The sequence below is a fragment of the Elaeis guineensis genome, chromosome 8, assembly GCF_000442705.2.
Source record: "Elaeis guineensis isolate ETL-2024a chromosome 8, EG11, whole genome shotgun sequence".
NCBI lineage: Eukaryota > Viridiplantae > Streptophyta > Magnoliopsida > Arecales > Arecaceae > Elaeis > Elaeis guineensis.
Genome location: NC_026000.2, coordinates 11,905,406 through 11,975,655, shown reverse-complemented (window position 1 = coordinate 11,975,655; position 70,250 = coordinate 11,905,406). Strand labels below are relative to the sequence as shown.

The following is a 70,250-nucleotide window of genomic DNA, read 5'->3' as shown; positions in this document are numbered from 1 at the left end:
CCAATAGCAGAAACTTTGTACTATGGTTTGCTAACTCCAGCATGTGGGTCTTGAATGAGTCAAGGGATTGTAAGGTCATCTCTTTCCGTTGTAATATTCTAATCTAAGACTAGGGTCAATATCTTAGCATGTTGCTGTGACTTATATAGTCAGTCCTGTCATCATTCTTATCATATGTATGATGAGGTACCCTATTTTGAAGAGGAAGTACTAAAGAATATAATCATTCAATAACATATTAGATTATGAAAGTTCTAGTTATAGTAGAATTTAATTAAGAGTCAATTATGGATTTTTTCATAAACATGTAGTGGGATGACCAATATTTATGTTGAGAAATTCCTTATATGTAGAAAAATCGAAATGATAAACATAAAGACACGTTTGAGTACTTACTGCATTGGAAGGAGAGGGCCAACAGTGCAAGGCAGCACCGGCATGAATGGCATCAACCGAACATGATGCAAAGGGGAGCCTGGAAATGTCAGCCCTTACAAGAGCAAGATTCCTGGAAATTTCAAACAATAAAGATAAAACGTCTCAGCTATGTGGAGCTAGAAGTAAGGTTTAAAATACAGTTGAAATTACCACTATCATGGTGTCCATAATTAGTCAACTTTTAAATAAAAGTCACATGGCCACTGTGCTTTCAGGCAGATGGATTCATCCAAAAGAAGAAGATTAGAAGGGCACAACTTATTCACTAAAAACAAGCAATAGAATCAGCCAGTTGAATGCCAGCAAGACAGATATAAAAGGAACCACAAATAGGATTTCTTCTGTTTAATTGGTCCATGATACATGTAATAAACGAATTTTCAGTTTCCAGGTGAACATTAATGTCTCAAAAGGGACCACCTTTGCCTTCGCATGCATCTGCCGATCCTGTTCAAGTAATTTTTTTAAAGACATTCTGCTACAGTAGACATTCTGATGTTTGAATCTGTATACTCAATTATACAAAAAAAAAACAAAGTAAAATAAATAAAAAGACCATATTAGGCGAAGTAAATTGTTAGTAATAATATAATGGCCCTTCTTCAGGAAGGGATTTAGACAGCCCAATAATAGCCCCCTCTCATAGCACATTCATGTGCAACAGAACAAGGCTAGAGAAACTGAGTATCAACAGTATACTGTGCACCACCTTTGCTTCCTGATTGTGGCATTTCTTATCCCACCCTCTCTAATTTCAACTTTCCTGTCTTTTCATTCATTACATTAAAGCATTAGCCCCATCATCTGGACACAGAATTTAAATCTCTCTTTCCAGAAAGGGTCAGGCATGTGATATAGCTTGGTAGGCCATTGCTTCTGCAACCAGTAACTTATGGTCCATGTGCAACTGAAATATTACCGAAGGAACTTAGAAAAGTAAGAAGCAAGAATTACAGTAGGGAGGAAATTTAGGTGAAATGATGATCAACCTGCCTGCTCCAAGGATACAACACATTTTAATTGTATATATTCATCATCATGGCAATGGGTTGACAGACTATTCATTTGAAAGGCAAAGAGGGGCATCACCACTGTCTGATACACCCACCACATTAGCTCATAGAAAAAAACTCATATCAATCCTTAAACTGAACTTTAGACTACAAGATGTTTATAAAGACTGAAGTACGACCAAAGTACCATGATAAGGAAGACACTCACATAGTGGAAAGAGTATCATCTTGCTTAATGAATTCAAAGCATTGGTGAAGCATGTTCTCAGAAAAATCCAACGCAATAACAGCAGAGTAAGATCCAGATTTTGCAAATTTTCTTGAAAACAAGCCGCTCCCGCAGCTCACATCGACAAGCAGACCACCTGCTACAGTCTTGAAGTACTCTTGAGCCATATTGAACTGCCAAAGTCAATTACAGACCTGAAATTTGTCAATCATTTGAAATCTCTCCACTACAATGATATTCTGATCTATTTGTGAGACATTGAGGTTTTTTTCTTTATGTTGCACCATGAAAAATAAATTATGCACAGGAAAGATATCTAGTGGAACTTATAATCAGTCTGAGTTTAAAATAGATGCATAAAATTATAGAAAATATTATCTAAACAATGACAATGGAAGGTTTCCTCAGACTTGTTTTTTTTTTTTTTTAATATCGCACCATGAAAAATAAATTATGCACAGGAAAGATATACAGTGGAATTTATAATCAATGGCAATGGAAGGATTTCTTAAATGATAACAAAAATATAATAGAGGCATGGAGAAGCAGAAAAGGCAAGGAAACAACCTCTTCATCAGGACCCGGGAAACCACTCCTGTTGAAGTTCTGACGCCATCCTCTCTCATAGAGGAATGAGACAAATGGACTTCTAAAATAATCAAAAAATGATATGCGAGAGAGAGAGAGAATATAGTCAGAAAATTATAACTCAAAAAAACAGGATATGGATATAAATGCAAATAAGGTGTGCCCACCAACATGGTAAGAATACCATATAGCCAAAGAATAAGAAAGTATCATGTGAAAACTACATGAGAAATGAACCACAAACACAAGTAAATCTAACAAATCTCTTCATTCCATTTTTGAGGAAAGGCATCCTCTCCTAGCCTTCCACACTTCCTCAATCTTCACATTGCCAGACTATACACATGTTTTTAATTTAATTTACTTATAAGAATTAATCCTTTTATGTGTCTCTATCGGCAATCTCTTAATTACAAGTAATGGCAACATCGACCTAAATAGCACACAAGTTGAACAAGATTGCTTCACATGGATTAAGCAAAATTTTACTACCTAATCTAGTTGAACCCTCATGCCTTGTTCCAATAATAAATGCATATGCCAGTTGGCAAATATTACCTACCTCAAAGGGTGGCCTTCTGTAGATTCATGTGCTGAATTAATTAAACAAGAACCATATATCTTTGTAGTAAAATAAACAAGATCATGTAATTCACAAAAGTTGGCTTAGGCATCATTTTCTTTGGTGGAAAGAATATATGGTGCATTCTTTCTCATAAATATGAGGTACCACCAGTGACTTGAAAACATTCTGGAAGTGCATCTAGCATCATTATAGGCAAAGATTACACATTTTTTTTTGTTTACACCCTCTGCTTTCATTCTCTATGATGTTGCTTTTTTACTGGATCATGTACAATAATGGCAATGTGGATGTAATTCTCTATTGAGAATAGCAGATCTCATATCCTTCAAATTGGTTGGACTGAGCTTCTTACAGCATGAAAACAGATATCTCAAACCTATAACAGCTAAGATTTGCAAAATTAGGATTCAGAAAGGAAGAAGACACACTGTGAAAAGCCAGGTAATTTATTCTCATTCTTCATCACTACAGTTTGCAAAATCTGGGTACGTTAGTCTGATACATGATTCATATATTTCTTGCAGCTTACAATTTTCCAGGTGAATATTTCTCAAGGAACTCCATCAAAAAAACAAAGAATATTTCTCAAGGAACAAAGCTCTTGGTCTATTAATGAGTATATCTAGCTGCAAGAACCTGCTAGCTAAACAGTGGAACAAACAAGTCATGAAACAATGCTAAATTTGATATAAGCTGATATACATGACAAAAATCACATATACATTTCTTAGTTTCCAATGTAGAGTCAAGCAATTCATTGAAAAAAGACATCAGCAATTAAGACTCAACACAATATGAATCACTTACAGTCACATAATACATAAAAACTCAAAACTGAGAAAGATAATTGGACATTAAGAAGAAGCACGGTCATTAATAACATTGAGAGCTTCAATTCTGTATGTACAGCCATAAACCGAAACCGACTATCCTTATCCCAACTATCTTGGGACCATAGAAAAGCAGTAGAGCAAAACAAACAGACAAACAAACAAATAAATAAATAACCAGCCCAAATCCCTAGGATAAAGCATTAAGTTAATAGAGATACATAAGGAAAACATTTAGAATCATACCTAAATAGCTCGGTTCTTGTAGGCTTGAGCTCATTGTACTCTTTTGTTCCTGAAGTAATAGTCAGATCCAAGTAGACATCTTTGCTGGAGAATGACTTGTTGCATTTCAGACACTTGAATCCAGACCTGTAGATTGCTGGCCTGCAGCTCATAGAAGATAAAACAAGCGCCAGAACCAGGTGTTTAAGCGAACTTTTCCAATGTTACAACACAAAGACTTACAAATTTAACCCTGAAGGTCCTTTTCTCATCAGCGGTTCATAGCATATTGGACATGCAAGCAAGTTGACTTCCAAAAAGTCCTGTTTTACTTGAGTATCCTGAAAAATCCAAGAGGTCATACAATTTTACATGACCATGCAAAAGCAGCAAGAACATAACAAAACTCCAAGACATGCAGCCAAAAAAGAGAATGGTGATTCTAATTAAAGTTTATGTGATACAACTACACCACATCCCAGTGATTCAAATGAAATGCAGGTTTATAATCTTCAAATTAAAAGATGTGTGTGAAGCTTATCGCTGCAGTGAGAACTTTTGCATTCAATAAATGTTTTCAAACAGGAAAAAGGAAGCCATAAGGACATGGCTGTACCAGCTTGCGCATAAAACCACAAATAGATGATAGCTAGCAGACGGATTTCCTCATTGTGTTGCATGTATCTATTCATGTTTCTACATTTTAGCAAGGACAAATAGCAACAATTGTTTTTTTTTTTTTTTTTTTAAATAAAAAAAGGGAGCAAAAGGCAGTTACTCATACAAATGATAATGCTCAATATACACTATTACCTGCATGATCCTAAGACCTAAGTCAAGTTCCAGTTGGTGCAAATCAGGTTACAGGATGGTGATAACGGTAGAAGGAAAAGAAGGCCCATGGATAGAGACCGTTGGAGGTTTTGTTAATGATGTGAATCTTGAAGAAAAGCAGGCATTCAAACATCTGCACCCTATGTTGGTGAAAACTATTGTTATTTACAATACATATGATATTAATCTTGCAAATATCCAATACTCGAAAGAAACCATCATCTCACAAAACATGATTTACCACAAAGACTTGCATTCAAATTTTTCGCACAACGATCCTCACCTAATCCTGCTTCCTAAACACACCCAATAAATAATTCAAGTTATCAAACAGTTAGAACAACCACAAACAGATTAGTCCCACTGGTTCAAGCATTACCACCCACCATATAATAGGCGTGAGGACTCAGGCTGCGTACAATTAAAAAAAAAAAAAAAGAAAAAGAAAAAACAAACAAACATCTCTTCGAATTCTGCTCGGCAAGCATGGTAAACCAGTGTCGCTGTCACTCTCCCCATCTCAGACTCATTTAATTCCATAAAATTTCGCAGCAAATGCTCCGAGGCACCAATAAAACAGAAGATAACTACATGATTCCATACTAATCCGCAGCGAGCATCGAGATTTCATTGAGAAATAACATCAAATTACCAATATATCTAAAATTTTGAATGCTATAGACCAACAATTAAACAGCCACGCTATGATCGTACTTGGATATCTAAAAGAGTCGGATGTAAGATAAATGCTCCACTTTTGAGATCTGGATCAAGGCGAAGCATACCGGCTCAACTGTTAGTGCAGCAGCGGTGGCTCGGAGAGGGAATCCACGGAGGGAAGGGAAACTGAGGAGCGGTGGACGCGAGGGAAACCAGAAGGAATCCGGATGAGGTACGCATCTTTGGTGGTGGTGGTGGTGGTGGTGGTGAGGAGCGGCAAGAGTGGAGGAAGCCATTATAGCTCCGGATTCCATCCTTCTCTGCGCTCAGGTTCTTTCTGGCCAGGAAAAGCACCGCACCGTTGCTTTTCGCTACGGTTGTTTGCTAACGTGCGACAATGTGGGCTGCTGGTTTTTTTGCGGGAGGTCTCGTTCCGCGTTGCTGTGGGACGGGGTCTTCTAGCGTTTAGCCAGCCCGTAGCTGGGGGCCCATTTCCTACTAGTTCACCCAGGCCGACCCATAAACTGCCACGGGCTAATCTATATGTGAGCTCATCAAGGGCCTTGCGCCCGTATATGTCTGTGGATGTAGAGAGGCCATGCACGAGAAATTCTTTGTGCACCGGTGGCATAGAAAATCCGATGAAAAGATACGATTGATCTATATGACTATTATTTTCTAATATATATTTAATATTTATATTTTTATATTTTTATTTAAAATTTTGAATTATAAAAATATTCATGTTCTTTGAAAAAAATTATAATATGACATCTTATCTTGGATGTTATAATATGCCACAGGATGTCATAATTTTTTTTTCAAGAGCAGATGCATTTTAATCATTCAAAATTTTCAAACGAAAAAAATAAAACTGCAGACATTAAATGCGCGTTGAAGAGTAGTTAAATAAAAATGTCCCTCCCATATTATGACATCCTGAGCCATATTATGATATCCTACATGTAAAAAATCATAATTTGATGCAGGATATCATAATATGCTATGGAATATCATAAATTTTTGGTTCATATTATGATATGCTACTTGTAGGAAGTCATAATTTGACGCAGCATGTCATAATATGCCATAAGATGTCATAATTTTTTCAAAATAGGAGGGATATTTTCATCATTCAAAATTTCAAATAAAAAAGTAAATCTGTAGATATTAAATGTACGTTGGAAAGCTGTAGCTACATGGATCAATCAGATAAGACGATACACTCCACGTCAAATTTTCTACACCCCCTGCGGTGTACAAAGAATTTTCGGCCGCACAAACCATTGTTGTTAGCATTGACCGGCCCAAAGGGTCATATTATTTGATATAATTTACTGGAATAATATAACATGTATATAATGCCTGATACATTTCTCATCCTGCCAGAAATTACACTAGTCTTTTTGTTGAAGCATGATTGAATTCTATCTCTTGACTTAACCAATCCTGTTGATAGATTTACTTTATTTCGGCATGCCTTGATTAGCTTGGGTGAATGCCTGTGGTGGAGTTGTGGAGAGATGATTCATCAAATTATATAAGGGAGAGTCAAATAGGCGATACTACATTAAGTTAAGGGGGCTGATAGACGATTTTGGCTCCAGACCAAGTACAAGATAGGCAACACCAATTTAAAATATTCTATCCAAAATTATCAAGCAACTGATACATATAGTTTTTGAATATCCAATATATATTTGTTTCTACCGCTATCCATCTTGTACTTAGATCTGAAGATAAAATGATCGAGAACCCTTAAGTATAGACATCAGTCTACAAAAACAAACAAATAAATAAATAATAGATCTTTTATTGTAAAATTACTAATACAATGGATTTTTATTGAAAATATATTTCTAGTTTCCAAATGTGCCTGTCTTGCAAAGAACAATTAAATCTGAAATTATATGGTCTGACAGAATCTCGTCCTGATCCAGTCATGATCAAATAGTGATCTCACTGAGTAGAGATGGCCCATTAGAAGAAAGTTGAGAGATAAGGATCATTAACCGATTGAACATCTAGTTAGGGCCCGTTATATTAATTTCTTTTAACTTTGCATAACAGAGCTTTTGCATATAAATCTCTGCAAAATTTTTCTTATTGCATGGAGGGATAAATATGCGTATAGCAGCCTTACAGGGGTATATAGAGTAAATATTCATTGCAACGGTAATACCACGTCAAACTTCTAACAACCCAACGTGAATACTTACATTTCACCGATCGATTATCGTATATTTCATCGATTCTTGTGATGATACCCCATATTGCTCCACTGATTTTTGACTTTTAATTGGTTTGTTACAGATTTGACGTGATATCCCGGTTGTAACAAATATCCTTGGGGTATATATATGCTAACATTGTGTGAGTGTGCGGTGGAGATAGACTTAGTATGAACTTTCAGCACTACAATTGCCTCCGCTGTTCCAGGAGTCTATTCTAAATTTTGGTGGAGACTGTCCCTCGTTGTAAATTTTCCCTTTCCTTTTCTTCTTGTTAGGCTAGTTAAATGAGTTTCGACAACCTACGTCTGAAGACATGAATCAGATACTTAGAGATCTACTTGTACCAGAAAGCTTGCCAGGTTTTCTTTTCTTTTCTTTTCTTTTTAACGTCTGTGTTAGTTTTTTCTAACCAACCAAGCATATTAACGTAATTATCTAAATCAACTAACAATATAAGAAACATTAAAGATAGCTAAAAGCCCCTTATCTGCAGCTTCAAAGATCTTTGTCAACTTGTTCCTTAGTCCATTCACTGATGCATCTTAATTTCTATATATAAAGCAATGGAAGCAAAGATGATCAGATATCGGCAACATCATCTCAATCAGATGTTGAGCACGAGCTTGGAAGGAGTACAACATAATGTAAACTTTCTGTTGATTGAAATCTCAATTCTACCATACTTGAAAACGATTATGCACCTAATCCATCACAATAGACCTCTCTTTTATTTTAGTTTTACCTCCCTTTTTCCTTAAATGTTGAAGCACCCTTGTCTCGGCCCTATTCAAATAGCTAGGTGATTAAATTAAATGCTCGACATGGTATTAATATTATGACAACAACAGAATATTTGGTGGGACTCGTCCTAGAAACCTGCAGCATTTTCTGTGCGCTGTCCAACCCCTTAACTTTCTTTCAGCACTGCTCTGGGTTTCTTGGTTTAGTTGTACTTCAGAAATATATTATAGAATTTTCAGGAGAATAATTCGTCCCTTCCATGACCATGAGGAAGAGGTGCCAATAGGTGAGCGGCTTCACGAACAAGTCCTCTTAGCTGCCATCAACTTAATTCTCTTTGATGGTGTCCTTTTCACCGTCAACTTTTGCGTCTGTGCCTCTCTCTCTTTCTGAATGTGTGTGTGGATGACCACGAGACTTTTGAGTGGAAAGGAGGGTCTACTTACTGGTAGAGCCTTGCGGTATTCTTTTTTCCAACTAGATCACCAACTTACGTGGTTAGCATACTGCCCGGTATAACTTTTCTACTCCTTCCCATGTCAACATACCAAGGATGGCATATAATGAACGGACAACCAAGAGGTATACAATGCTTTAGGAGAGTGATATACATTGAGAACTCCTTGCATGGGAGTAATTTAAGCATTGAGAGACTTTCATATGTGCAGTTTTTAAAAAAAAAAAAAAAAAAAAATCATAGAAGTGCTCTTGTTGTGCCATATAGTTATATATACTACATCAAAGATGCTCACAAAATTACTAATTTCTCACACTTGGTCTTGAATGGAGCACATTCGGGACAAGCTAGCTGTCAAAGTTGAGGGAGAAAAGGGGAGAAGTAATCATAAAGAAAAGTTTGATGTGAGGGCAGGAAGTAAGGACTGCCTAATGGTGCTTAGACTTGTGATCCCCAGGTCCATCATAATCTTCATGAAAACTTAGTAACCTGGGGCGGACTCCCCTCATAGTCCTTGAAAGCCTTCTGCCCATAATAGTGCCCAGACAGCGTCCATTTTCTCCACATAGAGCTCCCTCATCAGCACCTTCAATCAAATTACTCCCTTTTTTCTGTTATCAAACACGAAAACATAACATCTTTTCAATATATTTTTTCCTTTTTTTTTTAAAAAAAAAAAGTAAGCAATTACCAAGTACAAACTCAATACGGTGCTCTACACTGAGAAGAATTAAAGAAAGCTTTAGTGCTCACATATGTTCTCTTGTTGAAGGCATCATATGGTTGTGCTTCCACATGGATCGCTGGAGGAGAAGAAAGAAACTAAACAATCAATTTCAATAAGCAAGGCCACGCGTGCATTCATAAAAATGAAATATGGCTTTTAGGGTTACCTGGAGCTGTGATGGACAGTAGTAGCAGCAAAAGGGTGGACGCCACCAAGGAGAGCCTCATTCCGAGAACCCTGAGCTTCAAAATGGAGCAAAGGCGAAGGCAAAGAAGGATGGCGAGAGCCGAGGCTAGAAGCCTACAATTTTGAAGGTTTAATGGAGACTGGGTTCTTTTCCCTTTCATGTTTAAGAAGTTTAGAAGTACATATGCTGATGCTAGAGAATATGAGACCAAGTCGTTTGACCGCATTAGCTTTTACTAATCCCAAAGACATGCCATGCTCCCAAAAACAACCTAGATTTTTCTTAGCAGATGTACTAAAAGCTAAAGGAATATAAATAATTATTGTTGCCGCCGGAGAGGTGATTTGGCCTAAGCCGCTGAACAGGAGTCGGACAGGAGAGGAGCGATGGTTTCTGAAGAGCTGGTCGAGATCTTTGAAATGTGCACGAGTCGGTGCCTAATCCTCAATCAATCTTTCAAATCAAATTCTGTAAAATCGTTAAAGACAGAGAAAATCCTCATGTCGGATGGAGGATTTTTGACGGTGGATTCTTTGATGCCTAAATCAATCTCCTACGGAAGCAAATAGAAGAAGTCTAAATTTTTTAGTTGGATTTATAATAATCATAAGGGAGTATGAGGTAGAACAAGATATGGATGGAGAGGCAGAATGTGGAGATTTGGCAAGTGCCAACTAATTTAGTTGATATTCCTGTGCAACAAGAGATGCTCAGAGTTTGGTGGGAAGGTGAATCTAGTTCGTATGGTCTTTATCTCTGGGAAAGGGGCATACGGCGCAAGAGTTCACTTACCTTGAGGATTCGAAGAACTTGAAGTTTATAGATGAAGATAAGTACCTATCATCTGAAGAACATGCCGTTTCTTCCCCCCTAAGGGCCTCAGAGGTGCGTCTAGATAGTTAGAGAATCACCGTTTGCACCTCCTGGTTTGTTGGAGATGAGTAGTGGAGGTGCGGAGCTGACAGTCTGTCATTTAGCGGACAAAAGGCTTCAAAATTCTTCTGATACGATTGTGGGAGTCCACATGATAGTGATTTGTTGGCCATTCAAGCACCTATCCACAGGGACATGTGTAGAGCTGTTATTGGATGCCAGCGCCATGATGGATAGAATATTATAAATGTATCAGTTGTTATCTTTTTCTCTCTTCTATCTAAGAAGTTTAAAAGCATGTATGTTGATGCTAGAATATATGAATCTAAATCTTTTGACTGCATTAGCTTTCACTAATTCCAAAGATAGACATGCCATCCTCCCAAAAATAACCTAGATTTTTTTTCAACGGTTGTAAAAGCTAAAAGAATATAAATAATTGTAAACTATCACTCTTTTAAGCAAAGGTGTTTCCACAAATTTTAGGCTTTGTTGCATGTTGCTGCTCAAAATCTAACTATCCAATGTAGGTAAAAAAATTATTTTGCTCGATGGAGTTGGAGGAGCATACAGGAAAGATACGAGAGAAGAGTTTGGGTGTATGATGTGGAAATTTTTTTAATAATTTTTGAAAAATTTTTTGTCTGATATTTATAGAAGCAAAGATGCTGATCTTCGTAATTAGGATCGTAAGATTTATAAACGCACAATTGAGTTTTTGTTATATCCGCTGATTGGAGGGAGGATGTATGTATCTTTAGGACATTCTCGAATGACAAAGAAAGGGAGAAATGGCCCTTGGCACGTGACGTTAGTCTCCTGGGGAGATATATTTCATCTCTGAAGCTTAAGATCTAAACTCTACAAACATAGCGTCATTAGGTCACTAATCTATAGGTTTAGCGGACGTGTGCGTAATATGGTCGCTACGACGTACAAAACTTGCCGACGCGAGCACTGCCGTACAACGGCATTGGCTGGCCGTCGTCGTTTATCGTAAGCTGCTCGTCGGGTGGGGAACACACCAGGACGCGCGTCACACCGTGTCCGGTGGTGGGCCATAAACGGTGATGGAAGATGCCACGTGGCTGTCAAGCCATCACGCGGTTTGTCTGCGCTTTGTTCGGCAATAGAAACGTTAGGCGGCGACCATGTTGGGCCATTTGACAGTGGCGGCTCGCCGTACCTGAAAATGCTCTGAAAATGGGGAAAACGAATGAGTTTTGCAGCCCAACGAAGCTACACGCACTCGTCCTTGCTGACCTGGCGCTTGTGTGGCATCCCCAAGCCTTTTTTTTTTTTTTTTTTTTGTGAAAAAATACTGTCTGGACCACGCCCGACCACCCAAATACACTTATATTTCACGAATTCGTGATTGCACGTTATCCACCGTGCATATGCTTCAAAATTTGTGCTGAACGTGATCCAGATAATAATTTCTCCTTTTTTTTTAATAGCCTGACTACCTACCATGTATGGTGCACCAGGTCCAAGCATGACTCACGACGCTGCTCGGGTTCACCAGTCCCCTCATGACACGTCAGGTTGGTACCACATACCAATAGCAACAAATTCTAAATCTGGTGCCAGATTTTATACGTACGGTTGCGAGATTTGGATCTGGGAGGCATTGCATTTAAAAGTTTTACCTAAAGTTGACCCAAATTGTCTTTGGGCATAAGACTAACCAAATGACTGAGCAAACCCGTTGTTTGTTCTGTAATAGGTTAGGCTGGTTTTCTTGATGCGCAGTGTTATATATGACTTAATCTTTTGATTAAAAAATATATATATACTCGAACTTTTTAACTAATCATACTGGCTCTGTGTGTTTGCCTTGCAATCCGCGGCTCCCCCTCCACATCACCTTGGTTTGTGGACCTTTAACATTTCTTATTTTGTTTAGGGGTTTTATTTTTTCTTTGGGGTAACAGAAGCTTTTGGGTTTTTAATGCAAAGTACATGTGAGGCACATGTCTCGCGAAACGAGTAAAATATTTGTCAGCTCTATTCATATTACATTTGACAAAAATTAGATCTTCTTAACACAATTATTCCAGCTTTGTGCCATCTAGTCAATTATTTCCAGGATTTTGGGGTCATTTGTCCTTGTACATCATAAACTACTCAAACACAATCAAACATAGTGAATCTTATTAGGAGACATTTCAAACCATGATTGTACTCAAACAGTTAAAACTGCTTCCAAGCACCAATATTGATAAGAAATGCCCATTCTCTGGCAATGTCTCAATCAGGGGCCATATCTTAGCACCGCAGACCATGGTGCCAAGATAAGCAGAACCATCATTGTATGTCGAAACTACTTTCACTATGTGCAGAAATGCCAGAGAGAGGTTGTACATTTGTTGTGCCATGATTTCTCCTCACATCTTTGAGGATTTGGAAATATTAGCTTGTTTCTTCTTGACTTGGGTATGAGAGGAGGCACTCTAATATTGCAGCACTGATATCCTCCTACTTCGTTTGGAAGAAGGTGACCATGTTTACCTCGGCAGTGCAAGAGCTTGTCTCATATACTTTGCGGACGATTGCAACATGATCCGATCATCTTTGTGAACATTGCAGTTTATTTATTAATAATCATTGGTCTGCGGTTTGGTTGTTACAGTTCGAGGTTTGCATTATACGTTGGGCTCAGATTGTTTCTTCTAATAGCCATCAATTTAATTGTGTATAATGTTAATGCCGGCCATTGGCAAAGACTGTTCGATTCAATGTGCTGATGGTTATCCCAGCTGGATCAAAAAGTAGTAGGAAGAAGGCCTTTGCAGCCGTGTGAACCTTGTCTAGATGCCTTAAAAAGTTTTGTATTCTGTGGAAGGCTAATGTTGTTCCAAGCAGCACTGTTAGATTCCTTGAAATTTTTTTTTTTTTTTTTCCAGACTCTGTTCATGTCTATTCTTAAAGAACCATTATAAGATTTGATGAGAATTTTGGTGAGCTGCTGAAAGATAGTTTGTGCTCCTTATTGTTAAATTGGCAACATGGCTTTCTTTTGTTTGTAACTGGTGAATGGGTCCATGTTTTGAGGCTAGGAATGTGCATGTTAGCAACAATTGGCAGGGTTCAGCATGCGCAGAATGTTAAAGTTTGTTCATGTTTGATCACATTAACAGCTTTTTTAAATGTTGAAACTTGAAACCATTACTCATTTGATTGATGCATATATTCTGTAGTGTATCTGTCTATGGTCTGGTTTGAACCATGTGGAACCTTTAGCAGCTCCCAGATTGTCTTACATGGTTGTCTACCATAATAAACAAGCTGAAGAATATGGAATTTTTTGAATATTTTTTCTTCTCCAGCTTGATTGATTCTTTGCATCACCTTTGCTTTTGAAGGGCCATAATAAACAAGCTGAAGAATATGGCACTTCTCCCTCCAAGGAAATGTCACTCCAATTGGATCGAATAAGTTCATGACTTCTCTAATACCCAGATAACTTTATCTTATTTCCTCCAAATTTGTTGAATGCTATCTTATTGTCTCATCCAGCCACACTACTGCAAGAATATAATAGCCATATCCATTTTGCCTTGGTCTGTTCCCAGCAAGTTCTGGTCATGCATTAGTTCCGATCCGAAATGACAAAACAACATATGAGTGGATCCTTGGGCTAAAATCTCATGTCCATTAAATTGGTGCTCTGCAATAGTTGATTAATATCTGAACCAGTATTTTCCATGTATTACATACATCCCAATCATACAAAACCCTTTACCAAGATCATCAAGTTCTGCTGACCACTTCTACTATCAAGCTAATTTAAGGTCTAAAGCTTGCTAGAAGTACAAGATATATGCTCATATGCTAAAGATAACAACAAAGTATCTGCTCTTATTTCTACATGAAAGCTTTTCGGTACAGTTACTAGCCTCAGCAATTTAAATAAGCTCAAGATCAAAAGTTAATGTAAGTAGTTACTGATGTTCATTTCTTTTCTTCTAACAGGCACTTGATGCTTTGAAGGGCCTCAGCAGATATGGTCCTTTGTATTCTACCTCTACGCACCATGATTTGAGCTGGAGGTTCCAAATGAAAGCATACCATTACGACGGTCAGATTGTCCATAGCACCTCGCCTTATGGCCTCCCCCACCAATTCCTTGCAGCACTTCTTGACATCATTGTGCTCTTGGAGCCTCCTCCGTGCAAAGTCCACCACATTTTGGTTTGAGAAAACATCCCATATGCCATCACTACCTATTATCAAGAACTCATCCTCTTTTGTTAATGTGATCATCTTTAGCTCTGGTTCAGCACTTAAAGGCCCACCTGCTTGGCTAGACTCCTTCATCCCTTCAATGTGCCAATCACCAAGAGCTCGGGTCACACCGAGCTGACCATTTAAGTAGCCATCATCAACATACCCACCAAGGGATTCGATGCGCTTTCTTTCTTTGATACAGCAGGGCCTATGATCCTTGGACATTTCTATTGCCACCCCAAGTCGTGAAAGCACTGCCCGACAGTCCCCAGCATTTGCAACTAATAGAGATCTGCCATTAACAAAATTTTTGCAATCATTGCCAACAGAAATTAGAATATCCATGCTAAGAGCATAAAAGAAACATAAGATATACTTATCCGTCAAAGAAAAATTAATAAAAAGTATAATTAAGGAATAAATTCACAACAATATTGAAACAAATGAAAATTAGGATCTGAATTATTTGGGAGTTTTTTTTTTTTTTTTTTTTTGAATATATAACAATTTAACCATAAAGAAAAATGTGATTGTCTTTAAGAAATTATTAAAAGAATTAACATCATATTAGTTCACAATGTCTTAAAACAACAAAGTGACCTTTGTGATGGAACTCATAAAGGAAGAATGGTATTCCCATTTTATTGAACAATCACAGCTAGTATAGACATTTGTTGCTATCATTTGATTACATAGAAAAATTAGAAATATTCATGCACCAAGGAAAGCAGTGAGTTGCAAGGAAATTCACCTTCCAAATATCATTGCTGTAAGCGCTGTTGTGCCAGAAGACAGGGTTGATTGAACAGAGCATGTCTTTGCAAATTGTGTATCAGTTTGCATAAATGACCTTGAAACTACCTTTTCGAGTTTAAGAGGGAAATCAGAATCCTCCACGATGACCCTTGGTAAATTGTCACGAACAAAATGAGCCGCACCTGTTCCTCCATGTCCATCAAATACCTGACAACAAAAAACGGAACAAAGTTAACTTTAGATGGTTAGGTTCTTGCATGAACTAGATCATTGAAAAGCCATCCCAGAGAAGAAAAAAGATAAGACAAATACCAATGGTAGCAAAGTTATATTTTCTGAAAAATGAAAAATCTGATTCAATTCTTCCTCAAAAAAAAAGAAGAGAGAGAATACAATTCCAACTACCATATAATCCGGAAAAAAGGTGATGGTAGAAATCTTTGCTGGAAGCACTTCAATTACTAACTACTGCCAATGTTAACAGTTTGCAGGTAAATTGACCTCAGTTGTTGGACTGAGTATAGGTGTACAATGTTGCATATTTATGTCCTTACGGGATTGCACAGTCTCGAACTACAGCTGGATATAAACCTATCAGTGTCATGATCGATCATAACAAGCACATAACACAAAGACCAGACATGAATATACAACTGAACACAAAGCAACGATGAGCTGACTATTACTTACTCCATAGAAGGAAACAACTTCTCTATCCAGAGAATGGTGTCCAAACTTCTTAGCTAGATCAGCAATGCATACATGAGTATCTTCCATATTCTTGCGGCTGCCAATGTCAGACCATTCCCCTGATCGAACGATGGGTACGAAGTCGATTATCTGACTACTGTTGCTGTCCATGGCCATTGCATTCTCAGATATTTTTTCCATCTGACACAGATAGCATAGTGGTAATTTGAATAAGGAGAATGAGCAGAAGGAACAAAAATTGCACTAAGAAATTATTTCACCCATTCAAGGATTCAAAGGATATACGTGAGTATCTTCTGTGTTTGTAAGTGCATGTTCTTATTGCATGACATTCTCAATTCATACAGCATTCTTACCATTTCTATAAACAAGAACAAGCACATATTGTGATTGCAGCATAGATAGTAAGCAGAGGAAAAGGTTGACGAGAAGTAGTGAAGTAAATGTTGTGTTTAAGTTAATATTGCAATCATGTTAAACCTTACTAGCATCAAATTTAGTTAGATCTAGGTGCAAATTGGTCAAGACAAGCAAATACTGCAAGTACCATTCAGCTGTACATGAACTTTATGACAATCAATAGTGATAAAACTTGATATCAGGCCTTCTTAAGAATGGCAGGGTTCTTAACTTTCATGACTTTATTTCTCAGATCTTACAAACCTTTCTTTTTTCCAGACTTCCTTTTAAGATCATGCATGAACCATTTTTTGTTAAACTTAGCAACTAGATATTACCATACAATCTAAAGCATGCATGGGAAGCATATTTGATAGAAATGGGATAGACAGTGATATCAAGGATAAGTTTAAATGAATTGGTGGTGAAAGATCATTGATTGACGATGCAATTGATCTCCTCACTCTTACCAACTTCAGCATATCCGGAGCTATCAAATGCCTGAATCACTGTCTAGCGACTGAATTTACAAATATGAATGAATACAAGCACAATGAATGTACAAATATGAGTATAAGCACAAATCAGTGCAACTGAATTTGGTCGTCAACCTCTTGCTCCAACCTCCAACTGTTTATCTTTACTACTTGGTGATGTTTGATGTCAACCAACAATATGCCCATGATTATTTGTACAGCGCATTGCTTGATCATCAGCCAGAAGAAGGTTAAATGAGGTCAATGCAACAAACTAAACAAATGATGTGGGTGGTCCATTTATTATTGTTGGATGAGTAGTGCTGATAGAAGTGACAAATCATAGATAAAACATTATTTTCACTCTTTTTTTCAGTTTAAGAGGATAATTTAAGCCTACATTATTATCGATTTTGCGGTGCTTCAGTGAAATACTTGTTTCAAGTTAGAAAAGCCAGAGGTATTTTAAATATATTATTATTCACTTCTATTATATTCAATAGGGCATTTCAATGCACGAGGCTCCCACAACTGCAGGTCAGGAGGGGTCAGATGTTGCATGCGAAAAAGTTGATTGCATGTTCCAAATCCATAACATCCAAGTCATAGTGGAGCAACCTTACTGTTGCACCAAGGCCTGCCGTATAGATTTCTTTTATATTTAATAATGGTTGAAATTAAGAGAATGTATGGTATGGATCATGTAAAATTTTTGGGTTTAGTCAAATATGGTTTCAGCAAGCATGCACCTTGGGATGTCAGCAGAGCTTGGGCAAGCTAAGCCATGATCAAGCTTTGTTTGTGTTGTAATCAAAACAAGCTCGAGATCAATGCAACTAATTTCCAGTTCAACTTGAGATGTTCATAAAAGGGTTTGTCTAAGATATCGGTGAGAGCCCAAAATCACCCAGGGCTTTCTGGACTAGGCTCTGTTTAGATTTTAATTTGACAACTTAAATTTTTCTTACTGAGTAAACATTAATCTGTACAATTTCAAGCTAAATCAAGCTGAATGCGAAGAAGATAGGCCACAAGCTCAACTTACTTACCAATTGAGAGAACCCCTGTTGAGCCAGATTTCACACTAAACACAAACCCACATGCAAATGGTTCACTTGTTGGACAGTCTTAAACACTCACATATGCTTGCTTGTGTAGACAGATATACAAAATCACAGATAAACCATGGAAATCAATAAGTGGAAAGTTACCCAATTACCCACCAAATGATTCTGGATTTGTGGATGTTCCCATATAGTATGTCGATCCAACAAATGCAATTTTATATCAGAGAAAGAACCCAGTTTCAATAAGTCACTGCAGTTCTTCTTATTTCTAATATGAAACCGAAAGGAGCCATGGTACTAATAACTATCAGTAATAGAGCAAGGTTGTGAAAAGGCATGAAACTTATCTTTTTTGATGAAGAGGCATATGAAACTTATCAATGACTCCACTTCTTCATATTTCTATCAACTATTAATAATCATGCTAAACCACAAACTTCATCAGATGAATATAACTTATTTAGGAACAGACTTTAGTTATTAAAAAAAAAGGAGCAGCACTCCCTATATGTGGAAGGGCTAACAAAAATACAACCTATAGTCTAAAATATGGAAAGCAACTAAAATTCTGAAAAAATAAAAAGATGCTGTACGAATCCAAGAAAATGGAGGAAAATTTGATTTTTTTTTTTTTAAATCACAAAAGTGAGAAACCCAATAAGACAGAGGAAGCTGAGACAAGCCAATTGCAAGTTTGCAATTACTATTAGCACAGAAGCTCAAAAAAAGAAAAAAATCGTAAAAATGAAACTTGAATTCGGGAAAAGAACAGAGAGATTGTAGAGAAGGAAGCATGCACCAACTGAACGACATAGAAGAGCACCCAGAAAATAATAGCTCCACGGAGAACACTCACCCGTCCAGAATCCATCTTCTCCCAAAAAGAAGAGTACCAAAAAAATAAAAAAAAACGAAAACTTGGAACAAGATGGAAGAACCGAACACTTACAGGAGAACCGGCAAAAATCTGATTTTTCTCAAGTTCGGCACCGCAAAATCCCAACTTTTCGATCCCTTCCGCTTCCTTGTCGATCTTATCCTCCACACACATGGCGGTTCTTCACGCAGCCCAGAGAATCGAGCAATTTAAGAAATCCAAACCCAAGACGAAAGGAGCAGAGAATATAATCGGAGGCAATGGGAGAGACGAGGAGAATCTGAGAATATATCTGGAATTATTATTGACAAGGGAATTGAAGGATGGAAAGCGTGGGACCTAGGAGCATATTTAGTAGTGGTCTTAATTGGAACAGGAAAAAGAACGAGCGGGGATTTTATGGGTGCGGGCGTCGTGGACTCACGGCCTTCCAGGCTTCCACCAAGCTGTTTATATTCGTTTTAGATATTTTTGTTAGGCTGATATGAAATAAAAAAGTTTCCCTTGGATTCTCCCCTGATCGTGTCGGTCTTGTAAAACTAGAAAGGAAAAAATCTTTTGGTAAATTCCGGGTCCATAAAGGCCTCACCGGTTTTTTTTTTTTTTTGGGTTCAAAATTAATGGTCATGGTAACACTTCAAGAAAGTAAGTTGGGTTGAAGTTTTTTCGCAATTTGATTTTACTCAGATATTTTATGTTGGCCCAAATTAGCGAACGAAGTTGTGCATCACTGTCTATTCTATTATGGATCGATAGTTGGAATTTTTCATGATAAAGAGGCAGCCACCTGTTAACCTTTCTCTTTCATTATAACTTTTCTTGAGATTTTGCCCTTTCTTTTCTAATAAAGCTACAATGACAGAGATGTGGTGCGCATAGAAGGGGTCACCCTTCTGTTTTTTTGACAGCCCAAAGATAGCAATTGATTTCATGAGTGTCGTGCTCTAATTTTCTACTAGTATTATGGGCTCACGAGCATGGTAGTATTCCTTTTCTATAAGGAAATACTCTTTAAGTTATTCTTTGGATTTTTCAAATTATATCGATTATTATTACTGTATTATTTCTGCATGTATGCATGTAGTAATTGTTCAGGACATGAGTAAGATGAGAAGAAAACACGAAGCTACATCATGTTTCGAATCCTCAATTAATTTAACAATGAGAAATTGAGAAATGACATTTTGCACGTGCCTGATCTTGTTTAGTATTTTCAGGCATAATGGGAATATATTATCTTTTTATTCAAAAAATTGAATAATTAATCATCCACCGTCATGATCTCGTACACCTCACCTAGCACCTCTTAAATGCTACAGCTGATGCATGAATGTCAAGCCTAACGATAAGAAAATGGTAATAAGTGAATGTCGAGAATGTTTTTGAATAAACCCGGTTTACCCTAAAATATCTTACAATAAAAATATAAAAAAAATAGCGGACAAAATTTACTCCTCTTGTGTGTTTTTTTTTTTTTCAAGAAACTTCTTAAATATACAAGCGCACAGTTGGACAAGCTTTTATTAGGACCTTGAATAGTATGAAGGCATATATCATCGAACATTCTTCATCCTTCGAGTTAAATGTTAATTATTTTTATTATGGGAGGAAGGACATCTTTCATCTCATATCGATTATAAGTCAAGAGGATGTATGACTTATATGAATTGAAATATTTTTATTTATTTTTAAAAGATAAAATCGTGAAGCTCTAAATGACCATAGAGCTCATTGAAATCCAAAGATAATCAGAGTCAAAGTAGACAATACCTCACGTATACGGATATAAAGGTATAAACTAATTGTCCGAACCATTTGACCTTTGACCATCGTCTGTGGAATTACCTCATGCCCACACATACTCTCTCTTGACTAGAAGGTTATATTGTAGAGGAAAGGGCATCTTTAGTCCCACATCAGTTGTGAGTTAAAAAGAAGTATGAATTGGAACCTTCTCTTCCACATGAAGTATTTTTTTAAAGGACAAAACCATAAGGCTCCAAATGGTCATAGACTTACTGAAGTCTAAAGATGGTCAAAATCAAAGCAAACAATACCTTATGTATGCAGACGCAAAGGCATGAGCCAACTATCCGAACTATTCAAATTCTTGACCTTTGATTGCAACAACTCTCAAAAACACCTTACCTCATAATGATATTCTATTCATATTGTATTATTCAAATAGTATAGGAAGACATAAGTAATGACTGTCTCAAGTTTCAACTAGCTATCCGTTGAATCAGCTCATATGATTTCTTAATATTGGAAGGATTGAACTTAATTGGAAAACTATCCAATTAAAGGTCCAGGGATTTATTCTTTAGCATATTCTTGATTATTCTCTGGCATATTCTTGTTATTCCCTATCTATATTTGGGTCTACATATCTGTATTTATAGGTCCTTGTACGCACTCTTGATAGTAAGAAGAAAAAAAATAAAAACAAATATCTCCTTCTCTTTTTCATCATGGTATCAGAGCACTCAGGTTCTGATCCATTTTTTTCTTCCCCTTCTTAAAATCCTTCTCTTTCATTTTTTTCTTCCCCTTCTTAAAACCCTTCTCTTCCCTCCACTGCTGATACTGCCTCTATCGCTGCCACCGCTCCTTCTTCCTCCTGATTCACAGCGAACCGCTGCCGCCGCAGCTATCGCAGCTCCCTTCCTCTCCGGCCGCCTCCGCCAAGCCCATCATCCCCACCATCGACCCGTCGATCTCATCCGCGCCGCCTCCCACGACTGGGATTTCTTCCAGATCACCAACCACGGCATCTCGCTCCCGGTGCTTGATCGGACCATCGCCGCCATCCGATCCTTCCACGAGCTGCCCTCCGCCGAGTCCATCCGCAACCTCCTTCTTCCCAGTCACCACAGCCCCCTTTCTTCCCGGCCAAAATCCCTCCGAAGCCTCCGCTTCCATCGAGTCCATCCGCAGCTCGCCACCGCAGCCCCGAAATCTCTCCAACGCCTCCACCAAAACCTCTTCACGGTCGAGTCCCAGACACCAGCTACCGCCTTCCTTGCCGACGGCGTCACCGATGACGGCATCACCCTCGACAATCCCGTGCTTCACGGGATACATAATCGGTAACAAATAAAACCACAGTTCCTTCTTTTAACCTTTTATTTATTTTATTTAAAAAAAATAAAAAAATAAAAAAAATAAAAAAATAAAAAAACAAAAAAAATAAAAAAATAAAAAAATAAAAAAAACAAAAAAAAGGAGAAAACTTTTATGGCTAGATACTTAAGAAGCCTGCAGTTACGGTATGTCCGGTGATTTGTGTGTTTGGTGATTCATTGATAGTGTGTCTCTGGTAATTCGTGTGTTTGGTGATTCATTAATAGTGTGTTAGTGAGATTATCGTTCGTATTTTGTTTGTATGGCCAATCCAATTACTATGCAAGATCTTAAAGGTCTACTGGATCGGCTTATTACAGTTACCACTCGATTAGGGGGTTCGTCAAGAGATAGTGGATCGCTGAATGCTCTTCAAGTGACTGTAAAACTTGATGGCCCAGCGACATATTTACAATGGGAGAGGAGCACTCGTCTACTTGTACAAGAGTGAGGTTTGGAGGGATATCTCACCGACACAAAGAGGAAACCTGCTAATAATGAGCAGGATATGGCTCAATGGAGAATGGAGAACTCTGCTGTTCTGACATTTCTTCTAAATACCATGACACCGAATGTGGCCAGAAGTGTGCAACTGCTGGAAACTGCACAGGAAGTCTGGGAGACGGTGGCCCAAATGTTCTCACAAAAACAGAATTCTGCTTAAGCATTTGAGATCCATTCTCAATTATGTCAGCTTCGTCAGGGAGATTTATCTATCACTGAATATGCCACCGAGTTGAAACGTCTCTGGTCTGAAGCTGATCATTATAGAACTTTTGTTCCATAATGCTCCATCGATGTTGATGGATTTCAGAAATATTTAGAAGAAGAACGGGTTCAGGACTTTCTATATGGTCTGAATCTAGAATATGAATCTGTCAGAGTTCAGCTTCTCGTCAGAGATATTTTACCTAGTTTAGGTCAAGTCTTCTCTATTATTTTAAGCGAGGAGATACGGCGATGAGTGACTGCTGACTTCAATAGTTCTGTAAGATCAGCTCTTACTGTACAGCCACAGCAGGTAGGTGAGAAGGTATGTTTTTATTGTAAAAAGCCTGGGCACACTAAGGCATTTTGCTGGGATCTCCATGGCCGCCCAAATCAACTTGGGCGTGGTAGTCGGGACCGTGGTGGTCGTCGTAGTGGTGGAAGGACTGGAAGACAGAATCATGTTCGTGGACCTGCCCAAGCCAATCTTTCTGAAGAGACCGAGAGTGCTGTACACAGCTTATCTGCAGAAGAGTATCAGACATTTCGATGAATGATGGAAAAGTATGAATCATCTTCTAACACCACACCTACTCTGGAACAGTCTAGCCACCAGGACGGATATCTTGACTCCTCTCTTTTTGCACACTCAGGTACTCTATATAAATTATCACATGCACTTACTTGCGGAATATCCAACTCCTGGGTAATAGACTCAGGAGCATCCAGTCACATGACAGGGGCATCTAATAGTTTTATTTCCTATTCACCATGTTCAGGATATGACAAGGTCCGAATAGCTGATGGATCCTTTACCCCTGTCTCAAGAAAATGATCCATTGACTGTACTCCTAATTTAAGATTATCATCAGTATTGCATGTTCCATCCTTTCCTACAAATTTACTCTCTATCAGCTCTGTTACTAGAGATTTGAATTACTCTGTCACTTTTTGGCCTTCTCATTGTCTATTTCAAGAGCTGAAAATGGGGAAGATACTCGGGGGTGGTAGACTGCACAATGGACTCTATTATCTATCAACTGATGAAAAAAATATGAACTCTTCTTTGACGGGATATGCATTGTCTGTTGAAGGTACCATTTCAGAACTTATGTTACATCATCGTAGGCTGGGTCACATTCTTTTTTCTATTCTTAGTCGCTTATTTTCGTCTTTATCAACTAAATGCAATAAAAATTTGTTAGTTTGTGATCATTGTGAGTTGGCTAAACACACCAGAGCAGTATTTCCTATATCTGAAATTAGAAGTTCTAAATCTTTTATTTTAATTCACTCTGATGTATGGGGACCATGTAGTACTAATATTCTCATGGGCCATAGGTGGTTTGTTACCTTCATTGATTGTTTTAGTCGAGTGACTTGGGTCTATTTATTGAAAAAAAAGACGGAAGTTTTAAACTGCTTTAAAGAGTTTTATAAACTTGTAGGTACTCAATTTGGTGTCAAAATTAAAATTCTACGTTCTGACAATGGCACAGAATATATTAATCAGGAGTTCCGTGCGTATCTTCACACTCACGAAATTATTCATCAAACCACTTGTGTTGATACTCCTGCTCAAAATGGAGTTGCCGAAAGAAAAAATCGATACTTATTGGAAGTAGCCCGATCCTTACTTTTTACCATGCAAGTTCCTAAATTTTTGTGGGGTGAGGCTGTCTTGACCGCGGCTTACTTGATCAATCGTATGCCTCTAAGAACACTCGGGTTTAAGTCCCCCATACAATGTTTGAAAGGGTCTACTGATTATGTAGTCACTCCTAGGATCTTTGGATGTGTTTGTTTTGCTCGCGATCATAGACCTTCAGTAGGAAAACTAGATCCACGAGCATTAAAATATGTCTTTGTCGGTTACCCTGCTACTTAAAAGGGATACAAGTGCTATTATCCCCCTGAGCGGCGAATGCTTGTTACTATGGATGTTACTTTTCGAGAAACTGAAGCTTATTATGAAAGTCGTCTATCTGATAATAAGACACCAGAATTACTTCTTCCGGGTGACTTTCTATACACACCAAAAAATTCTGATGCCCAGGAGGAGTATCATAGTAATGATGTTCAGAGGGAGCCTAATATTGAGAAAGAAGAAGAGTTTAGTGAAGAAGAGTCCAGTGTGCATTCACCACCAACTGCTCAGGTATCTCCACCGCTTGAAGCTTCTTCTCCAGAGTCTCCTAATGGTAACAATATTTCTACTACTCCTTCCATTTCTAATTTTAATATTTCTATTCCAAAACGAAAGGGTACTCGCTCAATTGTTCCTCCTGCTCATTACCGTTATGATATCGCTAACTATGTTTCATATAAGAATGTGTCTCCATCTTATCAAAGCTTTGTAGCTGCATTAGACTCTGTCTGTATTCCTAGTACCTGGCAAAAGGCTATGGCAGAACCTAAGTGGAAGGAAGCAATGTTAGAAGAGATGACTGCTTTATCCAAAAATCAGACGTGGGATCTGGTCACTCTACCAGCTGGTAAGCATCCTGTAAGGTGTAAGTGGGTGTACACTATAAAGCAGACTCCAGAAGGCAAGATGGAAAGATACAAAGCTCGGCTAGTAGCAAAGGGCTACACTCAAATATATGGAGTAGACTATGATGAAATCTTTGCTCCAGTGGCCAAGATGAACTCTGTTCGAACATTGATATCATGTGCTGCTAATTTTGGCTGGAAATTATATCAGTTAGATGTGAAGAATGCATTTCTTCATGGAGATCTTCAGAAGGAAGTATACATGCAAATACCACCAGGATTTGAGACTAGAGCAACTATTGGAAAAGTCTGCAAACTAAAGCGCTCACTTTATGGCCTTAAACAGTCTCCTCGAACATGGTTTGATCGATTTAGTCGGACTGTAAAAGGAATGTGATATAAATAGAGTAATGCAGATGATACTCTATTCTATAGGCATCTCAAGGGAAAGAAAACTATACTCTTGATTTATGTTGATGATATTGTAATAACAGGAGATGATTATCATGAGATTAAACAACTCAAAAGAAAACTAAAGCAAGCATTTGAGGTAAAAGATCTGGGTCCACTAAGATATTTTTTGGGCATAAAAATTGGACGATCATCCAAAGGTATTTTTCTGTCACAATGAAAGTATGTACTAGATTTACTTTCTGAGACTGGGATGTTAGGGTGTAAGCCTGCGACTACTCCAATAAATCAGAATCATCGAACAGTGACAGATGGTGGAGCTTCTGTTGATCGAGAAAAGTACCAGCGGTTGGTTGGAAGGTTGATATATCTTTTACATACAAGATCAGATATAGCCTATGCTGTCAGTGTCATCAGTCAATACATGCATGATCCACGAGAATCACACATGAAGAGAGCTTTCAGAGTATTACGCTACCTGAAAGGATGTCCTGATCGTGGTTTGTTGTTCTCACAACACAACACCTTCCAGGTAGAGGGATTCACTGATGCAGATTGGGTTGGGTCATTGGATGATAGGCGATCTACTTCTGGGTATTGTACATATGTAGGGGGTAATTTAGTTACCTGGAGAAGTAACAAACAGTCAGTGGTGGCTAGATCATCAGCAGAAGCTGAATATAGAGCAATGGCTTTAGGCATATGTGAACTTCTTTGACTTCAGAAGTTGCTTCAGAAATTACAACTTCTAAACAAATTTTCTCTTCGGTTGTATTGTGACAACAAAGCAGCAATTGAGATTGTAAGCAATCCGATACAGCATGATCGTACCAAACACATCGAGATTGACCGTCATTTTATCAAGGAAAAGATTAATCAGGGCCAGATCTACATTACCTATATTCGGTCTTCTGATCATGATTGTAACCAAAGGGCTTAGCTCATTGTCTTTTTCTGGATTGATTGACAAGATGGAGCTTCGAGATATCTTCGCCTCATCTTGAGGGAGAGTATTGGAAAGATTGAACTTAATTGAAAAACTATCCAAGTAAAGGTCCAGAGATTTATTCTTTAGCATATTCTTGATTATTCTCTGGCATATTCTTGTTATTTCCTATCTATATTTGGGTCTACATATCTGTATTTATAGATCCTTATACGCACTCTTGATAGTAAGAAGAAAAAAAATAAAAACAAATATCTTCTTCTTTTTTTCATCACTTAATAATTAAAAATATTAAAAAATAAAATTTATTGTTGCAACAGAGACGTGATAAATTTTACGCTTGCAAGAATGCTTCATGGAACTCGGGATCGAGGCTGTTGATACTCGCTTCCACAAAAAAAGCCTTTCATGCTTTCCATGCATGCATATATCGCTTATATAATTTGTATTGCATTCAAAATACACTAGGTTGGATTACTTCACTGGAGCTTGAGTGAGCCAAACTGTAGTAAATTGGATGGCATTTTTCAAATAGCAAGTTCAATTAAAAGCATTAAGAACTAATAATTTGTCCTACTCGATTTAAAGCTAAAATATACTGTTTCTAGATATTGTGGTGTCATGCATTAATAGACTTATAGAATATAGTTGAGAGCAAGGATTCAAATCTCAATAAGATATACTGTAGAACATCAAGATGATATACTATCTCATATGTTGGGACAAGATGATTTTACTATCATCTCAATATCCTAATTGACATATCTTGGAATATTTTCGGTTCCAAATATTAGAATAGGATGGATTGGCGATACATCTTATTCCATTAAAAAATTAAGATAATTTATTCCATGAGATCTAAAATCTTATTAGATAGTGAATATGAATGATGCAAATAAATTATCGTATTAATATAATATTATGATTAAATTAAAATTAAAACTATAATAGCAAATTTACCACGTCCACCCTCCCAACACATACACACGCGGCTTATTGCCCCTCAAACAATCACCTCTTTCTGATCCTTGCTCCTATCCTCTTAGCACTCTTTGATACGAGCCTACAAAATAGGGCACCATATCTTTTTTATGATCTACTATTTATCTTTTCTAAATGTTGATAGGATAAGAAGATAAATTAATATTTTTTTTATTAAAATATTTTATTTTTTAAATTTGTTTTGAATAGATCTTATTTGTAAAAATTTTATACCAAAAAAAAAATGCATACATCAAGCAACACCAATATAAGTGAATTCATTATTTCTTTCGTGAATTTGACATCATCTCTCTTTATAGATGTTGATTGGATGGAAGGTTAGATTTTTCTGAAAATTATATTAATTTATTATTTTTATTTTTTTATAATATGTATTATTATCAAATAATTATAAAAAATATAAAAAAATTATAATATAGAGTAATATAACTTGCCCCATTATCTTTTTTTTTGTCTTTGATATTTTATGTTTTTATATTTACTTTATGATGCTCTTTAAAAATAAATATAATTTTTTTCAAAAAAAATAAAAAAAAATATAATCTCAACCGATATGTATAGTGTTCTCTCTTTTGCTCCTTTATTATTATTATTTTAATATAATTGTTTCCTATTTTACCGTTTTTATTTTTTTTTCTTTTTTCTTTTTGTTTTAAAGGCATACGAAGGACCATTGCAAGTCCTTGATGCGAAAATCGGATAAGATATTTAATACAAACTCCCCAAAAAAATAAAATATTTCCAAGAATTCTTACTTTCACGTGTAATGCACGTGCCCTTTTCTAGATATAAACGCCGGGCAAAGATTTCTGTGCAAGCAAGGTGGCTCCGGCTCCGGACTACAACGTCTGTCTCCTTGCTCTCCTCTACGGCCCAATCCAGCATGTCCGCCACCTCCACTAGCGGCGGCGCCGCCCCCACTGCGGCGGAGCAAGAAGACGCGTTTCGCCCGCCCCCTTCTACCGATGCCAGCGATCTCACCGAGCCTTCCAGCTCGGTCCCCACTCAGGCCGTGGCCTTCTCCTCCGGGAACCCTAGAATCGAGGAAACTCGAGGAATCATGCTCCTCTATACCGAAGACGCCTCTTCTCCTTCCAATCTCCTGGTACGATTCATCTCTATCTCTCTGGGCTTCAGAAATCAAGATTTTCTTGGATCTTACTGGCGCTAAGAATAGGAAAATTTAGGGTTTGTAGAGCCAAGAAATAGGGAGGTCTAGGGTTTATACAGCCGTATTTGGTGTTTCAGGTGGAGAGGAAGCCTCTTGTTTGTGTGCTGGCAGTTCCAAACCACATGACGTATGCCGATTTCTGCCAGTTCTGTGGTTCCTTCATTCAACACATGCTTGAGATGCGAATTGTGAGGTAAAAGTCGTAATTTCTTTTTTTTTTTCCTCTTTTCTCAGATGTTTACTAGTTTGGATGTCTAATGGGGCTAAGATAACATTGTGGTTTGACTACTGGGTGTCTTGTGCTTTCAATTCTGTAGGAATGATGGAATGGAGGACCAGTATAGTGTTCTTATAAGGTTTGATAATCAAAGTTCCACAGATGGATTCTATAAGCATTTCAATGGGCGGCAGTTCTCATCTCTGGAGGTTTACAATCCAAAGCTTTCAATTATCGGATAAATATTAATTGCATGTACACATCATTTGTCTTTTATTATTGGTTTGAGCCTTGTTTTTTTTGGTGCAGATTGATGTTTGTCGTGTCCATTATGCTGTAGATGTACAGTACACAGGATCAATAGAACATGCACAAAACTCGCTTACAAGTTCAGCTGAACAGCCTACTTGTCCAGTATGTCTCGGTAAGTTCTTTGGTAATTCACTAATTCCTGCAATTGTTTGCATTTTCCAGGTACGATACAGAATGCATTACTCTCAGGTTTTGGACTTTCTTGCTGATTGAGAGGAACTTTCACATAGAATCATGACAAATTTCGTTAACTGTTGAGTGAAATTAACACATGGTAGGAAATATTGTTAAAATGCAGTTGAAAAAAGCATGTTGCAGCAAAATCTTAATAGCATGGTTTACAAAATTATATCCTCTATCTAGTTTTTAAAGTAACGGGTAATTGCAGTTCTTTCTGGAGCAGTAATGAAACACATATCAGCATAGAGAACATATGCTAGAACTTGCAGATAATTTGGTAGTCAAATGATGATAATCAGAATGGTTGTGCAGTAAAAAACGAATAGTTGAAATGGGATTGATTAAACATTGAATGGCTATATAATCTGATTAGCCATTCAAGCATCCACATAAACATCAAGGTAGTTGATCCACATAATTATGAAAATAATGATCTAGATGGTGCCTATTTATCATCTGTTCTCACATGCAAGTTTGGAAAAAGGGATTGACAGAGATCACATTCTCTTGTAGCTACACAACTTACACAAGTATTATTTGTAAGTGTTATATTTCAAGAGGTGAGGATCTCATGATCTTTGTCTATATCAAGGAATGGCATCATCTTGATCAGTATCTTTCTCTAGGAACAATTTCATCTCATCTAGAGGCAATGTTATCTTGATATTGTTTTCATTGAGGCAATTCATTAAAAGACCATGCTTAATGTTGGTTGATAAGCTAGTTCAAGGTCATTTGATTAACAAATGATTCAAGCTCAGGCCAACATGCAAGAAACAAGCAAAAGCTTGGACTAGGCTCAAGAATTAGCTCGCTTGAGTGGTTCATTAGCTAAGCTTGTATACTGGTAGCTAGCTAAGCCTGCCACAAGCTCAAGCCAAGCTTGAACATTCCTTTAATATGATTCTGCTATGCCCTGACAACCCAAAGCTTGGTCTGGATCTGCTTGCTTGTAGCCTTATGTAGATATTAGTGCTTGATTTTTAAAAGATTTGTTATGTTCAACTAAAACTGTTTATTCATGAGTTATCCACCAAATATCTTTGAATGGAATCTTGATATGCAACCTATCATATGATTTATGACATATGTCCATATGTGTTCTCATCTTACATAAAATATGGTAAAATTGGTTATTGTCTCACATCTAATCTATTAGATATGCTCACATGTAACAAACTCTATGCAGAATCAAACTTGCATGAGGAATCCGAAATTGACCTTGTAAACTTATGTATTCCACTAATTTTGATCCAAATTTCTATTTGCTAATAAGTAGGGTTTAGGTGTTGCTTTCTCCTCATGTTTTGTTTGAGGAATGTAAAGAAGAAGAAAAAGAGAGATCTAAGGCCATATTCCGCTCTAAAAGGGAACTAACCCACCACATCCTTTCTCTGATCTAATCTTTGAAAATATGTGGGCCAACCAAGCAAACAACAGTCTCAGGAACGATGCCTTCAGCCCATTTATAGAACCAATATTTTATCTTTTAAGCATGGTACACCGTATTGATCATGTATCGAGCATATCGTACCATACCAATATCAAATTGCTATGCTGAACGGAGGGTGTACCAAGTATCGATACACTGAACCGACCCTCATACAAAGTGTATTAAAATTGTACTAGGATAGTACCAATACAAGCTCCAGTGCTGAGATGATGAATCTTGGTTTTAAGTATTGAACCAAGCAGGAATAAATATACGTATAGGCACTACCCCAAACCATACTATCGGCCGATCGGGATGGTTTTGGTGTTCAAATCTAGAAATTGGCAAGAAGGGGGAGAGGGAGAAGGAAAGAGAGGAGAAGAAAGAGAGATGGGGGGGAGGAGAGAGAGCGAGAGGGAAGGTGGGCCTTCAAAGGCCGTTGGATGGCAGTTGAGCTCATTGTGCCACTGTTGAGCTCAATGAAAGCAAGAGGAGTGCAAAGGGACGGAAGGAGAGGGAGAGGAGGCTATCCGAGGCCTTTGGAGGGTTAGCGATGCCGATGAAGGCAAAATGAGGGGTTCCACCTTCCTGTCGATCGAAATAGGGGCTTTAACTATTGTTTCATTTTTTATTTTTTATGATTTATCGAGTGAATACGGCAAGTGGGTTTTCTTTTTTTTATTTTTGGAACCCAATGAAGTTGGCAACGTTTGCTAACTTCACTCAATAAATCACAAAAAAATATGAAACGCGGGCTAAAGCCCCCGTTTTGATCGAGAGGAGAGCGGGGCCCCTCCTCTGACCTTCATCGACCTCCGCAACAGGGATGGCGGCCTCCTTTCCTCTCCCTCTCCTTCTCTTCTTCCGCCCTTCTTCAGTTTCCATCGAGCTCGGCAGCGGTGCAGCAAGCTCGGCCTCCGAAGGCCTCCTCTCCCTCTCCCCCCTCTCTCTTTCTCTCCCATTCTCCCTCTGTCCTCTCTTTATGTTGTTGGAGCTCGGTATGGAATGGCATAAGGGCACACTGAACCGCACCATCGACCGATCGGTTCAGGCTTAGACACAGGCATAGTGAACCTTGCATGTAGATATACATTTCTGTGTTCTTCTATCTAGTTGGGCATTGGAAAGGCCTGTATACAAAGGTTTGAGCCAGGTCGGTCGTGGATGGTGAGGTGCTCAACTATCTCGAGTGCCAGGATGGAATGAATCGGGAAATGGACCAAGATGGGATAAGACATCCACCATCCCTGATGGGACAAGACATCCACCATCCCGAGTGTTGGGACATAGTACGCCTTATTTCATAGAAAAACCAAGACAACCCAATCCCATCGTGCTTAAAACCTTGTATAGGACTATACTACTTGTTATTGTTCTACAATATGGTTGGCCCATGCTTCTACTTAGCAAGATTCTCATGAATTATTGTTTCATGCTGTTGCCTTACAATGCTTACTTCATGATTGACTTAGTAATTCCCACTCAAACCCTCTTGCTTGTAGCTAGCCACACTAGTTGTTGGTTGTTCTAGTTGATTGAATGTAGGATATGCTGTGTGGTTAGAGTTGATCCAACATTATTGGTTGTATTCATGTTTTGCCTTGTTGTCTTATTCTTTTGTTATTATGTGTGGTCTGAAAAGTGATCCCTTGAACATGGATAGCTTTGTGCGTTGTACTAAGCTTGCTTGGCTGGATGTTTTGATGCCTTATGTAACAGTGGGAGGATCAACTAGCATCAGGATTATGGGCATTCCTAAACAGTGGTTGGCTGTGGTCTTAAGCATACCTCATGTTATCATCTTCTCAGTGTCAAATAATGGTAAATGAATGGTAAATGAAACACGCGATACAACTACAAAATAATGGAATGGTGCATCTAACCGTTTGCTCGATCATTAACAAAAGTCTTTAGCCACATTTTGGTGAAACCACTCCTACTAGATTGCACTTTTTAAGGTGATGGAATGTGTATTTGATGTAAGGAAATGTGGTTTCATGATTTGGTTTGTGCATAACTTTAGGGTGGGGTAAGCAAGATGATATTTTTGAGTTGTTACAATGTGGTAGATAAATCAAGCCATCGTATGACAGCTCAGGGGAACAGAAAACAATTTATGTTAACTCTTTATGTGGAACTTGGTCCTGTAGTCTTTATAACTTAAATAGTAAGAGAGGGTCTTTACATTCATACTACCTAGATAACGAATCACCTGCTTTCAACATTGCACTAGCCTTGATCATGATAGAGGAGAAAAACAACAGTATAATGAAAGGCCAAGTTTCCAACCAGAGTTTTGCTAGATAAGTGCCATGTTCATTTATTCAACAAGCAATATGAAAGAAGTGAGTCAAAGATCCACAAGTTGGCTGTTGACCCTTTGAGGAGTAATTAGATGTAGCAAGTCCACTTGGGCACCTATTTCTATGAAAGTCTCCCACCACCACCAGGATAGCTCCTGCAGGTCTAGATATGCATCAAGACGTGGACTATGACATAGCTTCCCATAATAAGGATGCTAACGGCATCAAAACTACCGAAGGAAAATTGTTTCCTTGCTTGAAGCTTGTTGAGTCTATAGCAAATAAGAATTAACAAGCTATAAATGATAAAACCTAATGGGTTCGACAGATTAGATTTTCAGTGTTGCTGATTAGATGCACAACCACATCAGTTTGGTTGCACTAATTCTGCCAATGGTACTGAAATGATTAGCCAGGTAAGCAACTTAATATAAGGTGTTAAGCTGTTGAGATTGGAGGGATGCTCATTAAAATTATAAGTATGAGTTAATGCTATTTACAGTGATTTATTAATCGAATGTTGGCAGGAGTTGTTTAAACTTGACCTAAGTGGATAGCCAAACAGTAGTATAGTTGGCTATCACTAAGGGGGAGAAAGTGAGCACTCTAAGGTTGTTCACGAAGACGTAGACTAGTGTCGTGACACTTAACCGTTATGAGGTCAAACCAATTAGAAACATGGATATAATCTTGGCCTTGGTGCTGACTGAAGGCAATGACAAGTATGGTTCTCTGAATTGGCCACATGCATAGTTTTTAGGTTGTTATGAAACATGATTGGACAGTTCCACTATTAAATTTGATAATATTAGAGAAGGGAACAATGCGGTGGTCAGGTCCTCTTCAAAGTGAAGTTTGTTCTGTTTCTTAAACGAAAGGAGAGTCTGATCTTGCATGAGAAGGATTTCTTCCTCCTATCTAGTTCTATAATAGCCAAGCTGTTGTAGGTTTGGTTTTCCATCGTCGGGCACAAACACATATTTTCTATATGTTTTCTTATCGATCTTTAGGCATAGAGCCTGTTTGCTATCATTGGCCATTTATTGGCCGCTCATTACTAGGGTATTAACAATATCAGTTGAAAACCAGTGGATTCTAGTAAGTTGTGGATTTAAGTGCTTTTGTAATGTGGAGTGGTCTACTAATTTATTCATCTCCTCATGTTATCACTTTAGGAGAGAAAATGCACCATAAAGAAGGCAATATGTAATGCCAGCATAAATGTCTCTTTAATGGCATGCTATACATGTGAATATGTTCCAATTTGTTAATTTTCTCACGTTCTTTTCTTTCAAGTGTAGAGAGAGACTACACCTACATGTGAATATGTTCTGATATGTAAATTTTCTCAAGTTCTTTCCTTTCAAATGCAGAGAGACTAGACCAAGATACCAGTGGGATTCTCACCACAATTTGTAATCATTCTTTCCACTCTTCATGTATATCAAAATGGACAGATTCTTCTTGCCCGGTAAGCAATGTTATCATCATCTCTCTTCATTTTTGTTACAACTTACATTTTCCTGATTTATTTGTTTATTTTTTGTTTGAAATTTATATGTGATTCATTTAATTTGCATGTCGTTGATGCAATTCAAAAAAGCATAAAATTGATTGTATAGTTTTAAATAGTAGGATATACTCTTTTATGGTTACATATGTTGCGAATTGCTCTTGATTTATTGCTCTTCTCTACTTGTATGTGTGAGTCATGCTTGCTTCATTGTTCATGTTGGTTTGTGCTCTTATAGACTATATTGCCTTTTAATACTTTGAGGACTAGGTCTTATGCTAGTTTTTTCCATGTACACTCTTTTGAAGATGCTTTTTCACAAGTTTACCCTCGAAAAAAATGAAATTTTCATATACAAACTTCAAAATGCAATATGCCCATTAGGTTTGCTAACCATCAATAATGTTGGAACTTGAATGCTTAATTGCAAGAGGAATAAAATACCCTTAGCTTATGTTGCATGTAATTCCTATTAAAATCTTTAGGCACATGCACTATTCCTCTACATTAAGATATGATGGTTGCCAATGAGGTTGATGTCCTTGAGACTGGATAAGAGGAGGCTGTGGTTCTCCCTCTATTCCCTCATTGCTGATGCAATACCTATGTCTTGTTTTTCTGAGTCACTATGGGATCAACTTGATTTAGAGTCAGTGGTGGAGAGACTGTGTGGTTAATCTTAGCATATGACATTTGGAACATCGGTTTGGAGGGAATGCTAGTAGATGGGAGTTCAGTAATATGAACTTCATTGGGCTTTGATAGTGCTAGATAGAACTACTTCCTCTTCCCTCCACCCTCCATCCTTTTGCAACTTCAATCAACTCCGTCAACCACCAGTCCCTTGTATTCCTTCCCTAACCACCCACTAATTCCACCATCTTCACCCTTATCTCCATCTACCAACCTCGGTGGTTTCATCCTCATCATGAACCACTCTCTCCCAACTCCTCGAGTTCCATGCCCCATGATCATTAGTTTCTCCATCTGATATTCCTTGAAATCCCATCCACCACCATTCCCCAATTTCCTCCCTCAACCAACCTTATCTCTGCTAACTTCTCATCCATCTGCAACACTTGGCAACTCTACCTCCACGGCCATCACACCCCTTTCTTCCTAAAGTCCTCCACTTTCCTAGCCTTACCTTAACCTTAGTTGCCTAAATCTTCTATGTAGGATAAGACACCTGCTTTGCAATCCTTTTTCCAGGATCTCGAACCTGCACCTGCTAAGTATGCACTTCCTTAGTAAAAGTATTTCTAAGATATTTACTTATACGCACACCCGCATCGACTCCCATACCTTTTCTCAATTCTGGCAGATCCTAACCATTTTTACCTTATCAATTTGCCACTCCAACTGATTCCCTCATATCTACCACCAACCTGCATCACTATCTTCATCTCCTTTATCTACCAACCCAAGCGACCTCCTCGTTCTAGGCTGTGGTCATCCTTGGTGCCCCCCACTTCCCCAACAAAATAAAAAAAAAAAAAAAAGCTTCCTCCTACCAACTTCACTAGACCTTCTGTGGTCAAATAATATGTTCTTATCACCATCATTGTTTTAAAGATGTCAGCTTCTTTAGTGTGCTTTTTTGGGGATAGCGATATTAAGTTGTCAACATCTGTAAGTAGTGAGAATACAGGGAAATATGCAGCTTCTTTTCAACATATGGTTCAAGAAATGGAGTTTTCGTCTTAAAAAGTTTTTTCCCCTGCGCAGGGGGAGGGGGGGGGTTACACTTTCTGCTTATGATATGCAATCCTCCTTTCTTCTAGTTTGAAGCTTTCATTTGGGAAAGGAGGGGGGTGTCAGGTTTAGGACCAAAAAAAAATCCGGTTATGTAAAATATAAGAAGATTGTGGCATCTGTCAGCATTTTCCTTGGCAGCATTAAAGAAAATTCCTGTCATGGGAGCCAAAAAAGAAATCAGTTTGAAGGGAACGGTTAAGGAGGAAACTAGGAAGGATAACCAGAAATTTTTTGTTTTTCTTGTGGCATATATGACCTTTTATTTTTCTACAAGATGCCAAACTAAGTGTGTTTAAAGATTGTCTTGCTTAAGAGTACTTCATTCTTGTGTTTGATATTATGCCAATTGTTTTCTTGTCATGTACTTATATGAGATCATGTTCATACGATATGACTATGGTTTTACACTGATTATCGACCTACCACAACCCTCCTTTATCCGGGCTTGGGACCGGTTATATACAAAATATAGGCGGAATTATACAATAGAGGATAAATTGAGAGGGACAGTTTACACAATTTGGACATGTATGATGTTGGTCAAGGGATGCACCGATACAAAGGAGTGATTTGATACTTGTAGAAGGAAAGAGGGGTAGAGGTAAGACTGAAAATCAAATGGGATGAAGTCGCAAGGAAGGATCCAATATCATAACATCTTTCAGAAAGTGTGGCCCTAAACAGAGCAAAATGGAAGAAATAGATTCATGTAGCCGAACCTCACTAGTTTGAGATTAAGGCTTAGTTGAGTTGAGTTTGCTTATTGTATGATATGAGATTGTAGCTCAAATTCTCAATTTCAATTATGGAGCTGATTCTTCTTGCTATATGGAAAGGATTCTGATGTTATCTCTTCAAACTCACCAATGACTTGTTAATCTTGCCCCAGGTAATCTCAATACCACCCTGTAACTATCAGGCATTATATTGAATGTCCTTTGCATTTCTCCTTTTTTTTTTTTTTTTTTTTTTTTTGCATCTTATGGGAAATTCCCGAAGTGATCCCATTGGGGATTTTAGATAATCTAATCTACAACAAATTTCTATTTGACTATACAAAATTCAAGCCCTTGTTATGATCCCCATAATTGCTTTATTGTTCGTCCATGCTCTGGCCATATGGCTTATTGATTCTCAATGATCCACTTCCGGTTGCATGAACTTACTCTGGGGGCAACATAAACACTTCTTTTAAGAAGATTCACATGCTTGCTTCCTCTAAAGACATCCTTTAATTTCTTGAATGAAGCTTAGTAGTATGTGGTACTTCTAAGCAAAATCTCCTAGCCTGACACAACACATGGTGTCAGCAAGCTTATCTAATGAAAGACCACCAAATTGACTCTTGGATGCATGAAGTCATGGGTGCTATTTACAATTTAAACTCATGCTATGGTGTAGCCCATTAATGAGGTCTGGAATTCATTCCATATTCACATGAATGTGTATATGGCTTAGTAGCTAGAAATGGAAGTGGGTGCTGGAGCGGAAGTGGGTGTGGGTGTGGGGCGGATAGCTTTGGAACATTTCACAAGGAAGTGCTTAGGAAGTGCGGGTTTGAGATTCTAGGAAGTGAAGTGGGTGTGTCGCCTTAGAAGATTCTGCCTGCTAAGGTCTATGAGAGGATCATTCGACCCCTTGCCATGCTAGTGATGCAAAATTGCTCAAGGAGCACGCAGAATATCATATTAGGCACTTAGCCTCCAAATGGAATCTTTTAACCATGCTCATGGATGGTCACTCATATCAATCTCATAGCCACATTTTGTAGAGTCGTGTCAATTCCATAGTTACTTTTATTTTTTTGAATTAATGGAGCTACATGCTGCCATTAGGTTAAGCTCAAGTTTATTAAGTGTGATTGCACTCCATCTGCTCATTGTTTGCAGATTTTATTTTTATAAACTATGTGAGATGATTTTTGGAGCATTCAACTATTCTGTAGATATTATGTGGTTAGGTATATCTTTTTTACAAGGCTTAAGTAGTGTCCTTGAACCACTAAACTGTTCATTCAGCAATTCTACAGGTATGTCGTGGTTGAGGTAAAATCTTTTGTAAGGATAAAAGCTTACTGTCTTTCAACCACTTACTATTCATTCTTTTATTTTTGGGTCATACTTTGATGGTGTATAAGCTTGAGTTATTTGTTTGATATATATGCTTTATACAATTTTTTAAATGCCGTGGCTTATTTTCAATCTCTTATCTAGGTCTGCAGGTACTGCCAGCAACAACCTGAAAAATCAACTTGTTCTGTTTGTGGCACTTCTGAGAACCTATGGATGTGTGTTATCTGTGGGTTTGTTGGCTGTGGAAGGTAATGAAGTCTTAATTATCTTCTATGATTTATAAGGAAAATGTTTCTCTATCAAAATAACTAGCGAACCATTTCCATGTATTGGCAATCTACTTATGTTTTGTTTACTTTTTCCATATACCACAGATACAAGGAAGGGCATGCTGCAAGACATTGGAAAGAAACACAACACTGCTATTCACTTGAACTGGAAACTCAGCGTGTCTGGGATTATGTTGGGGACAACTATGTTCATCGGCTAATTCAATCAAAAACTGATGGAAAGTTGGTTGAGTTGAATTTCCACTGTCCTCATGGAGATGATATGTGTGGAAGTTGTGAATGTAGTGCAGATTCTGCAGTCAGTGAGGCTCTCTTGAACAGTAAAGTCGAAGCTGTAATGTGTTAAATAAATAGAAGTTCTGCTGCAGTATCATTTTCCAAATTGTTACTTAAACACATCTTTTGCTTATGTTTCTGTATATTGTTTGACAGATTGTTGCGGAATATAATGACCTTCTGACATCCCAACTGGAAAATCAAAGAAAAGTATGTGATGCTTTTTTCTTTAGGCAATTATCAATATTTGATATTAACTTACCTGTTGAATCCTGAGAGACAGGCTTCTTTAAATTTTCTTTTACCATGTGCATTTTGCAAGTTAATATTGGCAATCATTTATATGGGCTAGCATGGATATTAATTGAGATTGATTTTTGGGTGCTTATTTTTAACAGATGCTTTTTGGTGGAACTGCAGTATTTTGAATCACTTCTACTAGAAGTCAAGGAGCAAACTGAGAGAGAAATTTCTGAAGCTGTTGAAAAAGCTGCATGTTTAAAACTGCAGAAGTTGCAGTCCAAGCTTGATAAGTGTATTGAAGAGAAGAAGTTTCTTGATGATGTAAGTACCCTTGGTGCCCCGGTACACAAAGATGTGTCTTTAGTTTCATTGATATCACCAGTCCCTAGATGTTCTTTATATGTAGCAATTTGTTATCTAGAGATGTATTTTTATGTAATTACGCTGTCTCTAATGCTTGTAGATTAATGAAAATCTTATCAAGAATCAAGAGATGTGGAAAACAAAGGTTGTGCAAATCGAAGAAAGGTACAACGTTTTATTCTTACAAGCTCTCATTTGTATGATAAGAAACATGCTAGATATTCTCTTTGGCATTTTACTACTACCAGACACTATGAGGCTATAAATCTTAAATAACTTTAGATATCTTTATCCTAATATAATGAAATTGCATTGATTGTGGAACTTTGGAAGGAAGAGCATTGATTACCATGAACTTGTATGGTAAGGAAGGCAAAATGTGCAGCTGTTTTGGACCTTTGTATTTGGAAAACATAAGTTTCTGTTTTTTGAAATCTATGGAAGAGCATGACAGCAAATGATCCATAAGAAAATTATAAATAATATGAGTCAATATAAAGGCTATTTTTTCATTTTGCTTTCTACATTTAATAAATGAATGACGTCGTCTGTATCATTTCTAATGATGGTCAAGAGCCACTTACTGATTTTTGATATGGATATTGAAAATGTTAAAGAAAATGTGAACCTTATCTATTACAAGCTCATTTTGATGTAATGCTTGCTCTGCATGTATTAATGTATATGTTCATTTGTTCATGTTTACTCTTTTAGTAACTGCCCTCTCCCTTTTTTCTTTCCGTCTCCCTGTTAAAGTTTGTATTACAATGAGACATGCCTGCTAGAAAAACTCGTCCATGTGATCTTGTAAAGGCTTGGTAAATCCACCAACAAACCAATTAGGAAAAGCCGTGTGTAATATGAATGCACATGTAACGATTATTTCCTTATTTCAACATGTCAAGGTGAATTCTGTGTTATGTACCACATTATCTTCGAGTTTACTAAAAGTTAAATAATTAGGACTCCACTTTGGAACCATCTCTTTTCTTAGGTCTAGGTTAATGCTGAATATTGGGATTACATGGACCTAGTAGCAGAGGATTGCATCAGTTCCACAAAGTTAACCGTCTTCTTCTTCATGGACTTACGCCCTTATTCAGGGTTTGGACCTTAATTATCAAAATCGGGAGCGGTACCAGTGTGGGGAAGTCGATATTTTAGAAACACTGACAGTAATGAAGTGTCTAGGAAGCAAATGTGGGTTCATTTAGTGATGGGAGATTAACCCCCAAACCAACAAACTAGGAAAAAAAAAATATAGAAAACATCAAATGTCTTCAAAGGAATGTATATGAAAATTTGATGCAACATGAAAAAAAATAGATTACTTTCTTTTAGTGTTGATTGTGCATGCTGTGGCAACATAGTTTGCTCAAAATTATTATTTATCCTTATGATAAAAATAAAAATCATGACTAGATCAACTTGTATATTTTATGGTTATTCTTTATCCTGCATGTTAGCCAAATCCGTCCAACCTGATAAAATGCATATGGCAGCATAGTGTACTCAAATTATTATTTAGCATTATGATAAATATAAAAGAATCATTAATTTATCAGCTTGCATATTTTATGCATATTCTTTATCCAGCATATTATCCTTAGGTCTTGCCTGGATTTGGCCCAACCTAGTAAATGCTTTAGTCTAGATAGCCTTCAAGCTTGTGTAGGTTAGGGTGACAGTTTGGTAGAGCTGTCTAAGCTACAATCGAATCAATTTCTCACATGGGCTATGTTCTATAGTGCTTCATATTCCCTGCATTGTTTCTGGCTTAACTGGAATTGTTTTTTATATGCCTTAAACTAATGTGTGTATAGTGTAATGATTTTTAAATTGTCATTTGGAATTTTGGTATTATCAGAATGCTTAATTGACCCACGAAGATGCTGAATGAAGACAGCTTTATTGCGTCATATTTGAACTATGAAACCTTGATATTGGCTTTGTTCATCATATTTAACTATTGGTTTTCCATCAAAGTAATATATTTTAAACTGCTAATGATGATAACCAACTGCATTTTCAGGGAGCAAGCCGCAGTTAGATTGAGAGATGAAAAAATACAGAATTTGGAGGAACAGGTAAATACTGCATAAATATCTGCATAATTTGTTACTTGTGATTGATTATCTTCATCATCCATTATATGGGCTTCTAGAGTCCGGTTTCACTGTTTAAAAAAGCATGTCCACCTCAACTTACTAAAACCAAATTCTGAATCGTGACCGCCTCTGTCGACCGCATGTGCATGCATATACACACAATCAGAGCTATCCATCTTCTGCTGGCATGGGAAGGTGAAGGTGCTGCGGATAAATCCATATTTTCCATATCATATCAAGGAATTTGGATTTCTAGCAAATACTCATCATCGATTACATGGGTGGGAAGTCTGATATAGAACCTTCCCTTGGTATCCAAGAGGCTGCTGATCCTGTAGTCTGGAAGTTTTTTGGAGAATATATTAATGTCTAGAGAGTTAATTTCAGGTCATATCATTTGTTCATCAGGTGCACCATTTTAGCTCCTCCTCCCATCTGCATACAGAATATTTCATCAAATATCATAGCTGGGAAATGCTCCCTTAAGCTCTGCTGTAGCTCCAAGTTGGTTGCTTTGAAGCTCTCATGTTGCCTTGATTTCCTGCTGTCCAAGAGGTGATTGTGGTGTTGCATTATCACTTGGCTGCTTCGTGTTTTGGTGGTGGTTCATGAGTGTCCAAGCTTTGTTATCTTTCTTTGTAGAAAGAATATAGTCTGCTTGCATCTTATAATGTTCTCTTCTGCCAGCATGTTGGTCTATTCATATATAATTTATTATCCTCCCTAAACTCTGATGTCTTTATCTTCTTCTTTTGTTTTTTTTTTTGGTGGCAGCTGAGAGATCTAATAGTTCATATTGAAACTCAGAATTCAGTAGATGAACTTCCTGGTTCGGTCTCAAGTGATATAAAAGGTGGCACGGTTCTGCCAGTACCAGCAGCATCGTCTTCTAGTAGTAATGGCGCAAGGCGTGCCTCAAGAAACCGTAGAAGAAACTGAGCTTTGCATTATTCTCTAGTCTTTTGGAAGGGATGGGGGAGGGGGTGTGTGAATGAACGGAACCGTATAGCCTGGTAGCCCTTGATGCACCATGAGCTTGTCACGTGCCATAGATATAAAGAAATTCATGTATGTTTCTATTCAAGAGCCATCTTCTATTCCAAGTGTACATCAAGTGGAGTGAAATCCAGGAAACGGAAAAGAGGTAAAATAGGAAGTTTCGGCATCCCATATGTCTCGGTTTAGAATTTTTGGGTGTAGATCAGACCGTCCTGCCACAAATTTCTGATATTCCTGCAAGCCTCTATTTTGGGTCTCCGGATCGCATACGCACTTCAATTTTGGTCGGACGTGATAATAACCGTTGTAATCAAAACTGGTCATTCAGACCATTATCTGATGAAAATTTTAAGGGTGACCTGACCAAGTTTAAGTTTATCTTTTCATTTTTTTTATTTTTTAAAAATAATGGGCCATGCGAAGGATATTTATATTTAAAAATATTAAAAAAAAAAAGCAAATTTCTATTTTTAGTTTCAAAAAAAAAAAAAAAAAGAAAAAGGAAAAAAGGTGATTCAACATCTTAAGTTGTCCGCGTATGATGAGGAAGCCGATTCACACTGGGCTCTATGGAATGTGCTCAAAGTTATCATAGAGCACCCATTATTATAAAACTTCTTAGACCCTGATTGAAAATTTTCCTAACGTTTTGAATGGTTTTGAAAATACAATAAGGATTTTCAAGGCATGTTTAGCATTTAAAATAGGTTGATCAGGCATTAGGTATAGAGAGTATTGAGATAGAAGAGGAGATTTGCTTTTTTTTTTTAAAAAAAAAAAACATAATTGATGGAGAGAGTGTATATCTTCATCATTAGGCACCAGACAAACAGCTGATGTGAAAAATACCAATGAAAGAATGCGAAACAGACACACATACAACCACCAACAATAACACTTGAATCTCCTCTAACCAGAGTAAGCTAACTCATTATTACATACAAACTACTGATAGATCCATCAACACTAGAATCTCCATCAACACTTGAATCTCCTGATAGTAAGCTAACTCATTAATAATGAGTTAGCTAACTCATTATTACACTTGATCCATCAACACTTGAATCCATCAACTACTGATAGTAAGCTAACTCATTATTACATACAAACTACTGATAGATCCATCAACACTTGAATCTCCTCCCACAGAGAGAATGAAACCATCTTATCACTTACCCCTTGGAGACCAGAAAGGATTCTGATCATCGTGAAAGTGATAGTTTGCAAAACAGCCATTACTTTTATCCTTCACCTTGTGATTCAACAGTGCTTGATCCTCGGAGAAGAGGTTGATGTGCATGTTCTCATCATTATCTTCAAAAGCTACCCATTTCTCTGCACTTCCATTCTTCTCTCCTGTAGCATTTCTCAGGGTTTCCATCTCACTGACATGATCCTTAAACTCCTTCCTCACGACATCGAGCACAATGTCGCCATACCGGTCACACCATGACCTACAAATATAAACATTTTAACCCAATATGCTCATTATAATATTGCATTTTAAAACTGATTCATAACGTGGTTATTGTTCAAGTGTTTACTTTGGAAAGAAATTGTTTAGATCTGCCTTGTCGACAGGAAGCCTTGTCGATATTGCCTCGATTTGTTCATTCCTACAAATAAATGAGATGGTCATAATAAGAAGAAGGGAAATACAGACTCCTAGTCCATTACAAGAGATTAGAAAGTGATGTTGTCAAGAGAAATTCTTTACGAGAAATTAAGGTTTGGATTCTTTGCAGATAATTCCGATTGGATTCGAGAGAGCTCCTTTTTTATGTTCTCCCCCAAGACCTACACAAAAGCAAACCAAGATCCTTTGTTCATGAGCTGGACATCATCTAATTGTAATTCATGACAACACAATGTAAACTATCTTCTCCATACCTTGTCGATTGAAAAATTAGAGGCCGAGCCATCGGAGTGCATCATTTTCTTTGTCCTCTTCTTCGTGTCGGGGCCTTCTCCGAACGGGCTGGCAACGAGTGTGCAAGGAATTGGTGAAGCATCATCAGATCTCTCTCCTGGAGGCAGGTAAGGAGTTGTGGACTCATCTTCAGAATCACTTCTCTTCCATTTCTTAAACCCATCGAAACCCCATTGCTTCTTCGAAGATTTCGGCACTTTCTCTTCAGGCTTAGGAATGGAGGGCTCCTTGTTCTCATTCTGATCCCTCTGAAATAGAGCATGGAATGGCTTCCTCTTCGCCGGCTCAGACTTGACTGGTGCCGCCAGGGGCGAGCTCTCGGGCATAAGGATCGAACTTCTATTGCTGTTTTTATGTTTCTCCCCGAAGGGATTTTCCATGGAAACCTTTGATGAATCCATCGCGTTTATATTCGGATTCTTAGAGTTCTCCTTCCCCTTCCCCCTCCATGATTTGTATGGAGAGGCCACATTACTGATAAAAGATTTCACTGGGGTCTTATGCTTGGTCTTTTCAGTTGTCATGGTGGGCTCTTTGTCCCTGAGGTCTATAACTGACCACTCTTCGGTGCTCATTCCTGGGGCCCCAACGATCACATCTCTGCAATTGATCTCCGCCCCCTGCACCGCGAGCCTCTGCAGCAGAGGCCTCTTGGAAGAATGGTACTCCTCAGCTGAGATGCATTTGGCGTAGAACAATTCCTATAAAACCATGAATAAAAACAAAGTTCTAAGCTCCTTTCAAAGTTCTAATCAAATGAAGAATACTGAATTAAGAAGAAAAAAAAAACAATCATTTTTTTCTCTCTTCAAATTCCGAAGATAAAAACAGGGGATTATGGTTAAGAGAAACCATTTTGAGCTGCGGTCCTACCTGCAAGAAAAGCAGCTTGTCTCTGATCACGCTAACTGGTTCTGGATGGGCCGGGGAGGCGATAAGGGTATCGAGGAGATGGGATCGGAAGGCGGTGACGTCGCTCTCGGGAACGATCCCTTCCTTGTGGAGGCCAATGAGGTTGAGGATCCGGTGGAAGGAGTCCTGCTGCCATTTGAGGTTGTCGGAGTGCTGCTTGGCGAGCTTCTGGTCTGGAGGGAGGCGCCGATTTTTGAGGGAGAAGGGGAGGATGGATTTGCACAGAGAGGTGATGGTGTCTTGGATGGAGGAGTAGTAGGTTGGCGTGTAGGCGTACGCCATTTTTCCTTCCTCTCCTCCTTTCGATCTTTCCCCTTTAGATTCTTCTGATGGTTGTTCTTCTCTTTCTGCAGCCAAGCTTGGTGTCAAGAGCTTGAGGTGGAGAGAAAAGGAAGAAATTTGAAAGGTAGCCGTTGGGAAGGGAGGTGGGGATCGTATCTTTTTTTTCTTGTTGCTGGAGTTTTAGTCTTTTATTTTTTAGAAAAAAATTTAAAAAGAGTGCAACGGTCCGCCAAACTAGCCGTTGGAGTCCCTTTGCCGTTGGGATCTGAGTATAAAATATAAAATGCGAGGGTGTTATTTTTGTTAAAATAAGAACCCCTTTTACTGATACGAAAGTAGGTCCCCTAGAAAGGCTCCTCCAACGCTGTGGTTATCTATTTAGAACCTTCCGGGAAATCAGATAGCAGGATAAATTGGGAGCAAAGTTTTTTTTTTTTTTTTCTGTCGCTGCTCCACGAATCAAATCACATCTGCCATCAATTTATCTCAAAGATAAATTAGTAAATTTGATGAAATATCTTATATGTCAAATCCAACATGTCCAACCATATAGAAAAATTATCAAAACGGACGGCCGTACCAATTTAATACAAGTGCAGTCCAATCCAATTAATTTCTTTATAAATATGCCGAATTATATAAACAGTGATACTCAAACTTGGTGTAAGTCTTCAATTATCAGAATGATTGCGTGAGTCTATTGGGTTGCGTGGCTGTGAGCATATGATAGGCCCCATCTCCCTCTAAACCAGTGTTGTTGGGATCCAGAGGGCTGGTGTTGGCCAGGAAACCGGAAAATATTGTTCCATGTGCTGAGGGGAGAGGCTTGAGCTTATCTATTGGATCTATGACCATAAAAAGCTTTACAACATTCGACCTACATGAACGATGAACAAACAAATCAAACTAAATGATTAGTATTACTCCAAATACTAGAAACTTCTTTCTTATTTTCTATTAGGAAAATAAAAAATGCATTATTGCTAATTACTTTGATTTCTTTCATCAACTCAAAATTGGTCATTTTATCGTAAAGCACTGCAGAAGTCTTTTGTTTTGTAGTGTGGTGGTGTAACGGTCGTGGATGTTTTTGACTGGCTTCACGCCTTAAAAGACGCGACGAAATTACATGATCAAGGGCATGTATAGTGTAGAACAAGCACTTGCCTGGAAACTTCTCAGCCCGCCTGCTTTTGGGTAAGTTTCATAAACTTTTTCCCTTCAACATCCCTATTTCAATGTTTAAGGAGGGGGCCCCATCACATCTATATTTGTTTGAAAAATAGATGTAATTTTTCTATTTTCATAGTTGCCCACGTCAAGGGCACCATATTAAGGATAGAAAAATTGTGGCCAAATCTATCAAATTAACCTATGTTCAATCTATAATAAATAGATTTAGATTTGAATTAAATAAATTTAGATTTGAATTAAGTATATTCGAGTCATAAAAAAGTCTATTCATTAATGTTTAATAATCAGATCAAGTTCACATTCCAATCCTTTGATCTATTTAACTTATTTAATTTATTTAATAATTAGATCCAATAAGATTAATCAACCTACCTATTTATAATTTTATTAAATAGATTAATCCATTATATGAGTTATACAAATTAATAGGATATATAAGCTAACAAGTTAAATATATTAAGTAAATTATCTATTTATTAAACATGTTAAGTAGATTGAGTTAGATCCGATTTATCAAATATTATATATTTAAAATTTTATCTTTTTATTTTAGATTTAGATTTAAAATTTTTTAATCAAATTCTATACAAACCTATCCAATTTGATTGCCACCCACACACTATATCATTCGCCCCATACAATGAAAGAAGTCTATTGTTTTGTAGTGTGGTGGGGTAATAATCGTGGATGTTTTTGACTGGCATCATGCCTTAAAAGATGTGATGAAATTATATGTTCGAGGCTATATGCATTATATAACAAGAACTTGCCTGAAAACTTCTCAGTCCACCTCTTTTAGGGTATATTTTATAAATTTTTATTTTTTTATTTTTTTTATACAAACGTATGGTCGCATCAGTCTGATGCGAGAGCAGTCCAAAAAGTCAAGATACACAAAATTTCATAAAATTTGTGAGCAGTCATCATTCGATCTCTACAGTCAGTCGTCAGATTGTTCAGCAACAAAAACCACCACCCAATCTATTGTAGTGTTCGCTTCCCGATAGACATATCAGATTTTCACTGCAGCAGCTTGGTGAAGAGAAGTCCAGATATCTCGAAGAAGCGGATGCCCCTGGAGTTGCCTAGCATCTCTCTGAATCCAAGAAATCATAGTAGCAGAGTCATCCTCCAGAAAAATTCTCTCCGCGTGAAGCTGCTGCCTAGTAAAGGTGACACCAGTCCAAGCGGTGTGAAGCTTCGCCATCGAAACTTAAGGCTCAAACAGGTGAGATCCACCAACCACCAAAAGTCTCCCATTCAAGTCATCGATGACAAAGCTCGCTCCGCCTCTCCTATCTCCGACACTACTATCAAAGTTAACCTGGACAAATTCTGATGGTGGGGGCTCCCAAGAGATGTAAAGAACCCTACGGGTTGCTAACGAGGTAGCCAGAGAGCTTCAGAGATCAGGGCTATCAAGGGACGAAATGACAGTGTCAAACTGATAGTACTTCTGAGCCAAACAAATCCATCTCTCAAAAACTCGACGAGTAGGAATCAACTTATCATCAAAGATAAGGCAAAACAACCAGATTTGGTAAGCAATATAAGCTATCCATCCACCAACCATAGATGTCCTGTCAGTCATGCTCTGATGGATCAAGTCAAGAAAAGATATCAATCATGAATTAGTGCTCGTATCCTATGGATAACCACTCGCCTGTCTCCAAATAATCCTCGCCCTAGGACATCTTAGGACCACATGCTCCATAGACTCGTCTTTCATGCCACAGATCGGGCACACAGTCGAAACCTCCATGCCCCCCTCCCTGAGAAGTGTCTGAGTAGGAAGGCAATTCCAAGCAAATTTTCAAAGAAAAATCCGAACTCTAGGATGAGTAGCAACTCTTCAAATCCCAACGACCTCAATCCGTCTAGAAGGTATCAGTCTATATAAATGGGAGAGATCTCCTAAGGAAACCCTCAAGCAGCAGGATCGCCCCCAGACTCTTATATTCTGAGTGGATGCACAGGAATCGAGATAGCAAGGATTCGCTCTGTAAGTGGTTGCCCAAAAAGTTGAGTAATCTCCTGTTTCAGCTAGATGTGTTAACAATAATGAGATCAGACACTCTCAAGTGATCCTCCACCTCATTGCTAACAAATGTCGGCCAACGAGATAAAGGAATACTCGAAACTCAGGCATCCTGGATCACCTCCATTGAACGCCCATCGCCTACCCAGCAGCTGATTTGGTCCATGACATCAGGCCCCCAAGCACAAATCTTTCACCAAATGAATGGGCGGTCCCAGATAACTTGGATGGGAGTCCCGTGACTCCACCCACCATAGTGAGCTCTCATCATCGTGCTCCATAAGCAGTCCGGTTGGATCAAAAATCTAGCTGCATGTCTGACAATCAGAACCTCCCTCATCGTCGATAAGGAATAGATACCCAGGCCACCATCCCGCATGGGCTGACACACCATCTCCTAGGAAAGCAGATGGACTCGATGATAATCGCAATCAGATCCCCACAAGAAGTCACGAAACTGTTGCTCCATCCTTCGGATACAAGTAACGGGGACAACCATATGAGACAGGAGGTAAACCGGAGTAGAGCTCAGTATTGACCTCACCAGAGTGGTCCTGCCCATAAAGGAGAGGATACTGGCCTACCATCCTTAAAGATGCTCCTAAATCTGCTGCTCCAAGGGTCTACACTGAGCCCGCCGTAAACAACGACTGTAATCGAAACTCCAAGATAAGTCAGCATCTCAGATCGCTCCCGAATCCCTAAGATGTGCTTGATCATCGATCTATCTCGGACCTTCATCTTCAGACTGAAGATGATAGCAGACTTCTGAATATTAATCAACTGTCCTGACATCCGATGGTAGGCCCTGACAATAGAGGCAAAGTGCTCCATATTTGGGACTGAGGTATGCCCGATGAGGAGGCAATCGTCTGCAAAGAGGAGGTGCGAGAGCGGATGGACATCAGGGGCAGTATGGCTCCAGGGTCAGACCTTGAACTACTGCTCTCAACGCCCTGAATAAGACATCGGCACATAAAATAAATAGATAACGAGAAAGAGGACAATCTTGATGGAGGCCCATAGAAGAAACAAAAAACTCCATTGGGGTGCCGTTGATGAGGATGGCGAAGCTCGGACGCTCGATGCAGCTCATAATCTAAGCAATCCACCCTGTCTCGAAATCGAGCTCCTGAATCGTCCTTCGAAGGAAAGCCCAACTCATCCGATCATACGTCCGCTCCATATCTAGCTTGTTGGCCATGAGACTGCAGCGACATGGAGCTCTCTGGAGGTTGTGCATGAACTTCTAGACAAGTAAAATATTATCGATGATAGATCGACCTCCAACAAAAGTACTCTGCTCCAGGCTAATCAGATGAGGTATCAACAGCTTCAACCGTCCAACCAGAACCCTCGCACATACCTTGTAAAGGATAGTGCAGAGGTTAATGGGTCTGAAATGCTCAGTAATTGAAGCGTTCGGCCACTTCGGAATGAGGGTAACAAGTGCTTGCTTCCATGCCATCGGAACGCCTTTAGACTTGAAGGCCAACTGCACCACCTCCATAACATCCTCCCAGATGATCAACCAAAACTGACAAAAAAAGAGAGGGGGAAAACCATCAGGCCTTAGGGCCTTATCCTCTTCAAGTGATCAAAGGGCTCCACATACTTGCTCAGAAGATACTGATCTAGTCAAAATCTCATTCTCCTGCACAGAAATAAATTTTTATCCTTCAACATCCGTATTTCAATGTTTAAGGAGGCCCCATCACATCTATATTTGTTTGAAAAATAGGTGTATTTATTCTATTTTCATAATAACCCACATCATGAACACCATATTAAAGATAGTAAAATATGATCAAATCCATTAAATTAACTTATGTTCGACATACAATAAATAGATTTAAATTTACACTAAATAAGTTTGAGTTATAAACAAATTGATCCATTTAAACTATTTAATAATCAGATCAGATTTAGATTCTTATTATTTGATCTATTTAATCTGTTTAATCTATTTAATAATCAAATTAAATTAAATTAATCAAATTACCTATTTAAAAATTTAATAAATAAGTTAATAAATTATGTGGATTATACAGATTAATAGGGTATATAGGCTAACAAATTAAACAGATTAAGTAGGTTATCTATTTTTGAAGCATGTTAAGTAGGTTGAGTTAAATTACCTATTTATTAAATATTATATGTTTAGATTTTCAAATCTTGATCTATTTATTTCAGATTTAAATTTAAAGTTTTTTAATCTGACCCATATACAGTTTGATTCAACTCGATTGCCACCCATACACGCTATCCAACCTCCCCACACTCTCAACCTCCCCACACAATGAAAGAAGATTTCTGATATTATTATAATGGAAATTTGGATTTTTCTTCTGGTAACACAAATTAGGGTATTTCAATTTCTCTCCCATTTGAATTTTATATTTATTTATTTATTTTGTTTCTCAAATACCGAAGCAGAGTTCCGTCTCTTTGTAACTTTGATCGGATTCCACGCATCCCAAATATCTCCTTTCCTATACACGAACGTGCAGCATGCTAGTTTGAAATTAATAGAAAAGAAACACGGCTATGACCAGTTGATAAAGAAAAAACTTTCGGCATAGTCTCTTACACATTAAGCATAGGTGACTTATCAAACGATAGTATTAAATAAAGGAGAAAATTCTTCATCTTGCACGCAAATGCCCCTCACATGTAAAAGAATTTAGTGTTTTGTTATCTTTTACTTGCACTTTCAAACCATCGGAGTGAAGGATGGATCACATCAAATCTTTAGACGCAATGATACAGTAATATTCAATACAATATAAAAAATCATAAATGACTGTTTTGCAAGTTAAAACTGTTTAATTATATTTTTGTTATGATAATTAGTATGAAACAATTGTAGGCTATGCTAGTTATGTGTATCATAGAAATTACATTGGATGTAATTGGCCGACCATCATCTACATCATCCTCTAAAAACAAATCCATCTAAAAGACATTAGTTGGCATTCCTTTCTATGGATGTAATTATTTGATGCTGTAGTAGAAAAGATGATATAGTTTTCTAATGATAAACAAAGTATTAATCCGATTGATGAATTTTTACTCTATCCTATATCTGACATGATCCATACCTAATCTAATCCAATCGCATTGCACTTTTTCTTTTGTCTCTCCTGTCTTGATCTCGTAAGCAAGATCATGCCAGACAACCGTAGTGGCAAAAGTACCCCACCTTGCAGGCCCAAAGAATCTATATAAACTCTTTTCTTAACAATTATCCACTGCCCTTTTCTCTTTACCCACAACTTTGCACCACGCCAGCCTTTGCCGTCCTCCTTTGAAAAAAAAAAAAGAAAAAAAGTTACCATCTTATCACAAAAAAAAAAAGTTACCACGCCGCACCCCATTATTATATTGATGACCTCATGATGAGTTGGACGTGAGCGACCGCCCGTCAAACGTTTGACCCCGAACTCGCCCGGCTCCCTGATAACCCATGCTCCTTTCTCTTTAGAATATTCTCACACACCCGCTACTACTGTTTCCTTCGCCTAATCGCATGGAGCGTGCATCCAAGAAAATAAACGGAAGGTTATTATCATAAATAAGATATTTTGTCCAGCTGAAGCTAGTCCCGAACTCACATCCTATTGCCATCCGCTACCGGTACGATCTCAGAGTGGAAATTTTAGGCACCGGGGCCCCACTGACAGGCGCCTCAAATTTATCCTAAACTACCCAAACTACCCTCACGGCTCACGGAGACGCGGCGTGCATTGTAATAAAACCATCGCTCCGCGCCCATGGATCTGTCCTTATCCGTCTATATATTCCCAAATCCCTCGATTCCCTTCTCCCAAACCCTAACCCTAAGTCCGATGGATTACGAGACCTCCTCCCCCTCCTCGCCGTCGTCTCTCAAGCAGAAGCTCCGGTCCTCGATCTGCTTCTCCTGCTGCTTCCGCGTCGCGCCCGGCGGAGAGGATCCAGTCGCCGGCGCCGCCGACGAGGAGCGGCCGCTGTCGCTGATCCGGTCGTCGTCGGTGTGGCTCCGGTCCAAGGCGCAGGAGCTACCGGAGATCAAGAACCGGTGCCGGGGCATGATCTCGCGGATGGGGCGGCAGCGCCGGCAGTCCGGGGACTTCGGGTACGACGCCCTTAGCTACGCGCTCAACTTCGACGAGGGGTTCGAGGACGAGGCGCTCGCCGATGAGGAGTTCCGGTACCGGAACTTCTCCTCCCGCCTCCCGGCATCCCCTCCGCCGCCCAGCGCCGTCGGGATCGCGTGCTAGGATTCTCGAATCCGCCGTTCTTTTCTTTATTGAACTCCTCGATCCGACCGTGTGTTGTGTGTAAATATCCGTGCACCGTTCGGTAACGGTAAGAGGATCGAGGATTGTCCCAGATCTGGCTTTAATTCGTAAACTTTTTGGAATTCTTGAGCCTCTTTAGCTCTTTTCGCCGACCAAGTCTCTCCAGTCTCCTCTTTTCTGTCCGGTGGGCTTATAACTCCGGGTTCTGCTAACGTGCGCCGCAGATGATTGGGTTTCCGTCCGCCCGCCCGCCATTGACGGGCAGATCGAGGTCCCTGCAGGTCCTTCTGTACGATTTTTATATGATTAATTAATAAATTCTAAGTTGATGGATATATATTCCTATCATTCAATGAATCAAAAGCGATGGGCTGCGGCTGCCCGTTAGGTTTGCGGCAGCAGCGCAGCTGGAGCCGGGAGACAAATTGATGGAAGGTTTATGTCATGTGAATGGACAACACTGTGAAATAAAGTAGTGGTAGTAGTATTTAATATCGAGTACTCGGTGGGACTCGCCCACCTACCTTTTTTCCGGTGGTGGCGGGCTCTCCCCATGTGCTGTTTGGTCCCTGACCTCATATGTCAGTATGGAAGTACCGTGCAAGCGTGCCAGCCAGCGAGAGCCTTATCCTTTGTACCGGTGCTTACAGAAATCTATTATTGTCTTCTGGAAAAGTCTATAACACGAGGATATGCCACAAATTTTGTTCCTGCTTACCGGTAGATATGAATTGCGGCCAATCTCTCTATCGTGGATATCACATAATATAAAAAAAAATTTCACAGATCAAAAATATTTTAATAAAAATCCTCCGATGACCAAATTAGATAGGAGACTTAATAATAATAAAAAATCAAAAACTCAATGAGAGAGAGCGAAAGAGAGTTCAAGAGCTTAAAAGCGCTTCTCAAAATTTAGAACTTAGAACTTACCAATACTATTGTCTTATCTCATTTTGTAGTAGAATGCGATATGGTCCCATCATTAATGATACAGACAATTGAGAAGTTGTCAAATCATCGGGAGCTGTCAAATCATCGTGGGCTGTCAAGTCACTGGGATCAATTTATATCCTTGACAGGACAATACTCCAAGACGGTCATGCCGCATGTCCTTGACAGGACAACTGCCCATAGCGATCGAACAGTGTTTGGATGGGCTGGCCAACTATATGTCGGTATTCGGCTGCCAAAACGTCGGATGATGATCCAGGGACACCATCGGCTGGTCTGGCGCCTAGCGAAAGTCGGATGTCGACTGCCGCCCCCGATAGTGGGTCGGTGATTTGGGCTCGACCGCTTGACCGGTTGGGAACAGTATGAGTCTGTTCGACCGACATACCTTCGGTCAGATATCGTTGAAAGCCATTGCCGGCAGTCATCGGTCGGTAGAGTCGTCGGTCGGTAGAGTCGGATGACGGTCGAATCGGTCCGAGGGTAAGTCGGCGTACAAGGATCGGTCGGTATATCTCAACAGTTGCCCCCCACTCTTGAGTCGGATGGCGTATTGGCCAGCGCTTTCTCATGGGCGACGGCTTCGGACGAAAGGAGTGATTTTCCATCACGTCATGCTCTGACGCCGGTGACCGTACCAATGAGCGATCCGATGCCGGACGACTCCTTGGGAACGCAAACCGCCGTCTCCTTGGGAACAAGAACCGCCATCTCCTTGGGAATATGAACCGCCATCGATTAATGAATCCCGAGACGCGGCTTTTCTACCACGTGTCAGAGGGCCATTGGGCCAGAACTGTTCACGTGGATGGAGACGATGTGGCTCGATCTGGGGGCAGGTGCGGCGAACCGTCGGACTGAGGAAGGGCCCAGGTGGTGCCACGTGTCGGCATCCGGGAAGCCCTCATTCATCGTGCTTTCATCTCGACCGTTGAAGGGCCTTATATATATGCGGCCACTTACATCCAAAACTTCACTTTTTGCTGCAAATCCATTCCTGGCGCTGAGACCTTGTCGAATTATCCCCCAGTTCCAGGTAGTTATCTCCATGCTCTCCCTTTGAAAACTCTTCTTGAAGTTTTGCCTGTTCTTGTCTTCTTGTGCCCTTTCTCCCCTACCATTTTTTTTTGTTCTCCTTTTCTGGGGCCAGCGTTATGGCTAGGATCTCTCTTCGAGGAAGTCAGTCGGGAAACCTGACTGATAATTTCCGATCGACCCCGAAGGTGGAGGTTTCTTCATTTTCGAGGGCAAACGTCGAACGGCTCAGGGAACAGTACAGTATCCCGGAGCAATTCAAGCTCTTCGCCCCTGGGGCTGAGGGTCGGGTTAACAACCCACCTCCGGATCAGGTGGCCTTTTATGTTGAGGACCTTCGGGCAGGTCTTCGTTTTTCGATTTCGGAGTTCGTTCGGAACGTCTTAGATTACTACGGGCTTTGTCCGGTGCAACTGACGCCGAACTCAGTCCGGTTGATAATTAGTTTTGCATTGTTGTGTCGGCTTTTGCCGACCTTCCCTCGTATTTCTCTCTTCCGGGCGTTCTTCATCCTCCGACCCCACCCGAAAGCCCGAGGGTGGTGGTTCTTCAATCTCCGGAAGGGTCTTTCGTTCATCACCGGTCTTCCATCATCGATCCATGGGTGGAAGAACCAATTTTTCTTTGCTTCTTCGCTACCTTGGGGGTTCCCTTCCCGCTGGGGCGACCCTCGGACTCAGCCGAATGAAAACAGTCGGGTGGAAGATGGAGACTGAGAGGACTTTCACCGATTGAAGGATGTGTCGGTGCCGAAGCAGAGGGAGCTCGTCACCGAGCAAGCTCTGTACGACGCCGGCCTAAGTTCAGTTCTCCGTTTAGGTACATCTCGGTCCGCCGGTCGTCCTTTGTCTTTTCTATCCGTCTTTGGACTTGTGCTGACCCTTTGTTGAAATTGCAGGGATGCCGTCGAGAGTGAGGCTGACCGACGCCGACATTTGACAACATGCGGCGAGGAAGAGACTGACGCCCGGGGCCGGACCTTCGCGGCCTCCCAAGAGGCCCCAGATAGCATCGCCGACAGACATTGCGACGGTGGCAGCGCAGCCCGACACCGAACGTGCGTCGGGCTACGAGCCGGTTATCACCCTGTCGGCGCCGGCGGTGCCACCCGAAGCACCGTCCGAGGAAGGGGCGGCCGAGGGGGCAGCCGAAGGAGCATCGGCTCCCCCACCCACAGAAGAGGTTCGGGCCGAAGCATGTGAGCCCGAACGACCTGCGGCGGCGGCCGTCGCGGCCTCGGGAGGGATCCAGTCGAGCTCGAGCTTCCCATCTCTCTCTGATTTTCGGGCTTGGGCGGCCGAACGAGGGAAGGCTCCGATGGCGTCGGACGACGACGCAAGGTCGGCCGGCCGCACCGCATCATCCGACGTTCAGCTTTTCGAAGGGGCGTCGACCCTGGCCAACCATGATTTGGTCAGGAGGTTGTGCCAGGCAACCATTCTCCCGACCGACCGGGAGATTATGAAGAGTCGGCTGGTGACCGACATACTTTATTCCTTTTAGCCGACTATGATCCAGGTGAGCTCCTCTTCTTCCTCTTTCCTCTTCATTATTGTTTTCTATCAGTTCAGTTTTCTGACAACCGACTTTCTACCTGCAGCTGATCTACAATATATCCGAGCTGGAGGCCAGATATCGGAGGTTCGGCGACTTTCGGGCGGCCTGAAATAAAAGGACCGAGATCATCGAGGCTGAGAAGGCGACGCTGGTCAACCAGCTGAAGTTGTCGGTCGACCGTGAGGTTAGACTCGAGGAGGAGATCTCCCGACTTAGTAACGACCTAGCTGCCTCGAAGGCCGAGCTTCAGTCGGCCCGTGAGCAGGTTCGGCGCAAGACCCGCTCCGTTCACCGACTGAGACACGAGCGGGACGACTGCATCAGGGAACTCGAGGCCGAGCGTGAACAGCTTTGCGTTAGCCTGGAGAATCTGGCTAAGATTGAGGAGAACTTGTCCTCCACCCAAGCCGACGTCGACATATCGAAGGCGGAGGCAGAGTCGGCCAAGGAGGCACTGAGTCGGGCGGTGGAGGACTTCTGTAGCTCGAACGAGTACCGAGAGGAGCTCCTCGAGAGCGACTTCGCCTCCTATCGGGTGGGGTACGAGGATGCTCGGGATGCGATTCAGAGTCTGCACCCGAAGCTTGACTTGAGCAGCATCGTCCCTCCAGGGTCGGAGGATCAAGCCGTAGAGGGAGAGGCCGACCCACTGCCGACGGAGCGAGTTGCCGAGGATGAGGTGGCTCCAACCCCCGATCCCTCCTCGACCCGAGCGAGCACGCCGGTTGCTCCCAAACTCCATCCGGTGCAAGAAGTCGACTCCGACGAATAGTCAGAGTATCTGCCCATTATCTTTATATTTCTATTTTTTATTTAGTCTTTGATATCTGTAATCGGGCTTCGTTCCAATTTTGTAATCGGGCTTCGATCCAATTTTGTAAGTCATTTTAACTTAACAAAATCAAAGACTTTTCACACTTTTTTTCACGTGCAGTTGAATGTGTTTGATCATCCGAGCCATCTCCGAGTGCATAGGTCGTAGCTCCGACATATCTCACTAGGACGTTCGGTAGGGTCTAGCGTAGCCGATCAAAGTAGTCAGTAGCGTGCGCTGTGCCAAGGACAGCGCAAGCTCCGATCACGGGCTGGCATCCCGACCGTCATACAGATAGCGAAGGATTCGATGGTCGAGAGCCGTATCGATTGTAGATCGAATGTCCACCGTCCGGACCTTGGTCGGGCGTGTACGTCAAGCCGAGTGTCGGCCAACCACCAAACGTAGCATGTCGACACGATTACATCGTAGAGTCCGATAGTCGAGTAGGATCCGACGTATTCGGATAGGACACCGATGAAGGGTCGAATATCCGTTGCCCGACCTTCGGTCGGACATGCACGTCGGGCGTATGATAAACGGTGGCAAGCCGAATATCCTCCGACCGATCGTGACCAAGTCGGTTCATCGTAAGTCGAATACCTGTTGCCCATATCTTGATCGGGTGGGTATGTCGTGGTGAATGATAAATGGTGGCAAGCCGGATACCCTTCAACCGATCGTAACCAAGTCGGCATGTCGTAAGTCGAATATCCGTTGCCCAGACCTTGGTCGGATGGGTATGTCGTGGTTGTCTTGGTATTTTGCCCTTCTTAGTTAAAGCTAAGTGGGCAAGTTAGCCAGCCGCGTTGGTCGAAGTCCTTTGCCTTTAGAGGCGAAGGTCGTTGGTTCGACGATCGAGCCATAGGCTCAGCGTAGATTCGGCGATTGAGTCATAGATTCGGCATAAAGTCGTAGATTCAACGTAAAGTCGTAGATTCCCAACGAGACGTTGGGATCAAGTCGGGGCGTTGAGGCCCATATTTCTTATACGGGTCGACCTTCGGCGGGGAGCCAAACTTTGTAGACTCTGGAGTTTTGAAATTGTATTGTATTTCGAGCAAGAAGGGCATACAGGATTCATTGGTAATACAATCTCAGGTTGTCAGCATTCCAAGTCCGGAGAATGACCGTCCATTTCAGGGTTTCAAGTCGGTAGGCGCCCGGCCTGCAGGTGTCTGCAATCTTGTAGGGTCCTTCCCAGTTCAGGGATAGTTTCTCTTGATCCTGAGGCTTCGAGACTTTCGCCTTCCTCAAAACCAGGTCTCCGGGTTTGAAAGATTTTGGCCTAACTTTAGCGTTGTAATATCGGGCCACTCTTTGTCGGTAGGAAGCCATGCGGAGTTGAGCCTCGTGTCGGAGCTCGGGTAGAGGTCCAAGTCAGCTCTCCGACACTCGGAGTTGCTCGGTTCACAGTATTGCTCAACTCTAGTCGATGGTAGCCCGATCTCTAGTGGGATCATTGCCTTCGTCTCATAGGCCAGGTTGAAAGGAGATTCTCCGGTCGGGGCCCGAGGTGTCGTTCGTATGCCCACAGGATCGAATGCAACTCTTCGATCCAGAGGCCTCTGACTTCATTCAGTCGAGTCTTCAACCCATGCAGGATGGTTCAGTTGGTTCCTTCGACTTTTCCGTTGGACTGTGGATGGCCGACCGAGGTCAGCCTGTGCGTGATATAAAATCTGTCACAAATTCTCTGAAATCATTATTGTCGAACTGTCGTCCATTGTCAGTAATGATGGTGTGCGGTAGTCCGAACCTAAAGATAATAGACTTCTGGACAAAGTCTTCCATCTTACGCTCAGTAATTTACGCCAGAGGTTCGACCTCCATCCACTTGGTGAAGTAGTCGATCGCGATAACTATAAACTTTCTCTGGCCAGACGTCGGAGGGAAAGGGCCGAGTATATCGATCCCCCATTGGACGAAGAGCCATGGGGTGACAATGGAAGTCAGTTGCTTGGTGGGCCGGTGTTGTAAGTTGGCGTACTTCTGACACGGCTCACATCTCCGAACCAAGTCAGCCGCATCTTTCTTCATGGTGGGCCAGTAGTAACCTTGCTGCAGGACTTTGTAGGCTAAGGATTTACCCCCCAGGTGACTCTCGCAGATCCCTTCATGCACCTCTCTGAGTGCGTAGTCCGCATCCGTCGGTCCCAGGAACCGTAACAAGAGAAGGGAGAACGACCTTTTGTAGAGTCGCTCGTCCATCATTACATACTGGGAGGCCATCCACCAGAGTCGCTTGGCTTCCACGAGATCTTCGGGGCTGGTTCCATCAGTCAGGTACTGAACGATCGGGTCCATCCAGCTTGGCTCGGTCGTCAGTTGTAATACCTCCTCAGCCCTATCGATGCTCGGTTGCTCGAGACTCTCCACAAGTATCTGGCCCAAAGTACTGTAGATAGATGTCGCAAGCCTGGAGAGTGCGTCGGTCCGAGTATTCTCCAACCTGAGAATGTGGGAGATCTCGAAATACTTGAGGTGTGCCACGAGATCTCTCACCTTCTGGAGATATTTTGCCATGGTCGGATCCCGCGCTTCGAATTCGCCTTTGACTTGCCCCACAATCAGCTGGGAGTCGGAGAAGACTCTAAGGCTGTCGATCTCGAGCTCCTTCACCACTCTCAAGCCAGTGAGAAGTGCTTCATACTCGACTTGATTATTGGAAGCTTTGAAGTTGAATCAGAGGGCATACTCGGTAACCACTCCCTCCGAGTTGGTGAGCAGGAACCCGGCCCCGCTCCCTTAGGCATTGGAAGCTCCATCTATATGTAACACCCAGGTTGGCCCGGGGTCAAATTCAAAAGTCGCAGCTTCTTTGGAGCTCCCATCTTCTGACATTTGATCGGCTGTCGGGCATTCCGCAATAAAGTCGGCCAAGACTTAGGCTTTTAAAGCAGGTCATGGTCGGTACTGGATGTCAAACTCACTCAGCCTCACCGCCTATTTCGCTAGTCGTCCTGATGTGTCAGGGCGGTGGAGGATCACCCTCAGGGGCTGGTCGGTGAGGACCACGATAGCGTGTGCTTGAAAATACGGACGGAGTCGTTGTGCGGATATGACCAAGGCAAATATCATCTTCTCTGCCCTCGAGTATCGAGTTTCAGCCTTGCGGAGCACTTTACTGGTATAATATACGGGCTGGTGAGTTCGGCTCTCGTTCTCCCGGACGAGGACCGAACTAACAGCCTCCGTGATAGTGGTCAAATAAAGGTACAATATTTCTCCAACTTCTGGCTTTGCAAGCAGGGGCGGAGAAGCCAGATACTTCTTCAAATCTTCAAAGGCTTGCCGGCACTCATTCGATCAAGAAAAGTCCTTCATCTGCCTCAGGGTTTTAAAGAACGGGAGGCATCTCTCAGTCGATCGAGAGATGAATCGGCTGAGCACGATAATCTTTTCATTGAGCTGCCGTACCTCTTTTTTGATGTTCGGGTGCCGCATGTCGATGATCGCCTTTATCTTCTTGGAGTTGGCCTCGATTCCGCATTGAGAAATGAGGAACCTGAGGAACTTCTCCGAAGCTACCCCGAAGGCACACTTAGTCGGATTTTGCTTCATCCGATGTCGCCAAAGTGTGCGAAAGATTTCTTCCAAGTCTTGGACATGATCCGAAGCCTGTACGCTCTTCACCAGCATGTCGTCCACGTACACCTTCATATTTCGCCCGATTTGATCTTTGAAGATCTTATTGACGAGGCGTTGGTTGGTGGCTTCGGCATTCTTCAGACCGAAGGGCATCACTCTGTAGCAATAAAGGCCCTTGGCGGTCACGAAGGCCGTATGCTCTTCGTCCTCAGGTGTCATCCGGATTTGGTTATATCTGACGAAGGCATCCATGAAGCTGAGCAGTCGATGACCGGACGTCGCATCCACCAGTTGGTCGATCTTCGACAGCGAAAAGCTGTCCTTCGGACAGGCTCGATTCAAGTCGATGTAGTCGATATAGATCCTCCACTTTTCGTTGGCTTTCTTCACTATGACGATATTTGCGAGTCAGTCGGGATATGTGGTTTCTCTGATGAAGCCCGTCTCGAGTAGCTTGTCCACTTTCTCGTCGATGGCCTTCTGTCTTTCGAAGGCGAAGGTCCGTTTCTTCTATCTCACCGGCTTCGCGTCAGGGGCGATGTTGAGTCGGTGAGTCATTATTTTCGGAGATATGCCGGACATATCTGCTACCGACCAAGCGAATATGTCGGCATTAGCCTTCAGTAGCTCTATCAGCTGTCGTCGCTCTGGGTCGGACAACTGCGACCTGACCCAGACGACCTGTTCAAAATTCTTAGTCATCGGGATGGAAACCAACTGTTCAACCGGTTCACCCCGCTCCTCTTCTTCCCGTTGGTCCAGCTTGTCGACCGTCAGGGAGTCCTTTGATTCATTGCTTTGAATAGAGATTTGAAAGCACTGTCGAACGAGTTGTTGATCCCCGCGCATCTCCCCAGCTCCATTTTTAGTCGGGAACCGGACCAGCAAATGGTATGTCGAGACTATCGCCCTGAGGGCGTTTAGTCCGGGTCTTCCAAGTATGGCATTGTAGGCCGAAGGTACTTGGACGACCGTGAATGTCATGTGGATGGTGCTTTATCTTGGTTCGGTCCCAACTATCACGAGAAGAGTAATTTCTCCTTCCACCGCGACAGCTTCCCCAGCAAAACCCACTAGGGGCGTAGAGACTCTCCTGAGTCGGTCGGTCGACAGTCGCATTTGGAAAAAGACCGAATAAAATAAAATATTAGTGGAGTTTTCATTATCAACAAGAATCTTTTTTACATCATAGTTCGCTATCATCGTCGAGACAACAACAGCGTCATCATGGAGAGTTTGGATTCTCCGAGCATCCTCATCTGTGAAGATGATTACATTGTCCTGGCACGATCTCTTCGTCGACTCCTCTTCGGCAGTCATCCTCCGATCCAGTCGTCTGGAGATCATGTTGATGACCCCAGCTGTAGGCTGATTATTCGCTGCCTCTTCAGTTGGTTGGGGTTGTCGGTCGGGAAGGGACCGAGCCGGCGAGTCCCTTCGGTACTTTCCGAGATACCCTCGTCGTATGAGGGTCCCTATTTCATCCTTGAGTTGGATGCATTGCTCGGTGGTGTGACCGTGGCCCCGATGGAATCGATAGTATCTTCTCCGGTCGAGGCCCTTTGCCTTCAGAGGCGAGGGCCGTCGCAGGTATTCTGCTCCTTCGATCTCCATCAGGATCTGCGCATGAGAAAAAGAGAGAAGAGTGTAGGAGTCATACCTATGATGCGTCGGTCTCAGACTCTGACGTCGGGGCGATCTCGGGCTCCGTCGTCGGGGCGAGACCCGTTTATCGATCGGGGGCCTGCTGGGTTCAGCAGCAGTCCGATTTTTCTTCCGCTTCTCCTTCTGGCCCGTGCCTTCGGTCAGATGTCGATCGGAAGCTCCTTCGTCTGCGTGCATGTATTTGTATGCACACTCCAGCAATTCGGCATACGTCCGGGGGAGGGTCTTGTCCAAAGAATATATGAACCGGGACCCCCTTAGCCCCCTCTTCGTGGCTGAGATAGCCATGTCTTCGTTGAGGTCCTGGACCTCAAGTGTGGCCGTATTGAATCGGACCACAAAATATCGGAGCGTCTCATTTTCTCCCTATTTGAGGGAGAAAAGACCGTCCGAGGTTCGTGGCTTCCAGTTGGTGCTGAAGTGGGCCACAAAAGAATGCTCGAGCTGCCCGAAGGAATGGATACTCCCTGAATGGAGGCCGGAGTACCAGGCCCTGGCAGCTTTACGGAGCGTGGCGGGAAAGTCGATGCAAAGGAGGGCATCGGTTGCCTCCTGAATTGTTATGAGAGCCTTGTAGCTCTCCAGATGGTCAACTGGGTCGGTGGAGCCGTCGTAAAGCTCCACATGAGGCATCTTGAACCGACTAGGGATCGGTTCGTCGAGAACAAATCGGGAGAGAGGTTAGATGGTCCGGAAGTCGACATCGTTCGAAGATTTCTGACCATCCGCCTGGAGTTGGGCAAGCCGACGATCGATTTCTTCGAACTTACGTTCGTAGTCATCCAACCGTCGGTGTTGTAAAACCCCAGGGGTCGAACCTCCCGACGAGCTTGAGAGTGAGACAGACAGTGTCCGCGGCCGCTTCTCTTTCCTCGCCCGCTCCAGCTGGGAAGGAGAAGGACGCCGAGATCGGTAGGTGTCGTGCTGTGGCCGCCTCGCCCCTTCTCGGTGGGAGCGCTGAGACGGCTGCTCTTGAGGAAGAGACGGAAGTTGATGCGAACGTCAGCGGCTGCTTCTGGACGGCAGAGGGTGCGCCACCGGTTGTTCCATCGATGGTTGCGGCAACTGAGTCGGTTGCTGTTAGAGATTTTTGACTGCATCTGTCAGAACGGTCATTTGCTGCACGATCGCTGTGATTTGTGCCTCCGTGGTTACCACTGGGTGCGGAGAGCTGGGCTCCGCCATGGACGGTGAAGGAGGGGCCTCTTCTCAGCGGGAAGAGCGCCTCACTGACCTGGTAGCTCTCGATCCCTGAGCTCTGATTTTCGTTATTTCGAGAGGTTTTTCAAGCTCTGTGGAGCTCGCTGGCTTACCTCTGTCGAATACCCCTACCTGGCGCGCCAAATCTGTTACGGCCAATCCCTCCGTCACCCGATCGCCGGTGTCGCGCACCTCCAAAAAAATCCTCACAGATCGGAGATGCCTCCGGTGGGGATCCTCCGATGGTCAAGTCAGAGAGGAGATTGGGCAACAGTGGAAAATCATGGGCTCAGCGGGAGAGAGCGAAAGAGAGTTCAAGAGCTTAGAGGTGCTTCTCGAAACTTAAAACTTAGGACTTACTAATACTGTTGCCTTACCCCATTTTATAGTAGAATACGGTATGGTCCCATCATTAATGGTGTAGACAACTGAGGAGTTATCAAATCGTCGTGGGCTGTCAAGTCACTGGGATCAATTTATGTCCTTGGCAGGACAATGTCCCAGGGCGGCCATGCCGCATGTTCTTGACAGGACAACTGCCAATAGCGGTCGTACGGTGTTTGGATAGGCTGGCCGACTATATGTCGGTATTCGGCTGCCAAAACGTCGGGTGATGACCCAGGGATACCATCGGCTGGTCTGACGCCTAGCGGAAGTCGGATGTCGGCTGCCGCCCCCGACAGTGGGTCGATGATTTGGGCTCGGCCACTTGATCGGTCGGGAACAGTATGAATCTATTCGGCCGACATACCTTCGGTCGGATATCGTCGAAAGCCATTGCCGACATTCATCGGTCGGTAGAGTCGTCGGTTGGTAGAGTCGGGGGACGATCGGATCGGTCCGAGAATAAATCGGCATACAAGGGTCGGTCGGTATATCCCAATAATATGAATTTGCATTTTTGAGTCATTTATGTGTGGTGCATCTAGTCGGACATAACTTCTCCTAGCACATCTAGATTGGATGGCGATTTCTGATTAATTTTGGACCTGCCAAACCACCTGTGGGATCTACTCAAGATAAACAGAGTATGGTAAGGGGGCTTTGTAATTAGGTTGCGTTTGAATTTGCCGAGATCAATAGTATTATTAATGAGTGAGTGCATTTGAGTTTGGCCCTCCAATCGGGTGAGGTTGTATGTTTTGCATGAAAAAAGGATTACGCCCACAATATGTATTTTGAAGTACTCCAAACTTTACCATTTATTTATGTATATATGGATCTCAAAACAATCGATGGATGATCTAACGGTGAATTCACTTGAAAGAACGTGAATCCTTCTTTTACACAAAAGATAGACTCCCGACCACCATCCTCTAGGTCACCGTAAATTGAGCAAACTCTCAATACCCATATCTTTACCTCTAACATTGGTAGTAATTATGTTACAGGCCATTACATACTCAAGTGGAGAGAGCAGTATTTTTAGAATTTATCATATTTTCTTGTCCGCTTTAGTTTTCTCTTCTTATTGTCATTTTACTTGAATTCTGAAACTAAATCTTTCAGTTGTGACTATTTGTTTTCAGTCATCCAATCCACTAGGTCACTATGAATTGAATAAACTCTTAGTATCCATCTTTATACTTGTAAAATAGTAGTAATCATGTTATAAGCCACTATGTAGTCAAGAGGAGAGGGAGCAATATTTTTAGGACTTATCACATTTCCTTATCTCAATTTTCTTACCCTCTCAATTTATTTAGAAGTCAAATCTCAACATCCTATTTGTGACCGTTTGTTTTCGGTTACTGAGGTATATAATTGACAAGTGATATGTTAATTTAGTTAGTAATTTGAGTATAGGTTCCTATGAGACAAATATGTCAGCTATAAGTTATGTCCAAGTATTAAGATCTAACTAACTATTTTTCATAAATGACACTCAAATGATATACTTGGTAAGTTACATGCGTGTTATATAAGACAAATGGACAAGGTATTGGTAATCTCCAAATATTGAGACCTAGTAATTATAGTGTTGGTACGCTTTCATCCATTTTTCTTTCGAAAAAACAAAACATTTGAGAAAAAAACTAATTGATTCGAAATCTGAAATTTCAATTCCTAAATAAAGAGGGGTGATTATTGAGATAAACCTTAATTCACATTAACATTCCATTATACAATAAAAAGTTAGACTCAAGCTATCTCACCATTGATGTGGGAGATTATTTACAAAGCAATCGATCAGTTTAGCAATTACCTCTCGTGGAAGCGTAGGTTCAAGATCACTGCCTCTCTCTTGTTTCATTGCGTTGATTATAGACAGCAACTAATCAGGACCAGTATATCCTATGTTCAATTTGAAATGCGCTTTGCATGGTAATGGAAAAAGTCAAACCATACATCCATGAGTCCCATATTTGATAATTACAACAAAGCCGTTCTACAGTAATACAGAAGGTTAAGCCATGTGTGCATGAGACCATGTAAAACAATGACAAGATTCTTAGCTGTTTTTTTAGATTTTTATTTCAAACAAAGGAGCTAAGCCACTAAGATCCATCAAGATGATTAAAGAGAATATAGAGTCACATGCACGAGGACAAGGGCTGCCTAAGATGCTATACACTTTGATCACCAACTGTTAAATAGCTGGTTAGTACTAGGCAACATCAATGCTAAGTCGGCTAGATCTACTCTCCTCGTAGAAAAAAATTGAATTCAATACAGCTTTGTTTCGAAGCAATCTAATATATTATAGATCTTGATGATTGTTGATTCATTTCAATGGTAATTATACGTTTTCAGCATAAGGTGCTACTGCATTAGCATGCTAATGCATGGATTTAAGGGATCATTTAGCAACTCATAAATTTGTTACAGTAGTCCTCACCATCTTCTATTCATCTTGTTCCCTCAACGAAGCAAGGAGATCAAACCAGGATCTATTTTGCAACCGTCTTTAATCTTGTTCCCTCGATGAAGCAAGGAGATCAAACCAGGATCTATTTTGCAACCGTCTGATCGATCGTCGAACCATGAGAAATGTGAGGACAGCCAATAACGTATTCAGCACTCGCGTGCTCACTGTATCTTCGCGCGAAAGAATGATCCAACGATATCAACCACCGTTGGATCGTGCAATTAAAGTGACTGAAGTGCTTTGAGAGCCGTTCAAGCCGCAATCCAGGCGAAAGATGCAACACGAGGACATTCGAGGGAGTGGTCGCCTTCTCTTCCACGCCGCTTCGTCCGCCTTTCCCCTTCTCCCCCAAATAAAACCCACCGCCATCCAACCACTCTCCCCACCGCCTTCAACTCCGGAACCCCGTCTTCTCTCCTCCAATTCTTGGTTAAATAATAATACGATTCCATTCGTTCCTTTTCTCCCAGTCCCGTATCTTCCCCTGGGTTTACTCAATCCCGAGCCCTAGCTTCCTTCCCCCATGGCCGTCGATCCCAAGGACCTCCGCCCCCCCGACGGGGCCGTCGACGACGAACACCCCACCACCTCTTCGTCCCGGAAGGTCAAGCTTCTCTGCAGCTACGGCGGCAAGATCCTTCCCCGCCCCAGCGACGGCGCCCTCCGCTATGTCGGCGGCGACAGCCGCATCATCACCGTCCGTCGGGACTCCACCTTCCCGGAGATCGTGCGCAAGATGGCCGATGCCTGCTGCGGGCCCACTCTGATCCGCTACCAGTTACCTGGCGAGGACCTCGACAACCTGATCTCCGTCTCCACCCCCGAGGACCTCGAGAACATGATGGAGGAGTACGACAGGCTCGCCCAGGATGGCTCCACTCCGAAGCTCCGCGTCTTCCTCTTCCCCCCATCCGATCTCTCCGCCAATTCCTCCTCCTCGGATCTCCACGACGCCGCCCTGCAGTACATCGAGGCCGTCAATGGACTCAATGACAGCGGCGACATGCGGAGGAAGGACAGCGTTGCGAGCTTGTCGTCGATGCAGGCCGAAGCTGCTGCTGATGACCACGATGAAGGTATGTCGCCTGCCCTTCTGTCTCCCACCGCGGTGGCTCCTCACGACCTATCAAGATTGGTATTTGGGAGTGCGGGTGCGGTGGTGGCGCCGATCCCGGATGCTCCTGGCTTGTCATCAGCGCCTTGTTCCAGCGTTCAGGCACAAATCTTGGACTCTAGTCTCTCTGAATTGCCTCCTCCAGTGGCACCTTATGTCCCGCAGGGTTATGTATTACCACAGCATGCCCATACTATGAATCCCCAGTCTTTGGGGATGGCGGGAGTACCTCGGCCGGTTAATGTACTTGGTGTGCCATCCATGCACATTAACATGGCTCCTCCAACTTCCCAAGTTCATAGCACGGTACCAATCCAAACAAGGGCGGATACTAATTTAGAAGAGAATCCATTTGGAGGAAGGTCATCACAGCTCCACAGTAATCCAAACTATAAGCCTTTGTCCCAGCTCCCGCCTTTGCCACAAGTTTACTTGCAACCACAGAATGGGGAGCAATATGGGTTGGGTCCACCCTTGCCATCATCACAAGGGCAGACGGTGAGGTTAGAGGATTGCAACTTTGGCCAGAAACCCTTGCCTCCTGCCCATTCCGATACGCATGGGAATGCATCAGGAAGTGCCATTCCACAGACTGGCCCAATACCCCAAAGTCACCACTCTGAGAGCATGGTAAGGTTGCAGGCGCTGCCAAAAATAGTTACTGGAGCTGTGGCTGGGAGTGGAGTAGAGACCCAGTCTGAGAATGTCATTCCCGCAGCTCAGTTAGGGGCCTATGGGTTCACTCAAGTCCCCGAGATACCACGTAAACATGAGAGGCTAGTGCCTCCAAATGCCGCAAATCTTAGTCATGCTGAGGTTTTTGTCCCAGTTTCGGTGGGTCTGCCAGGCAACAAGCAAGCATCGACTGGAATGTTCATCCAGTCTCCACAATCTCATCATGAAGACTTCTTGCAAGGGCAATTGCCACAGTCTATGGGGTTACCTCAGTATCATGTTAATCAGGATGTGATCGGCAAGCCATTTGTTGCTGATGCTGGTTCGGTTGGAAAATCAAGTTCTCGGGAAGCAGAGCAGTTGGTCCCAGATTCTGTCCCTGTACTTTCACATGACCATGTTAAACCTATTGATGGGATGATGAAAGCACTTCATGCCGCTCCATCTGAGGCTTCTAGTCTTCCTGAGCAGTGGAAACCAGCTCTGCCAGCCGTTCCACCTGCTACCGACATGCCCAATGATTTGAGACCAAAGGACCCACTTCTGGTTGTAGAGAGCAGTCATCTGGTCAGACCACAGGTTGGAGGAAATGTGATGCCTATTAGTAATGCCTTCATCAATTCTAGAATTATTCCAGATGGAACTACCAGTATTCCCATTGATCCACTGCCATCTACTTCTTTGGGCAATACTCACTTGCACAATGTTCAACTGCCAAACAACAACAGTGTATTAACCATGACAGGTAACAATGGAGCATACCCATATTATTTTGAAACGGGGGCTGGACCTGTTATTCCTGACGAACAGTTGCTTGGAGCACCCAAATACTCTTATAGTAACAAGTTTGCCTACGGTGATAATACTGCCCATAAAATTCCTAGTGGGGACTGTAAAAGTGAAGATCTTCAATTCCACCTGAATGAAGTGCCAGATGATGTATTCATCACCGTATGCAACAACCCTCAGTCACTGTTATCTGCCACCAGCAGTCACTTTGGGAATGAGGAACAATTGGAAGAAAAATGCTCGTTGGACTCACAATTTTTCAGTGAGGATCCTAGGAAAATTGTGGGGAA

The 70,250-nt window shown here is 41.1% G+C and overlaps 7 protein-coding genes across 11 annotated transcripts in view; 3 read left to right on the top strand and 4 right to left on the bottom strand.

The window, feature by feature from the left end:
- LOC105050096 (uncharacterized methyltransferase At2g41040, chloroplastic) overlaps positions 1 to 5,824 on the bottom strand; it is a 7,167-nt gene extending 1,343 nt beyond the window's left edge. Inside the window, exons 1-6 of one of the 2 annotated variants that reach the window (XM_010929965.4) lie at positions 5,529 to 5,824; positions 4,153 to 4,250; positions 3,931 to 4,071; positions 2,248 to 2,329; positions 1,660 to 1,853; positions 397 to 508 (exon numbers count right to left, since the gene is read on the bottom strand). In XM_010929965.4, coding sequence (XP_010928267.1) covers positions 397 to 508; positions 1,660 to 1,853; positions 2,248 to 2,329; positions 3,931 to 4,071; positions 4,153 to 4,250; positions 5,529 to 5,717 — 816 coding nt within the window. In that variant the 5' untranslated portion in view covers positions 5,718 to 5,824. Of the gene's footprint in view, positions 1 to 396; positions 509 to 1,659; positions 1,854 to 2,247; positions 2,330 to 3,930; positions 4,072 to 4,152; positions 4,251 to 5,457 lie in introns of both variants that reach the window. The other variant, XM_073261868.1, reaches the window with a different exon arrangement.
- A 3,172-nt stretch (positions 5,825 to 8,996) lies between these two features.
- On the bottom strand, positions 8,997 to 10,681 carry LOC105050095 (uncharacterized). Its single transcript, XM_010929964.4, has 3 exons — positions 9,729 to 10,681; positions 9,589 to 9,638; positions 8,997 to 9,446 (listed from the first exon to the last, which is right to left on the bottom strand). Exons 1-3 carry the CDS (start codon positions 9,973 to 9,975, stop codon positions 9,264 to 9,266), a joined length of 480 nt encoding a protein of 159 aa, XP_010928266.1. The 5' UTR covers positions 9,976 to 10,681; the 3' UTR covers positions 8,997 to 9,263.
- Positions 10,682 to 14,457: 3,776 nt separating this feature from the next.
- On the bottom strand, positions 14,458 to 19,450 carry LOC105050094 (probable protein phosphatase 2C 27). Its single transcript, XM_010929963.2, has 4 exons — positions 19,211 to 19,450; positions 16,299 to 16,499; positions 15,604 to 15,815; positions 14,458 to 15,144 (listed from the first exon to the last, which is right to left on the bottom strand). Exons 1-4 carry the CDS (start codon positions 19,310 to 19,312, stop codon positions 14,577 to 14,579), a joined length of 1,083 nt encoding a protein of 360 aa, XP_010928265.1. The 5' UTR covers positions 19,313 to 19,450; the 3' UTR covers positions 14,458 to 14,576.
- A 9,190-nt stretch (positions 19,451 to 28,640) lies between these two features.
- LOC105050091 (BRAP2 RING ZnF UBP domain-containing protein 2) lies at positions 28,641 to 43,436 on the top strand. 2 transcript variants are annotated; one of them, XR_012143466.1, is made up of 13 exons: positions 28,641 to 28,926; positions 29,070 to 29,185; positions 29,310 to 29,418; positions 29,519 to 29,633; positions 34,810 to 34,907; positions 38,921 to 39,027; positions 39,154 to 39,403; positions 39,502 to 39,555; positions 39,766 to 39,909; positions 40,052 to 40,116; positions 41,984 to 42,038; positions 42,468 to 42,614; positions 42,834 to 42,968. XR_012143466.1 is itself a non-coding variant. In XM_010929960.4 (12 exons), exons 1-12 carry the CDS (start codon positions 28,705 to 28,707, stop codon positions 42,996 to 42,998), a joined length of 1,500 nt encoding a protein of 499 aa, XP_010928262.1. In that variant the 5' UTR covers positions 28,641 to 28,704; the 3' UTR covers positions 42,999 to 43,436. The 2 variants fall into 2 exon arrangements, 1 of the variants encoding a protein (XP_010928262.1); XM_010929960.4 differs by lacking the exon at positions 42,468 to 42,614 and having other exon boundaries at positions 42,834 to 43,436.
- Positions 43,437 to 43,893: 457 nt separating this feature from the next.
- Positions 43,894 to 46,336, bottom strand: LOC105050092 (uncharacterized). The gene is made up of 5 exons (XM_010929961.4): positions 45,862 to 46,336; positions 44,949 to 45,689; positions 44,776 to 44,855; positions 44,603 to 44,674; positions 43,894 to 44,512 (listed from the first exon to the last, which is right to left on the bottom strand). Exons 1-5 carry the CDS (start codon positions 46,180 to 46,182, stop codon positions 44,227 to 44,229), a joined length of 1,500 nt encoding a protein of 499 aa, XP_010928263.1. The 5' UTR covers positions 46,183 to 46,336; the 3' UTR covers positions 43,894 to 44,226.
- A 6,866-nt stretch (positions 46,337 to 53,202) lies between these two features.
- Positions 53,203 to 54,030, top strand: LOC105050093 (uncharacterized). Its single transcript, XM_010929962.3, has one exon. The coding sequence runs from the start codon at positions 53,263 to 53,265 to the stop codon at positions 53,674 to 53,676; it is 414 nt and encodes a 137-aa protein (XP_010928264.1). The 5' UTR covers positions 53,203 to 53,262; the 3' UTR covers positions 53,677 to 54,030.
- Positions 54,031 to 67,637: 13,607 nt separating this feature from the next.
- Positions 67,638 to 70,250, top strand: part of LOC105050089 (uncharacterized) — a 6,842-nt gene continuing 4,229 nt past the window's right edge. For 2 of the 3 annotated variants that reach the window (XR_832954.4, XM_010929959.4), the window contains exon 1: positions 67,638 to 70,250. This exon is cut by the window's right edge and continues 200 nt beyond it. Coding sequence is in view for 2 of the 3 variants with exons in the window: in XM_010929959.4 (XP_010928261.1) it covers positions 67,906 to 70,250 (2,345 nt within the window). In the remaining variant the exon portion in view is untranslated. The other variant, XM_010929958.4, reaches the window with a different exon arrangement.

Bases quoted from the DNA above. Each gene is read 5' to 3' on its own strand.
- LOC105050095 (XM_010929964.4), bottom strand. From the start codon at position 9,975: ATGCGGTCAAACGACTTGGTCTCATATTCTCTAGCATCAGCATATGTA. The intron at 9,639-9,728 runs GTAACCCTAAAA...CTTCTCCTCCAG, and splicing joins ACTGTCCATCACAGCTCCAG to CGATCCATGTGGAAGCACAA. The intron at 9,447-9,588 runs GTGAGCACTAAA...GTTTGATAACAG, and splicing joins CCTTCAACAAGAGAACATAT to AAAAAAGGGAGTAATTTGAT.
- LOC105050094 (XM_010929963.2), bottom strand. From the start codon at position 19,312: ATGTGTGTGGAGGATAAGATCGACAAGGAAGCGGAAGGGATCGAAAAG. The intron at 16,500-19,210 runs GTAAGTGTTCGG...TATCTGTGTCAG, and splicing joins AGATTTTTGCCGGTTCTCCT to ATGGAAAAAATATCTGAGAA. The intron at 15,816-16,298 runs GTAAGTAATAGT...TTTTGTTGTCAG, and splicing joins AAGTTGTTTCCTTCTATGGA to GTATTTGATGGACATGGAGG.
- LOC105050091 (XM_010929960.4), top strand. From the start codon at position 28,705: ATGTCCGCCACCTCCACTAGCGGCGGCGCCGCCCCCACTGCGGCGGAG. The intron at 29,419-29,518 runs GTTTACAATCCA...TTTTTGGTGCAG, and splicing joins GGCAGTTCTCATCTCTGGAG to ATTGATGTTTGTCGTGTCCA. The intron at 39,028-39,153 runs GTAATGAAGTCT...CATATACCACAG, and splicing joins GGGTTTGTTGGCTGTGGAAG to ATACAAGGAAGGGCATGCTG.
- LOC105050092 (XM_010929961.4), bottom strand. From the start codon at position 46,182: ATGGCGTACGCCTACACGCCAACCTACTACTCCTCCATCCAAGACACC. The intron at 45,690-45,861 runs GTAGGACCGCAG...ATGGTTTTATAG, and splicing joins ACAAGCTGCTTTTCTTGCAG to GAATTGTTCTACGCCAAATG. The intron at 44,513-44,602 runs GTAAACACTTGA...TTATATTTGTAG, and splicing joins CTAAACAATTTCTTTCCAAA to GTCATGGTGTGACCGGTATG.
- LOC105050093 (XM_010929962.3), top strand. From the start codon at position 53,263: ATGGATTACGAGACCTCCTCCCCCTCCTCGCCGTCGTCTCTCAAGCAG.